Consider the following 72,089-nt stretch of genomic DNA (forward strand, 5'->3'; position numbering starts at 1 on the left):
TTTTAGTCAGGGAGAAGGTGTCTATCTCGTATCAAAATTGGAAGGATGTCCCAGAAGACCTCAAGGAACATGTTTGGAAAGAGATGTCGAGGTGGTTCACGTATCCAGAGGGCTATGATAAAGAGAAGTGAATGGCGCATGTCATGGTCCTAGCAGAAAAAGTGATTTGAAACTTTAGGTACACGCTCAACAAGGAGTATGTGCAGACAGGGGAGACACCCTTCACCCATTACAATTATGTCTTGCCTAAAGTTTGGGAAGAGTTCGTCAGACAAAAACAAACTCCAGAAGCAAAAGCCAAGAGCGAGCAGTTCTCCGAGCTTGCTAAGAGGAACCAGCACCACCACCACCTAGGCATGACAAGGTATGCTGCTAAGAAGCCATAGTGGCAGGCAGAAGAAAGGGCTTTAGCTAAGACCAGGTTGTCGGTTCCATACGCAGACTATGATGATAGGTCACTAGACTTCCTCAAAGGCCACGTCCTAAAAAAGCTAAAGGAGGGCAGACCAAGTTCAATGAGCTGTAGACCGAGGAGGTGGGATTATGGCGGTTGCTACGGCCGAGAAGAGTAGGTCATTCAAACCTCATAGAGAGAGGGACATATTAATGAAGGTGCTAGGAAACCCCGAGCACCACGGCCGCATCCATGGCGTATCCTCAAGGAAGAGCTAGAAGACCATAGATTCCTAGCAATCCGACATGAGCACGCACCACATGAGGCAGGCTTACAAGGAAGGGCTCATCCAGAAAGGCAAAATGAGGCAATGAAGGACATGATCATGGGGTCGATACAAGATGCTTTCTCGAGCACTGACCCCAAGATGGTGGAGCTAAGGTCACAGATGTTACGTCAAGCTAGCGTGCTACCACCACAGGGTCAATCCGTTGTACATGGGCAGATGGTGCTGTCGACTAGAGGACTCCCAAGGTACCCGATCAATGACATCGTGCTACGAATGCCATGCACGCTCTTGGTGCCCTTTGATAGGGCACAGAGGAAGAAGGAAGTGGCAATCCCGCCCGAAAGCGGCGCCATGTACGACTATGCTAGGGTGGACATGACATGGATGAACCAAGAGTTTGATGAGGATGAAATTGACATTCCCTGTCCAAATGGGAATAGGTACATGAGAAGTCTAACCAGCGAAAAGGTGCTCTGGAATAAGAGCAACATTATGTTGGACGAGGTGACGCCGGCGTCAATGTGCTCAAAGCCCTCACCATCTCCCTCGAGTGACCCGAGTGATGACAATGACGACAACAGCGACGATGATTACAATGATAATGCTGGCCCAGGCAGTAGTCCTCGAGCCAGTCTGCCTCCTGGCAACAGTAGTCCACAGGGAGCTATAGGGGCAGCACCGAGCGATGTGACACCTCCTACAAGTGGTTCGAAGGAGGGAATAAGCCAATGTCCTCCCCCACCGAGGAAGCCTATAGATGAAGAGGAGGTCATACCCTAGAACCACACCAAGTCGAGTTGGGTGGCCTATCAAATAGCCAACAAGCACCCATACTTAGCTACATTTGAAAGGTATGCTACTATCAAGCATAGTCAATCTATAATTCATTTGGAGATGCTAGCTGTTTTTTTCACTCCCTAACATCTTAAGCCCTGGTGTTGCATGCCAAAAACACCGCCGTCGGTTTAGGGCCTCTTGGATGATTACCCCGACCACTATGAGCATGGGAAGTTCATGTTGACCTTGGGTGACCTCCTTGAAGAGCGGTGGGAGGTAAGGAGGTTCCATCTCTGGTACATAAAAGTGATGAAAGTGGGCCTTCACACATTCGTCATCAAAATTCCAGCGAAGTACTTCCACATGCCCATAGATGGTGAAGTCATCGTAGATTTCCACAACATGTATAGACTACTGCAGTGAAAGGACCTCAACGTCGCCCAAGTCACCTTATTTGCCCTATACGTTAATTACGACTTTGAAACCACTGCATCGCAGTAGGTACTTTAGGAACAAACTAATAATGCCATGATGACTATTCCTTGCAGGATGCAGTCCTATGTAAGTAAGGAATTGGGCAAGGATATTGTCTCTCTCTCTCTGATGCTTATTACAGAGAGAACCATCATGGGTTACGATATACTAGACACTCATCAAGACCTAGTGAACTTGAACCCAGAGGAGAGAAAGAAATTCTAGGAAGATCTAGAAATCAAATATAAGTATCGAGTGGGATTGTACATCTATGGAGCCATGAACAAGGTCTAGGAAAATGGGTGTGTCATGGCCGCCCACTAGTTCGGGTAAGTCGATAAGATACTTGGAACATATATATAGCTACTAGGATCATGACTTCTCATATTTGAACATTTCAAATCTGTATTGTGTGAATGGTGTAGCCAAGGCATCATGGGCCACTAGATTGCATTTATGATCTATCCTCGGGACGGAAAGGCCGTTGTATTCGACTCTTTGCGAGAATCAAACAAAGTAGGGTACAAGCACTTTGAAAGCGTATTGAGATAGTAAGTGACAGAACTTATTCATTATAGTTAACATATGTGTTGAAATTGTCATTGACACTAGTGGTTTTTCATACAGCGCTTATAAGAAGTACATGCAAGATCCCGAGTGCTATGATCGAAGATCTGAGAATAAAAAAAATCAAGAATGGCACGAAACTGAAAATAAGGCGCGAGTTCCCAGTAAGTATACTCTTTGTTACTATTCCTAATACTCTACTCTACTCTACTCTACTCCTATACCAATACTACTACTACTACTCCTACTCTACTCCACTCTATTGTACTCTACTCTACTCCTATACCAATACTATTATTACTCCTAACTACTACTACTACTACTATTCTACTCTACTCTACTCCTATACCAATACTACTACTACTCCTACTACTACTACTACTACTACTACTACTACTACTACTACTACTACTACTACTACTACTACTGCTGCTGCTGCTGCTGCTACTACTGCTGCTGCTGCTGCTACTGCTGCTGCTGCTGCTCCTACTGCTGCTACTGCTGCTGCTCCTACTGCTCCTGCTGCTGTTGCTGCTGCTGCTCCTACTACTGCTGCTGTTGCTGCTGCTCCTCCTACTACTACTGCTGCTGCTCCTGCTCCTACTACTACTACTGCTGCTCCTACTACTACTACTACTACTACTGCTGCTGCTGCTACTACTACTACTACTACTACTACTGCTGCTGCTGCTACTACTACTACTACTGCTGCTGCTGCTGCTACTGCTGCTACTACTACTACTACTACTGCTGCTACTACTACTACTACTGCTGCTGCTGCTGCTGCTGCTACTGCTACTACTACTACTGCTCCTGCTACTGCTGCTGCTGCTGCTACTGCTGCTGCTGCTGCTACTACTCTACTCTACTCTACTCCTATACCAATTCTACTACTACTCCTACTACGCCTACTACTCTACTCTATTCCTATACCAATACTACTACTACTACTACTACTATACTATACTGTCCTCCTACTACCGCTCTCTATATATGCTCTAATGATTTATATCGTGAAGTGCGCCAAAGCAACCATATGGCTCAGTTCTATGTGGATTCTATGTTTGCGAGTACCTAAGGACATGCAACAGATTAAACCACAGCTGGCGGCAGCTCAAGAAAGCACAAGGATGGTGGCGAAAGGAGAAGGTCGACCAAAACTTTAGACAAATAGTAGCGGACATATGTAAGTTTGTCACAAAGAGCGCGCATGAAGGGCGAACGTTCTTCAACAACGAAAGCGAGTTAGCGCATGATCCGAAGTTCGAAAGGATCAGAAACTAGAGCACCAAGTTACAAATCAAGGATTACATCTTGCCATACCTCTTTTTCAGGAAAAGTTGATAGCGGGGTGATCTTAGTTTCACATGTAAACATATTACATCATGTATGTGTAATAACTTTGAATGAGATGTTGGTTGATGATGGACGACACCAATGAATGTGTTATATATTTGTGCTCGATATGCGTAATGTGTTTATATATGTCTTGATTATGCTTTTATATGTGTTTGATTTGTGAAAATAGAATTCAAATCAAATTGCCAGGGCTATTTTTTAAATGGGAAAATATTAACAGAGGCGGGCATGTAACAAAAAGCCGTCTCCATTAATCCTGTATCTGCGGCGGGCGTATTACAGCGACCGTCTTGGTTAAAAAGTTAACAGAGGCGAGCTTATTAGGACAACCACCTCCGTTAATCAAGATGAACCGAGACGGTTGCCTTAATGCGCCTGCCTCCGTTAAAGGATTAACCGAAGTGGGCAGGACAACTGCCTCTGTAAAGTTATGATTAGTCGTGACCTTTGATTGGATGCGGTTGCAATGCCCGCCTCCATTCACCATTTTCGCCCGCCTCCATGAAGATTTCTGTAGCAGTGAGGTGCTTATAATTACATAAAATTAAAAATATATTATTTTTGAACATGAGATAGTACATAATATGAAGTTGAACATAAGCCAAAGTTGTATTCATTTCATCATCGTACTGTACATATCAGAGGGGGTATTTATAGAGGTCCTAGCCTTCGTAATTTGTATACAAATGACCATTATACCTCTCTCTTAAATCAATACAACCCTCTAAACTACAGGGGCGAAGTTGTCTTTTTACTCTTCGCAGCCTCCATTCCTCAAGATCATGTCGACTTGTTCCATCTTCTCTTCTAAGTCTTGAGAACTCTTGTATTGGATTCTTTTGACTTCGCGTGTTGGCGAAGTCAGAAGGTGTCTTCGTCCTTGAATCTTGTCAATCATCTTTCTTGTCTCGAGCAAAGTCGATTCATTCTGAGCGAAGTTGAAATTTCCTCTTCGCTTCCGTTTTCTGCAGACAAACTTTGTCCCAACAATTAATGGTATGACTCCAAAGTTCTGGGGCTGCATTTTATGGCGAAGTCAAACCCCCAACAATCATACACAAATACATTACAATAAAATTAGCTTATCAAATGCCTTTGCATTGGTGCGGGTACTTTAATCTTTTTTCACCAAGGGTAAAATGGTCATTTTTACCACTCACTTAATATCGTTAAGTGGGTGAAATAGTCGGAAGGCCATACAGGTAAGTCAAAATTATTTTCGAGCCTTATAAGTAACTTCAGAAGAAAAGAAAAGGGCCACGCAAGGAACCCATAATTTTTTAGGCCAAGCAGGTAATTCTCTCATACTAAAATAAGTGGAAATAGAAATTTACATTGTTGCTAGCTTACATCAAGCGCCAATAAAAATAGTAGAATTTTTGTTACTCTCGATTGGGTTATGTTGTTATGCCAACCTCAACTCTAAATTGATTTTCGATGACAGATTTTTGTCTTCCTTTACAGCCCAAACATCCGAAATTAGCGGCCCAATTGGCGGCATACTACGACGGTGAAAGAGATAGATGGCAACAGTAAAAAAATGCTATTTTTTTACCCGTGAGTGGGCCTATGAGAAGAGAACCTGATAACCTAATGCAAACCGCAGCAACTCAAATATACTCACTCTATCTTATAAAGAAGGCGCTATGGGATACGTGTAGGTCAAACTTTCTTAAATTTAACTAGATGTATAAAATACGAGCAACAATTATATCTCCAAATAAGTATAAAAAATGTGTGCAACAATTATATCTCTAAATAAGTTTATTCAACGATCTAAATATATAACTAGTCAAAATATGTATTATAAATATTAATATTCTTTTATATATAACTAGTCAAAATTTAAAAAGAATTATTTTTCGGGAAGCGAGAACTACTTACAGTAATAGCCCAGGTTCGTACACGAGGTGTCACCGGCTTTGTGGTGCTCGGCTACTAGGAACAGCACGTTGCCACTTCGGCACTAATCCAATCCGCTGCAACTCAAATGGCCGTTTTTCGTACACGAGGAATCACCGGCGGATTTGTGGTGCTCGGCTGCTGGCAACAACAACACTTCGATCGCCACTTCGGCACTTTACAATCCATATACAGTCCCTACAGATCTGGTAGCATCGACCATGGATAGAGCTGCATGCCTTCACAATCCATATAAGGACACTTCCACGAATGCTGTAGACCTGAGAAAAGCGTGGCAGGTCCCGGGCTCCTGGCGGCCGGAGCGAGCGATGAAACGAGTGGAATGGCTGGCGTTCAACAAGGTTTATTTCACGATGTGATGATGCGGCTAGGGGACCATGGCGGCCGCCTACAATTGCGCATCCTAATCGAGCACACGAGACCCTTTTGCCGCTGGTGGACACCATCATTCTGTGCGTCAGCGATCGACGCGCGCGTGCCGCTGCTGACTCATTTATCCATCGAGTTCGTCGGCGATCGATCGGCGCCTTTGAATTATGCACCGCATTCGAGGCGTGCGAGAGTAACCTCTTCAGTGATCGCGAGAGAAATCCGATCCGACTAAGATACATTCCTCAGAATCAGGAAAAAAGGCTCTCATGATCCGTGAGATACATCTATGGTCGCCGTCGCGCCAGCAGGCCGGCACGTCGGAGAATGTACCATGCTACGAGTAGTAGTAGTCTAGTAGACCGTCGTATCTTGTTAGCATCTGAGCATCACGATTGCATGTAGACGATGGGCCATGTCATGTCGATGTGGACGCCGATAAATCGGCCAGATTCTGTTCGCCCCAACGTCTGGGATTCTGCTTTTGCAGCAGCTGGACCTCGAGCTAGCTAGCCTACGGAAAACGATGCCTGCAGAGTGGAAGGTTCAGCGCTTAGGGCGCGTTTAGTTGGTCGGAATTTGTATGTGCAAAGTTTGTATAGTGTCAGATTCTCTACTGTAGCATTTTGTTTGTATTTGGTAATAATTGTTCAACCATTGACTAATTAGGCTCAAAATGTTCGTCTCGCAAAGTATAACCAAACTGTGCAATTAGTTTTTAATTTCGTCTACTTTTAGTATTCCATGCATGTATCGTAAGTTTGATGTGACGGAGAATCTTCTTTTTGCATAGTGCCAAAGTTGGAAACTAAACAAGGGCTTACTCTGCTCTGCATTGGTAGATACGTTCACGGAAGCTGAAGCCGAAGCTGAAGCCGAACATTCAGAGCAAAAAGTTGTTGCGATGGCGAGATGAAACCGTCGCGCAAATTTGTTCTGATCACGACCGTAACCGAATAGCATGAACGGGAATCTAAATCTATACAAGGATAGGGGATGCTGCGTTGTGTTGGCACCAAAAAAAAAAGGTGATCGAGCAAGAGCACTTTACGAGCCGACGAGGTAGGGAAAAGCTGTGGCGGGGAGACGGCCACGCCGCGGAGCCCAACGAAAAGCCGAAACCGAAAAGTAATCTGTTTCCAAGTTCCTATATATCCATGTCACGCCCTAGCAGCCGAGCTTCCTTCCAATTCATTTGTTATGTCGAATGATTTCTCTTGATCGAGCTTTTGGCTCACACAAGTTTTTTTGTTAAAAAAAAGCACCTCCGAGATATTGAGTTGGATCGGCAAATCTCAAGATTTATGAAGCATCATAAGCACCTTGTTGTTAATGGGCACGTTGCTTACCACTAAAAGAATATTGCTCAGTGACGGATTTATGATAAAAAATCTACCTATGATAAACTTTCTCCTAATAATTTGAGCAACGGAGCAATCATTTAGAAAACAAGAGATAATAATGCAATCATACAGAAAAGATATCATAAACTCATAAAAGATGTTCGAAATGCACAAAAAGTCGATTTCTCACTCATCGTGAGGATCATAAGCTCTCTTTGCTCTAAGAATAACTTGAGCAAAGTCTATCTTGAAATGCCTTTCGCCAAGTTGGATGGAAGGTTGGACTTGCCGGAACATTGCATCATTTAGTACTGACCAAATATCCCAACAAATAGATATAATCACTTCCATAAAGAAAGGCAAGCGAAGTTGATTCCTGAAAGAAACAATGGCTTCAAAAGGATCAAATAAATAACGGATGAAATTAAACATCGGATAACACTTGTGATTAGTAAATGAACATACCTTTGTGGCTTCACCTCCTTGTGATTGTCCCTAAGCAGCTGCTTCTGTTTTGCATTTGGAGTTGCGTCATATTCCTCTCGTGCAGGTGCAGTAGTAGATGTAACATCAATTGTTTCTTCAAGCCCGGAGCTACCAATCATCGAATATTTGCAATCAAAGTACGTTTCAAACAACAACTGATTGTTGGATCAGTGATTTGTAACGCAAATTCACAATTAGATGGACTGATTTCACTCACTGTTTCCCTTTTTTCCCCACTTCTATATTTCAGTAGAATCACGGTCTCTATCGGAATGTTGCAGCGCCCACCGGCGTGGACCATCCTCTCTAGCGTCCACTGGTCCGTAGCCTGCCGGCTGCCGCAACGACGCAAAGGATCCTCGATCGTTGCCTCGCCCTCGGACCACGGTGAGTGCGGGCTGAATCCGCTTGCTCGGAGCTTGCCTACTCGTCTTCTCTGCCGGGCCTGGGACTCGTTAGTCATAATACAGCCCATTAGGCCCAGCGGCGTGTCTCCAACTCCAATCGTTATCTGCTCACGCACACGCAGCGATGCAGCGTCGTCTTCCTATGAAAACAGCAATCGACAGAGGCGCAGACTCGGTCACAGAACACAGAAAGACCGGCCATGAGAGAAGAGGGGAGGGATCTCACCAGCGGGGAGGTCTGGCAGTCGTGATAGCTCGCCATATTGATAGAGATCCACACTTATTAACGTCATTCAATGATTTTATTTTAAATAAATTTAGAAAAATACGACCACTCACGTTAAACGAAGGACTTAGAACCTAGATGAGCATCAGGTCTCATTATAAGAAACCTATGCTCAATTTGTTTTCGCCCACACAAGTTAACCACCCTGTTGGGAACGACTAATCATTCTCTCTGATTGTTTCACTAAAATTTGACTTATGCTTATGCTTATACTTATGATGATTTGTTGGGAGAGAAAAATATTGTTCGTTCGCTGAAAAGTACTGCTGAAGTAGTGCTGCAAATACTTCCCTATCGTGAAAAAACTACATTAGAAGGGGCACTTGTAGATTTTGCAGTAAGTTTCTTTGCACTTTCGGACTTTAGGATTGCTTGCTCATTTGTTCCACTTCAAAGATACACCAAAGTTTTTCTTCTCTGTAAAAATCCTAGTGTTGTTATCTTGAATAGCATTTGGCTTGATTGTAAATTGGACTCTGCAAATGCTATGATTGAGAGAATGCTTGGCACTATATCACTATTAATTTCTTGTGGCTAATTACTTTGTCAACTCCAACGACCCAAGGAAGTGAAGTTGTTCAGCTGACAGGAAAAACCATGACCACATAGAGAAACATGGATTCAGGTTGTTTAACAGTTGACTATCACTCTAGCACTTGACCCGGCCAGACCACTTGTCGCCCTTCGCGTCTCGCTCTACTAGAGTTGTTCTTCGCGGCTCCCGCGGGGCGAGCACAATGCCCCTCACAAAGCTCTTCTCCGGAGCACCACACAAGCTTTTTGCGGGCTTCGACAGAGACCACCACCAAGCCATCTAGGAGGTGACAACCTCCAAGAGTAACAAGCACCACCGGCTTGCAAGACGACCACCTAATACCAATCGATGCAACCTCACGATGCAATCACACTAGAATCGCTCACTCACTCGATCGGATGAACACTATCAAGCATATGTGAGTTAGAGGACTCACAAGCACACCTACACAAGCCACCAAGGCTCAAGGGTGCTTTGCTCTCGGCCAAAGGCCGACCAACACTTCTATTTATAGCCCCAAGGGCTAAAATAAACATTACCCCTTCACTGGGCAGATTTCAGGATGGCTGGACGCGCAGGTCGTGTGCACCGGACGCGTCCGGTCGCTGCATCCGGTCACTGCTTGACCGCCACGTGTTCCATTCAAACGATGTAGCCGTTGCCGCCCAACGGCCCTCTCTGACACGCTCTGACGCGACGCACCAGATGCACTGTAGCGAAGTGATCGGACGCGGGAGGGGCAGCGTCTGGTCGAGTCTAGAGTGCTCCTAGAGCCACTCAACTATGACCGGACGCGTCCGGTGTGGCCGACCGGACTCAAGAGGGGCAGTGTCCGGTCGAGTATAGAGAGCTCCCCATGACCAGCGCATTCAACTCCTTTTCTTCACCAACTTCTTTTCCTTTGCAAATGTGCCAACACCACCAAGTGTACAACACCTTGTGCACGTGTGTTAGCTTTTCACAAACATTTTCAAGGAGTTAACCACTCAACTTGCCGCGCCACTCAATCCTAACAACGATGCAAAGTTAGATCACTCGAGTGGCACTAGATGACCGATATGCAAACAAGTTTGCCCCTCTTGATAGTACAACCATCTATCCTAAACCCGGTCAAGCACTTCTCTACACAACCTATGACCGGTGAAATGAAATGCCCTAGGTTATACCTTTGCCTTGTGCATTCCTTTCCAACTCCTCCATTGTTGATGCAACACATGCACCAACCAATCACCAAATGATATGATCCATTTCATATCATCACGTGACCGTATTAGTTCATCAATCTTGACCTCACTTTCTTTTCACCGTTTCCTTCATCCATCGGTGCCAAGTCTTGCTCGAGCTTTGCCGCTAAACGGTCCATCGCTCCAAAGTTTCCAACTTGCCCTTCGCGCTTGCAACCGGTCCATCAAGCCAAGTCTTGTCTTGATCTTCTCCACCTTAGTCACATGACTCAATGTCATGTCTCATATGCAATGAGCTCCTTCATCACATGTGTGAGCCTTGCAACATATCCAAGCCATCTTCACCGTCATGGCATATGTTACTCACACACATGTACTTGTGGACTAATCACCTATGTATCTCACATAAACACATATTAATCCACCTAGGTTGTCACTCAATTACCAAAACCAAACAAGGACATTTCAATCTCTCCCTTTTTGGTAATTGATGACAACTCTACAAATATATGGAAATTAAGCTCTTTTGGATTCATGTTGCTTGCCCAAGCAATTTTACCATGTGAAAATTGTTTTTGGACAAGTACCACAAACCTGAAATGGTAGTATTAGCTCCCCCTACATATGTGCTAGAGTGTTTAGTTTGAAGCTCGCACATATGCATAGATTGGAATTGTGGGAGAGTAATTACTACCAAATGATGCTAAGGTGTATAGAGTAAACCTTTGAAGTGTGATACCAATCGGAGTTGCACATTTAAGTTCATCCTTAGCACCATGGTTAGCTAGATATCACTTGGAAATCAAAGCACTAGATACCTCATGAGATCAACATTAAAAGCAAGGTACTAGCATTACTTGAAAAGCATACCAAGTATCTAGCTATCATCCTATGCATGCTTGTTTTTATTTTATCCATCAAATTCTACAACTAGCATACACCACACAAGCATGCATATTTAATTTAAAAACTTATGCAATGCAAGCAAGCACATGAATATGCACATATCAAATGCAACCAATCAAAGTTCATGAGCTTGCTCCCCCTACTTGTGTGCTTCTCTTATCCAAAAATTTTGATCCTTCTTAATTTCTCAATGTTGCTCCCTCTTTGTCCATATCCATGTCCAATCTCTACTTCTTTTCTTCAATGTCTCCCAAAGCTTTCATATCTTATCTTTGTACAATCTCTCCCCCTTTGTCATCAATTTTCATAAAAGGTGTGCTTCTCATTGATGCAAAGGTTTGTATTTGGGGTAGATGGTTGAGGCTTGAATCTTGCATTTTTTATGGACATCACTTGATTGTTGGAATAACACCACTTGTAGCTCTTGAGATACCACACATAGGATCTTTGACCTTGATACCAATTTGTGGGAAACCTCCTCCTATGTCATAGCATGGGTCATCCATTTTATAAACTTGAGCTCTTGTAGGTGAGGGATGCATTCTTCATTTGATGATCACTTAAAGTTGAGGATCACTTGTGGAACCATCGTCTTGCATGATTGATACCACGTGTAGATGTGATACCACTTAAAAGAATTTTCTAGTATGGAACCAATTATTGGATTTATCAATAAAAACTATTTTTTGAACATTTGCTATCTTCATGAGTACCACTTATAGGATATCACTTGTGAGTTGATCTAGACATCACTTGTGAATTCTTGATGAAATACTTGAGTCTAGATACCACTTGAAACAAACTAGATATCCGTTTGCATTGTTGTCTTATGCTTGTACTCTTGTTATTTATCATGAGCTTCTAAGTTGACTTGAACTAAATTGATTTGCCTAAGCTTCCAAGTCCAGTTTGAACCCTCTCTAAGCTTCTTCACACTCATTTGGAGGTTATCTTATCGAGGTTCTACTTGTCACTTGTTGGCAATCCAAATTAAATCAAGTATTTGGGTTCACTAGCTCATGAACAAATTCATATACTAACCACTAGATCAACTAATCATTCAAGCAATAGTGGTAGGCTATGAATTTAAACATTTCATTTGTTATGCATGATCCTATGAAGTATGAACTATATGCACTAACCGCATACTAGTAAGGGATAAAATGATCATGCACATTACAATGATACCTTTACTATCTTGGAGTAGAGGATAGTCACATAGATTCCAATTCATTACTCCAATAGCAATGTGAAGTCCAATTTATAGCTTGGTGAAGACCAATCATCATAGATAGAGTCCATTCTTCACCCATATGAGATAAGAACCACTAATGATCAAGTGCACTATCTTGTTGTGGTTAGCTTGCTTCATCTTTTGATCAATGCTTGCATGAGAGAACTATTTGGAATGCCACTTGAATTGCCACAACTAGCTCTTTTTTGGGTGTTACTTGCTTTTCTTGATCAACCCTTTTGATTGCTTCAACTAAGCATCTCAAATGTCTCTCGGATCACCACTTCCATGTTAGCCTTCCAAGTACCACACTTGGTTTATCTACACATAGGCGGCAAGCCCCTACACTAGGGAGAAGTGACATCTCTCCAAGAACCATTCTTGACACTCACTTGAAATAGCTTGATTGATTGATCCAAATGATGTACTTAACTTGATGAGTAACCTTGATTTCTTCTTTAAGTCATTTTCTTTCTACCAAATGATTTTCAATAGTCACTATAACTTAAACTTAATCTTCATCTTAAGTTTGATCTTGATCTTCCAATTTGAGTACCGAATGTATGCAAAGTACAATCCACAATAAAATGCTTGTACTCTTTGCTTATCATGCTTCTAGATCATCTCAAAACCAAACTTAGGTGCCTCAATTACTTATAAATATATTTCCAACTTGAGGACCTTTCAATCAAAGTGACTCAAAATAAATCCAATAATTGTCACTTTTTTGATAGATTTTGTACTCTTCAAAGAAAAATGCATATCCCCCAAGGTACAAATCCAAAATACTACAAAATTTGGTAGAGATGTGTTTCACTAAGTTATCTAGCAGATGTAAAAATTTAAGCATCATTTGACATCTAGATTGCTACCAGATTTCAATTCTTCCACCACTGTTACATGCTGAAAACTACTGCACTATAGCTAAAAAGATCCACTTCAAAACCAAAACATCTCTTATCAAATTCTCATGAAATTTCTATAGAATCTCATACCATAAGTCAAGAGAATGCATACCAAATTTCAAGTCAATTCAAATAGATTTGATCACTTAAACTCAGACTTGATCACAGCTCACTCAGATTTTCAATAATAGGACAGATTTCAATCACTTGAGCTATACTTTATCAAATGTGAATCAAACTTGAAATCAACTTGTTGAATACTTTCACAAGACATAAATCCATTCAATATACTCACTAAAAGTCATCTCATGAATTTATCCAACACAAATCAATCCAAACTTGATTACTGAGCAATTATCCATTCAATCATCTTATAGCAAGCAACATTGTATATTTATCTAATTCAATCAACTCATATGCACCCAAATGAAATGATCAACAAGAAATATACCTTGGTTAGCTCATGATCATCCAACTAGCAAGCCTCAACTTAAATATTTTTGCAAGCCATCAAATAATCCAATAAATCACCACAACTTGAATATGACACTTGTATGTTGTAGCACATTTGAACTTCACTAATTCTTGGCTTGGCATTGGGATAGAATTGCATTAAGCTTCAATACTTGACTCAACATATGATGATCAACATGAAATCAATTGAATCAAGTCTCCAATGCCATGGTACCTACAATTAATCATCCACTTTTTGATGGTACCCAAACAAGTTTGGGTCCTCTCAAGTTAGGAGCAACATACTTAGGCAAAGCCTTAGTATGAGTAGCGGGATATTTTGCAATAGTAACCATAGAGGTACCATTACCATCCTTTCTAAGCACATTATTATCAACAATTGAAATAGGCTTAGAATTATTACTTAGGGGACATGAATGTGCCATGTGTCCCCTTTCCCGGCATGAGTAGCAAACTCTCTTTGATTGAGCTTTCTCTTCTTTGCTCATGTATTGATTTTCATTGCCTTGCCTCTTCTCTTTTGCTTGAATCTTCTTCTCAAGCTTGGTAGAACACTTCGAGGCAAAGTGTCCCATATCTTTGCACTTGAAGAACTTGATGTGAGCATAATCTTTCTTTTTATCTTAATTCTTGCTCATCATCTTGGCATCTTAATTAGGAGTTTGATGCCTTGCTCTTGCTTTACCACCTCTTCTTGTCTTCTTCTTCATCCCAAATCACCATCTTGATGGTTGATCTTGACTTGAACTTAGGGTTTTGCTTTTAGCTTAACTTGAGGCTTCTTGGTTGGGCAATACTTGGCAAGATGTCCCATATCATGGCACCGGTAGCATATGAAATGAGATATCTTTTCTTCTTGCATCTTCATGTTCTTACCCTTGCTCTTTTTGAAGCCAATGCCACTCTTGTCACCATAGCTTCTTTTGTTGTTAAACATATGCTCGAAGGAGACTTGAGAGTTGTAGCACCTCTCTAACTTGTTGTTAAAATTCTTCACTTCACTTTTGAGCTCAATGTTCTCCTTCAAAATATTAGTCTCACAAGACATAGAAGTAGAACAAGCATCTATATGTGAAGAGCATGGCATATCTAATAAATCATCACAAGTGGTGGATACATGCTTTTTCCCTACATCACAAGAGTTAGTTACATGTTGCAATTGATCACTTGACTCATGTGATGAGCTCTCATTATTTTTAAGTTTCTTTGAAAACACTTTAATGAGAGAAGCATGTTGTTCTAATAATTCTTCATGAGATGCAAGTAGTGTCTCATGAGTCAATTTTAGCTCACCATGTGAAGATTTAAGAACATCAAGTAATTTCTTATGTTCTTCACAGAGTTCTTTAGAAATGAGTTTTTATTTTCCAATTTCAATGTTTTAGCTTTCTCATTTTCTAAAGACATGGTCATGCTAGCAAGTCTACTAATAAGATCATCATATGAATCAACATGATCAACCACATTAGCATTTGATACCTTGGTGTCACCTTGTGACATGAAGCAATGTGGTGATGTAGGAGAGCTTATAGTAGCAATGTCATCCGGGCATGATCCATCATCATAACCATCAAGTGTGAATGGGATAGCATCATCATTTGTAACACTTGTGGCATCATCAATCTTGTCAAGTGAACTTGTAGTGGATCGATCATCATCATCATCACTTGACCGTGAGGTGGAGCAATCTTCCACAATCACCAAGTTGTGGTCATGCTCAACATCCTAATGCGCCACTTTCTTGGGCTCATCCTCCTTGAACTTGCCATCATCCCATGTGGAGGAATCATCGAAGGTGCGCTTGATGGACTTCCATATCTCATGAGCGGTTCCCATGTAGTTTACTTGTTTCATCAAACTAAAACTCAATGTACCCATTAGAAAACAACAAGCATGTGCATCAAGTTCATAGAGAACTCTTTGAGCTTTGGTGAGATTTCTATGGTCCAAGACATGAGTGAGACCACTAGTGATAATCCACCAAAACTTAGGTCCTTTTGCACGAAAATGATCAAGCATGTGATTTTTCCAATGTGCAAAGTTTGTGCCATAAAAAATGTGTCTCACAAACATCTAGCCCACTAGACGCCATCCTCTCGGGTTGGTGAAGACCACAAATGAGAGACCTGGCTCTGATACCACTTGAAAGGGTCAAGATGAAGGACTAGGGGGGTGAATAGTCCTTTCTAAATTTAATCACGCCAGCTAACCAAATCAAATATAGAATTAAAACAATCGGTCTAGCCAAGACTACACCCCTCTATCTATGTTCACAAGCACCTTATAAAGATCCTAATTAGGCAACAAAGGTGCTGGGCTAGCTAGAACTCACCTATCCAATTCTAGGAGTAAGGTCACACAAGCCTATGCCACTAGTATTTTGCACACCAGGGAGCTCCGCAAAAGCACAAAGCTCCTAAACTCACTAGCAATGCTCAATAACAAGGCAACCAATACCAAATTAGAGAGCGCAAATACTTAGCTACACAAACTAAGCAATGTGACTAACAAGGTTACGCAAACCAAATTAGTGACGCAAGGGAGCTACTTCTATGCTACACAAGCAAGAAGGTAACTAGTGAGCTATACAAGCTAACTAATTACAAGAGCAATTACACAAGCACAATGTATATGAAAGTAATTATAAGCTTGTGTAAGGGGATTGCAAACCAATAGGAAGAATAATATTGACACGGTGATTTTTCTCCTGAGGTTCACATGCTTGCCAACACACTACGTCCTTGTTGAGACAAGCTCCAAGGTTGTTGCGCGGTCCTCTTGCTAGTGGTGACCCGCAAGTCACACTCTCCCACGTGGACTGCTTACCACAAGCTCTAGCACTTGACCCGGCCCAACCACTTATCGCCCTTCGCGTCTTGCTCTACTAGAGTTGCTCTTTGCGGCTCCTGTAGGGCGAGCACAATGCCCCTCACAAAAGCTCTTCCCCGGAGCACCGCACAAGCTTCTTGCAAGTTTCGACGGAGACCACCACCAAGCCGTCTAGGAGGTGGCAACCTCTAAGAGTAACAAGCACCACTGGCTTGCAAGACGACCACCTAGTGCTACTCGATGCAACCTCATGATGCAATCGCACTAGAATCGCTCACTCACTCGATCGGATGAACACTATCAAGCATATGTGAGTTAAAGGGCTCCCAAGCACACCTACACAAGCCACCAAGTCTCAATGGTGCTCTACTCTCGGCCAAAGGCCGACCAACACTTCTATTTATAGTCCCACATGATAAAATAGTCGTTACCCCTTCACTGGGTAGATTTCAGGACGACCGGGCGCGCAGGTCGTGTGCACCGGACGCGTCCGGTGTGGCGATCGGACGCGTCCGGTCACTGCTTGACCGCCACATGCCCCATTCAAACGAAGTAGTCGTTGTCGCCCAACAGCCCTCTCTAACACGCTCTGACGCGACGCATCGGACGCACTACAACGAAGTGATCGGACGTAGGAGGGGCAACGTCCGGTCGAGTCTAGAGTGCTCCTAGACCCACTCAACTACGGCCAGACGTGTCCGGTGTGACCGGCCAGATGCAGGAGGGGCAACGTTCGGTCGAGTCTAGAGAGCTCCCAAAGCCGCTCAACTGTGACCGGACGCATCCGGTGTGGCCGACTTGACGTGCCCCTGCGTCCGGTCCTCTCTAGACCAACACCCGCGCCCCATGTCACCATGACGTGATGTTAAACAGTGATTGCTCAGCGTGCGGTCACTGCTAGGAGCCAGAGTCCGATCACCTCAGCAACTCTGCCCACGCCTGGACAGAATACCGGACGTGTTCGGTCACGTCAGGAATACTGCCGCCTGGGTCAGATACCGGACGCGTCCGGTCACCCAGTGACCAGTGCATTCAACTCCTTTTCTTCACCAACTTCTTCTCCTTTACAAATGTGCCAACACCACCAAGTGTACAACACCTTGTGCACGTGTGTTAGCTTTTCACAAATATTTTTAAGGAGTTAACCACTCAACTTGCCGCATCACTCGATCCTAACAACGATGCAAAGTTAGATCACTCAAGTGGCACTAGATGACCAATATGCAAACAAGTTTGCCCTCTTGATAGTACGACCATCTATTCTAAACCCAGTCAAGCACTTCTCTACACAACCTATGACCGGTGAAATAAAATACCCTAGGTTATACCTTTGCCTTGCGCATTCCTTTCCAACTCCTCCATTGTTGATGCAACACATGCACCAACCAATCACCAAATGATATGATCCATTTTATATCATCACGTGACCGTATTGGTCATCGATCTTGACCTCACTTGCTTTTCACCGTTGCCTTCGTTCATCGGCGCCAAGTCTTACTCAAGCTTCACCGCTAAACGGTCCATCGCTCCAAAGCCTTCAACTTGCCCTTCACGCTTGCAACCGGTCCATCAAGCCAAGTCTTGTCTTGATCTTCTCCACCTTAGTCATATGACTCAATGTCATGTCTCATATGCAATGAGCTCCTTCATCACATGTGTGAGCCTTGCAACATATCCCAGCCATCTTCACCGTCATGGCATATGTTGCTCACACACATGTACTTGTGGACTAATCACCTGTGTATCTCACATAAACACATATTTGTACACCTAGGTTGTCACTCAATTACCAAAATCAAACAAGGACATTTCAGCGTTGCGTCATCCCATCCCTGCTACTCTTGTGTCCGTGGCCTCTATCTTCGCCACACCAGGGAGCCACAGTAGCTGGACCACCGAGGGCTTAGGCTTCCTCTCCGCACCTACATACAGATCTACTTTTGCAACACGCAATGAAATAATTGCATCATATGTCTGAAACAGATAAAATATTCAGAACATATAGTTGCAACATAGCCATTTGCAACATATACAACATCCAAATAAAATATTTGCAACATACGTCTGGAAACAAATGAAACACTTAAAACATGCTCTTGAACACATGCGTATATAGCCATAGCAATATATGCAACATCCAGATCTAGATGAAACACTTGCAACATAAGTCTCAAAACATCTAAAACGTTTGAAACATACGTTTGAAGCATGCATGTATAGACATAGCAACATATGCAACATCCAAATAAAGCACTTGAAATATACGTCTGAAACAACTGATACACAGGCTTGCAACATGTCTGAAAATGCCTGAAACATAGCATCGTCGTCGGTCACGCCTTACCTGATGGGGAACTGCGGTAGCACAGGCCTACCCTACCTGCCAACGGCGCGAGGTGGATGGATGCACAAGCGTAAGCCTCCCCAAGTGCAGGCACATGCCTCCCATTCAACGACGGGCGAGGTGGATAAGGGCGTGGGCGGGAGCGAGCAAGGGCGTACGAGTGAGCGAGGCGCAGGGCACGCGGATCAGCTGGCGCAGGGGACGCGGGCGAGGACGGACACCGATGACGTATCATTTCCGTTCCTTGATATTCTTCTGTAGCACAAAATGCCAAGTAAATTACTGGATAAGGATCATGATACCAGTGTCTGTTTCGGAGTTCGGACAGTAAGAGGTAACTGGGTTAGCTTAGCGTGATATTCTTTTCAGACTGTGCTCAAATAATACACTCGCCTGAAATTCTGGTTTCAGTCTCTTGCTCTTCTAGTCTAGCAACACTAGTTCTGGATACGGTTGACAACCTCCCTATCCATTCCGACGGCCGCGCCAATCACCCGGTGAGCTTGAGCCACATCCATGCCATGGCATGCATGCGGATGCGGGATCAGTTCGCTGCGTGCACGGTCGTCGTTCTCGCACGCGACCGGCGAGTCGGCGACCCAGAGCGATATGCTCCCGGTTGCTCGACGTGCGTGCCAGGGCCGAGACACGTGCCGGCTAACGTTCATCTCCGTCTTAAATGTACGTCGATCGGTAGTAGATCATCCCAGACAAATACGTACAAAGCTTCTTCCGTCGTTATCACGATCGACGACTTATCCAAACATTTGGATTTTGGACCACTGATCTGAAGTATATCCACATTTTATGACCCCTATAAATACAACATGGCCACGGGCTTGGCAGCTCACTTCACCTCCAACTTCCATCTCGTACACGTCCAGAACCAGAAGAGCACGCACAGGCACAGCTGCTGACTCGAAAGACACGAGTCCCGCCCGCCGGCATGGCGAAGCACCTGGCCGGCCTGTTCGGGCTCCTAGCTGTCGCGGCGCTGTGCTTGCTTGGCTCCAACACAACGGCACGAGCCCAGGTCCTGTTCCAGGTACGTGCGTGATCTATCGCGAGAACGTCTTTTTCCATGCATGCACATGCATTCTTGCTGACCGACGACGCGTGCGCGCTGCGCCGCAGGGGTTCAACTGGGAATCCAGCAAGAAGCAAGGCGGCTGGTACAAGTTTGAGAAAATTTTGTATTTAGCCCAAAAAATAATGCTTCTTTCTTATTTGACACCGAAACTAAAAATCTTTCTTATATGTCCCTGACTTGAGTTTTTGTTAGCTACTTGACACTTCCGTCGGATCCGTAACGAAACATCGTCAGTTGTCCAACTGAGGCAACGCAAAAAGACCATAATGCCCTCACTGAAGAAAAGAAAATGAAGTCCACCGCGGCTCTCCAGTTCGTAACCTGGACTCGTCTCGAGTCGCGGTCGCCGTTTCCAAAATTTTCTCTAAATAAATAAAGGATCAAACATCATCTTATATAATTACGTATATTCAGTTTGAAATTAATTATTTAGATACATGAATAACAACAATAAAATAGGTCTCCAACTACATCCAATTTGAAAATGACATGCAGCAGAACAATAGCAAATTTATTTTAGAAAACTCACATGTTCAAGATAAATGCAATATTTAGCATCCATGATCACAATAATAGTCGAGATACATTCAGGTTCACAGAAACATTTTTACAGGATTGCATCCATTACAAACATCTAACACAATACACATTTAGGAAATTTTCTCATACAAGAATCACAAACTCAGCCTTCTTTTGCTTCTTGTGCTCAGTGCCGGACTACTAGGCTGAAGTCTTTTGCTCCTCGTGCCCATTGCAGGGATATCAAGCTGCGACAAAAGATTCTTTGCAGCATTTTTATCTACTTCTTTCTTCCTCCTTTTGCCTTTTAACTTGACAACAACAGCTTGTGGTTTATCTTTGGATGAGGGAAGCTCAATTGAAAGTGGTTCAGGTTGATTTGAACCACTTCTGGACCTATACAACAAAAGGCATGAGAACAGAAAACAACTGTTAGCAGCCTGGTTTCATTATATAAGTATACATTGTTTCAAAACTGTGTGAAATGTTGGGTGGAAAAGTAGGAGGTTATGAAGAGGGGACCATCCATTGTTAACTACAGATCATGTTTGGGCCTAATAAAAAGATTTGACAAAATGCAGGTATGACCCTAGTAATTCAGAAATCAACAGTCCAATACTCCAATCTGAAATCATATGTCAGTTTTGAGACCAACAAGATGGCCAGCATTCCTTTTTATCAGCAGTACTTTAGGAAAGTTTACTTTGTCCTTGCAGCCATTTACTACCTAGCTTGTCCTTCCACTTTTCTTCACACTTCGGATTAGTCAATTTTTCCATCACAGCTCAAATGCTACTCTATTATTCTACTACATAAAGTTACCTCCACTTAGGCAATTTTATAGACAATTTTTTCATGCATATATAGACAATTTTATCTGGTTCATGCATCATATGAAACAGTTTGCAATGTGAAAATAGTATAAATCAAACATGTGAGAACTGAGAGAGCCATGATCCCTTTTTTTTTTAACAGTGTTTTCCCCACACTAGAAAACAGTTCACTTGATTATCTCAACATTTGACTGATGCACAGCTACTCTGAGAACATCACATTTGTGGAAAAAAATTCTTTCCAAATAGACAACTAAATAAGACCGTGCATAAATTTGCTGGTTATAAAACAAAAAAATATTGATAAAACAATCTCATATGCATTCCAACATGTAATGCAAGGAAGAAAAAGAAGAAGAGTTAAAGTATAGGCCACCTTTTTGATAGAACTGCTTGCAAAATCAACAAACTAACCATGCAAAATAAATTCAGATTTAGTATAGGCTACCTTTTTGATGCTCCAGAGTTAGAGGAACCATGCTTTCCCTTTTTCCTACTTGTAATCTCCGAGCTTATACTACAAAAAAGAAGAGAGTTTGGTACTTAGAAGTCACCATTAGCTTTGTATTAATAGAATATTTATTCAAGTTTTTATTAATTACCTTCCTGTTGGTCTAGAATTAGAGGCAGCACCCTTTCTCTTCTTACTAGCTGTGGGTTCAGGTTCCAAGTTTTGACTACAGTAATATTGAAAGTACTAGGATGAGACACCATGAATTGGAATCTAAATACAGAAAGTGGAAATTGAGCTAACCTTGGTGGAAAAGTCATAGAACGTGTTGGTGCTGCATCCTCCATTGGCACAATGGAACTCTCTGTTGATTTGGTAACCTTCTTCCTCTTTTTCGGTGTTCCTCTACATAAGCAAATAGATAGTAAAGAATATGATCTAATTATAAAATATGCATAGAAGATGAAATGTACCTAAGAGTTTTCATTGCTTCAATATCTTCTTTGCTGCCCTTCCTGCAGTTGTGCCAGTGATGCCCATATTCCTTACAGATAGGACATTGGTGCTGCCCTTTTTTACCGTTCTTGTCACTACAGCCTTTGTGTCTCTCGGTTTTATGCCTACCAGCTACAGACATTAGTAGTGGTCCATACATGAAGAAGCCATGGGTAGATTTAGGCCACTGTGTCTTGTCAGGAATAGCAGGGATTAATGCACTATAGGCTCCTCTAAATTTCTCAATGGAGTAGTAGAAGTCAACATATTTGTCAATAGGTGCATTAGGTAGTGCTGTAATGAATGCAAGGGCATGTTTGCAAGGAATGCCAGAGACTTGCCATTGTCTGCAAGAACATGTTCGATCAACCAAGTTCACCACAAACCTAAAGCCGCTGCCACCAAATAAGGTAATTTCAGCCACCTCTTCTGAGCATTCTGATACATCCAAGTTCAATTCTCTACTCTGTTCATTTAGCTTCTTAATTATGTGGGGAAGAATGAAGCCATCTAATTTCTTTCCAATTTTTCTCCTTTGGTTCCACTTGATCATAATTAATTGTCTGATCTTATCCATCAAATCATCCAAATTCATGGACTTGTACTGCTTAATCCAATTGTTGAAGCACTCCGCCAAGTTGTTGGTCACATAGTCCACTTTGCAAATTGTTTTGAATTGACTTCTAGTCCACAACTTCTTGTGACGTCTTAGGTAATCAGTTGCAGCAGGCTTTGCTTTCTCCATCTCAGCCCAATGCTTCTTAAACAAGTATGGGTTCCATGAGTAAGCTGCTGCCCAGAGGTGATCATCAAACACCTTCCCACGGTACCTCTTTTTGAAATTAGTCACCAAGTGAAACATGCACTCTCTATGCTCTACCTGTGGAAATACTTCAGCAACAGCTCCCATGATTGCCTGGCCTGCATCAGTGCTTATTGCCAAACCCGGAGGTGACCCAATAGCCTCTCTAAGCCTACTCATGAACCAGATCCAATTGTCATTAGTTTCGGAATCAAAAACTCCAACACAAACAGGATACAACCAACTATGTCCATCAACTGCACAAGCACTAGCCAATTGCCCCTTGAACTTGCCTGTCAAGAAGGTGCTATCTATTGCCAAGTAAGGTCTACAACCATTAAGGAACCCATCTATGCAAGGTTTCATGGCAAAAAAGAATCTCCTAAATCTGAATTCCCCATTTACTATGTAATGGTCAATAATTACTTTGCTACCAGGACAAGAGCTCTCAACTTGTGCTTTGAAACTAAACAAATTATTAAAACTGCTATCCCAATCACCATAAAGTTGTTTCATTGCTAGTTGTTGACCCTGATATACCCTCTGGTAGTTGATGCTCACCTTGTGGTGTTCTTTAATTTTCTTTTGCAATGCTGTTGCTCCCAAAGTAGCATCTTCTATCAGAAAGTCCTTCACCTTCCAACATATCCAATGTTTGGTAGCATTCTTTATTCTCTTCTTCCTTCTAGTGCTAGAACAATCATGAGCAAAGTTATTCTTCTTCACCTACAAACGCATTCAAGATAGCTAGTTAGTAAAACATAACATTGTCATACTACATGTAGTAGCAACTAAAAAATTATTCTTACCATAACAGTGCATTTGTCCGCCGTGGTAGATGCATGTAGCCTCCATGGACAATTATCCTCCACTTTCCTTGAACAATAGGCTCTGAACCTACTTTTTGAGCTTTTCTCTGTGTTGAATTCAAACTCATGTTTGATTGCATGTTGACAAAGAGCCAACTTGAACATGTACATGTTATGATAAGTAGTGCCTACTTCCATAGGAGGATCTTCTTCATCGAAATCAGCAATTGGGTGATGATTTACTTCTTCATATGGCTCATCCTCATCAGCCTCTAATTCATCCTCATCCTCAAACTCCTCCTCTGAGCCATCCTCAGACTCATCCTCTGAGCCATCCTCAGCCACTGCTTTTTCCTTCCCTTTTTCAGAACATCCAAGCACATCTACAGCATTCACAGGTACAATGTCCAAGTACATGATCTCCTCATCAACACCAACATGTTCATTCTCAGGTAAAGGATTTCTAAGGTAATCATCGTCATCCTCCTCTATATTGTTTGCAGGCTGCCCTTCAACATCAAACTCCCACTTAGTGATAGGCTCAAATTTTTCTGAGGGATCACAATAAGCGACAAACATCTCTACAACTTTCTCCTTACTGTGTACATCAAACATAGACATCAAATCCTGATCTGATTTTACTACTGGAAAATTCTTAAGAACATTATCATAGTACTGAACATGTGGAATTTCTAAGTAGCCTGGAGGGTACTTCTCTGTAACTGAGTCAATGAAATCCTTATAATTCAACAGATCTGAGTCAACAACCATCTCAAAACTAAAACATTTGACATCCTTTCTAGCCTTTTTGCGATTGCCAAGCAAATGAATTTTCAATAGAAAATTAGTAGCTACATCCATCCTGTGAAAGCACAATAACGTCATGCATGAGAACTTCTTCAACCTATGGCGAACTTTGTACTACTAGAGTTTGTTCTTAGAAATGAAATTCGACAATTTTGACTCACCACTAGAGTTTTGTTTCAGTCATTATTTCACACTTCTGTTCTGTAATTTCCTTCACAAAGTTGCTAGCACTCAGCCACAAAAGGCTGCTTGTTTACAAACTACCGAAAGGAAAATTAGCATATTGGAGAAGGTTGTGGAGCTTAATCCAGATAGTGAGGAATTATTGCTTTGCCTTCTGAAGTCATATGGCAAGAGGGACAGCACTGAGACTCTATTGGCATGGATTCTAAATCTTCTTCCTTAGTTCAACTAGAAGTGGGGTTATTGGATATATTTTTTAATCTGTGCCGATTTGAGTGGCAGACAGGACATCGGGAATTAGCAACTGGGCTATTTCAGGCGCAAATGGAGTTTAACTTATTCGCCCCTCCTCTGTATCTGACGACAAGCAGTAAGCAAAGGCTCTTTGAACACTTCTGGAACAGTGGCGGTGCCAGAATAGGGGAAGATGGTGCTCTTGGATGGTCTGAATGGTTAGCAAAAGATGAGGAGAGTAGACAAAATCTCAAGATGGTATTCTTCTTACTTTCTTGCTTATATAAGCTATGATAATCCTCTTCACACAACAGAAAATTGAGATAGTCAAGACATTCTTTCACTGGAGATGTGTTCAAACACAAAGTTAATATATTGTATCAATGACTCTTTTTTCCCCATAACATAGTGCATATGTCATGCCTGTAGTTCAGTTTTTGTTGTCAAAACCCATTCCTTATAAGCCATGGTGATATGCTTTCAGCCATTTTTTATGGTCAGCCGATATGTGCAAAAGGAATTGAACTTGCCATTTGCCAATTTGGTGGGAGGCGCCCCTACCACCCTGGTACGGCTCCCACTCATGCTTACGATATGACAATATATTATCTAATATCAGGAGCTATTTATTGGTCCCTACTAATTATTTTGTTCATGTCATGTGCTGGAGCATTGGTTGTATAGTGTTACTTCTGTTTGTTTTAACTCTTTGCAAACATATGTCAATCTAAAGTAGTGACATACAGAGCCAAGCCAACAACTGTCTATGTAATTTTTCCTCAGTTATGAACTTTGATATTATTATTGGTCAGTGAATTCACCACTAATTCTTAAATTCCAGGACATCCACAAACAGTCCGAGTTGGCTTGATAGAATTTTGAGCTTAGAGATAATAAACTCACCCTGCAAGGAGTTGGTGCTGTGTCCTCGATGTGCCGCCTTCCACTGTGGCCGCGACGCCCATCTCCATGGCCGCGAGTGGTGCTTCCATGGCCGCGTTGTCCTCCTCCGAGGCCGCGCCGCTCGGCAACAAGATCGCGCCGCCCGCCACCAACGCCGCACGGGGTGCTTGCTTGGCCGCGCGAGGCGCGTGCTTGGCCGCGTCGCCCGCCCCTGTGCCCGCGTCGCCCGCCTCCGAGCCCGCGCCGCACGCCTGCTTGGCCGCTCTGCCCCCCGCCGTGGCCGCTCCGTCCTCCACCTCCATGGCCGCGCGGGAAGGTTGCTTGGCCGCGCGGACATCCGTCGTGGTCGCGCCGACCTCCGCCATCGCCGCGCGGGCCGCCTGCTTGGCCGCGCGGACCTCCGTCGTGGCCGCGCCGATCTCCGCCGTGGCCGCGACGCCATCAGCCGAAGCCGCGCCACCCTCCCCAGAAGCCGCGCTGCCCTCCCCAGAAGCCGCGCCGCCCTCCGCCTCCATGGCTGCGCCGCTTTCGATCTAGGGTTAGGGGAGGGAAACGGCGACCGCGACTCGAGACGAGTCCAGGTTACGAACTGGAGAGCCGCGGCGGACTTCATTTCCTTTTCTTCAGTGAGAGGGCATTATGGTCTTTTTGCGTTGCCTCAGTTGGACAACTGACGATGTTTCCTTACTGATCCGACGGAAGTGTCAAGTAGCTAACAAAAACTCAAGTCAGGGACATATAAGAAAGATTTTTAGTTTTGGTGTCAAATAAGAAAGAAGCATTATTTTTTGGGCTAAATACAAAATTTTCTCTACAAGTTTCTCCAGGCACGGGTGGACGACATCGCCAATGCCGGCGCCACGCACGTCTGGCTGCCGCCGCCATCGCACTCCGTCGCGCCGCAAGGTGCGCCGCTACCTGCTGCTACCCTCTCGGACGAACCTGCTGCACGAACGAACGAATTCAGCAACTGAAACTACAGTATCTACCATTGACTGCTCAGTGCTCACCATGCGATCTGTTCTGGCAAACTGCATGCAGGCTACATGCCGGGGCGGCTCTACGACCTGAACGCGTCGAGGTACGGCACTGAGGCGGAGCTGCGGTCGCTGATCGCCGCGTTCCGGGGCAAGGGCGTCGAGGCCGTCGCGGATATCGTCATCAACCACCGGTGCGCCGACAAGAAAGACAGCCGCGGCGTGTACTGCATCTTCGAGGGCGGCGCCGGCCCCGACGGCGGGGGTCGGCTCAACTGGGACGCCGACATGATCTGCAGCGACGACACGCAGTTCTCGAACGGGCGGGGTAACCGCGACACGGGCAAGGACTTCGGCCCGGCGCCGGACATCGACCACCTCAACCCGCGCGTGCAGCGGGAGCTCTCGGACTGGCTCGACTGGCTCATCGCCGACGTCGGCTTCACCGGCTGGCGGCTCGACTTCGCCAAGGGCTACTCCGCGGCCGTCGCCAAGGCGTACGTGGACAGGACCCGGCCGAGCTTCGTGGTCGCGGAGATATGGAGCTCCCTCAGCTACGACGGCGACGGCAAGCCCAAGCACAACCAGGACGGGGACCGGCAGGAACTGGTGGACTGGGCGAACGCCGTGGGTGGCCCCGCCGCCGCGTTCGACTTCACCACCAAGGGCGTGCTGCAGGCGGCCGTGCAGGGGGAGCTGTGGCGGATGCGCGACGGCAACGGCAAGGCGCCCGGCATGATCGGCTGGCTGCCCGAGAAGGCCGTCACGTTCATCGACAACCACGACACGGGATCCACACAGAACTCGTGGCCGTTCCCGCGTGACAGGGTCATGCAGGGCTACGCCTACATCCTCACCCACCCAGGGATCCCTTCCATCGTGAGCAATACAACCGCCATTAGCATTTCATCGACCTTTTTGACGCTACCAAGGTGGCTAGATAGCTAACCGTATGTGCTTGCTCGATCGATGCAGTTTTACGACCACGTGTTCGACTGGAACCTAAAGCAGGAGATCAGCACGCTGGCAGCGATCAGGAAGAGAAACGGGATCCATCCGGGGAGCAAGCTAAGCATCGTAAAAGCAGAAGGCGATGTCTACATCGCCACCATCGACGACAAAGTTATCACCAAGATCGGGCCGAGGTACGACGTCGGCAGCCTGATCCCGTCGGGTTTCAGTGTCGCTGCGCACGGCGACGGCTACTGCGTTTGGGAGAAGAGCGGCCCCCGAGTCCCGGCCGGACGCTACCGCTAGAGACGAGTGTGGGTTTGGCAAGCTACAGTAGGCCTGTTAGTTTGAGGCCGTCCCACGAGTCTTGTTAACGCCGAATGTGGCAGTTTACTGTGCTGCATGTAACAACACGCTATTATGTGCTTAAGGGCAAAGCCCTGATCCAGCCATTGTGCGTGCACAGTTGTTTGTCAAAATTTAGCCTTTTAAAAAGGTGGAAATGGTCGAATAAATAAAATTTAGTACGTGTTGAGTTCCCATGAGAAAAATGTCCTATTTACCTTCTTGGATTATCTTTGGAGTCTGAATTTTCTATCGAAACTGTAAAACTAGATTTAGTTTCTTTATTTTTGCTTATTATTCCTTCTGTCCTAATAAAATATAAGGAATTGAAATTTTCATATAGAATAAGGAACATGGCAGAATACTACATTAACCCTCACTAATTAGGAGGGAGTAAGTAGTTCGGTTATTGTTTTTCAAGTTTAAAATGGAACTAGTCCCAAAAAAGGGTTAAAAGGGATCTTTACATGTTATTATTTCCTTCCACGAATTAGAGAGAAAATATATGGTATATGTAGAAAGAAAGAGGTGTTCGATTAATAAAGCAGAGGAGAAAGGGGAGCTGAGGACCTAGAATACCTTACAATTTTTGTACAAATTTTGAACCGTTGATTTCTCATATTTTAGGGCAGAGGGGGTAGTTATTTTTCCTGACTACCTGATTTCACCCTCGATCCATTTGACGTTGGATTGATGTGGCAGTGGTTAATCTATGAGCTAGATTATAAGTCGTTCTAGTTTTTCTAGGTACATGACTTCATCTATGAACCTTGATATATGGTGACATCCAGAATAAATATATAGTATAGAAACTATACATATCTTGAAAAGCTAAAGTTCCAAAAGATGACATGTACTAATTTATAATGCATGGAGCAGTTGAACTGGGCCAAGCGTAAGCTTGCAGTCTTCCAGGCCGTCGCACCCGGACCCGAGCATAGCCCATACGTGCTAGGCCCACTGATACAAACCTGACTCGTAGACACCTTGTGTTAGTTGGGCATAAATAAATGAATAGAAAAGGTCTAATAATAGTATTGGGCCAACTTCAGTTATGCTTTCCATTAGATTCATAGCCCAATAGTATTTGGGTTGGGCATAAATAAATGGAAAAGGTTTTGCTCAAAAATAAATAAATGGAAAAAGGTTTATTTTGCCTTTCCTGAACTACCGCAGCAGCCGGTTTCCTTCTCGCACTCCAATTCTCCAAAGCTAGACAAATCGTCCGTCCTCCTTCTAACTCTCAAAACCAATTTTCCTTGCCCGGTTAAAAGTGATCTTCGAGATAGTTTCAATGTTTTTCAATTAAAAAACAATTGGTAAACACTTCATCAGGTTTCTAAACAGCGAAAAATATCTCTAAGCTTCTAAAAATGCTTTAAAATTATTGAGCTCATTAAAATATATCTATAAGCTTTCAAAAATTGAATTTAGCTCTAAGAAAATGGAAAATATCCAAAAAAAATCTGGAATTCCCATCACATTCTAATCAATGTCTAAACACATTTTAAAAACTTTCCATAACATAAATATGAGATTCGACTAGTATGAGTAAATTTTGGTTCTAGAAAGTCTTAAAATGCGTTTAGACAATTATTATAATGTTTTGAAAATTTTCAAGGATTTTTGGATATTTCCAATTTCCTAGAGGAAAATCTAATTTCTGGAAGCTTGCAAATGTATTTTCACAACCTATTAATATATTGTCTGGGATTCTCATGCCCTAATCTATTTCTAGAATTTTTCTCAAAATTTTTAGAACCTTGCATATGCTTTCTATGGTATAAAATTCTTATAAGGTGCTAGCAGAATTTTTATTTTTAAAAGTACGAAACATTTGGATGTTGTTTCATTCATCATCTCAAAGCATTTTTTATGATGTGGTGCTTTTAAAACAATAACATAAAATTATCCATCGGCTAGATGACTAAGGCACTGTTTGACCCATACAACTAAAGTTTAGCAAGCTAAAATTTTTGTCACACCCGATTTTAATGATAAAATGGAATGCATAATCTTATGTGCGCCCAGAGATCAGTCACACACATAAGCCGGTAAATTATAAATAGTATCATCACAAGTGTTTATTACATCACGAATAATAAGACATAGTCTTCATATAAATGTAGCGGAAGTATAAAGAAAAATCTCTCGCGGAAGCTCCATATCACAGGGACGTCAACTGGTTGACCACAAGTCTAGTATTCCTTAGGAAAATGGTCATTACCATAGCCATCTGCTACACATCCAGGATTTTTTATCCAAATAATGAAAATAAACAAGTGTAAGTACGTGTCGTACTCAACAAGTGTAACATGGGGTTCATAAGGCTCAAAAGGATTGACACTGGTTTAACATCATTCAACTTTTAGTTGTCACAATTTTAACATAAAAGTAGCAAAAAGTTGTTTCAATTCCAAAGTAAAACACATGATCAATGTAAACAAGAATAATGAATAGCACAAACAGATAATTCTTAGTGATCATCTATTCCTTAAGGGTCCAAGGCCGCTCGTGACCGTGAGCACGGCTGAAATACAAATTTTACACTCTGCAGAGGTTGTACACTTTCACTGTGAGTTGTGATACCCATATGCCTGGATTAATTGCTCTCAAAACACTTCCAAGGTGAGCAGGCAAGATTTACTATGAAGCCTTTCAAAGGTTCGTCTAACAAGTTAGGGCCATTAGTTTCACTCAGCAAACAGATATAGAAACCCCCTATCAAATGGCATAATTCCATCACGACTATACACATAAGAGTAGAGGTTGTCCTATACCTGATTCATCAAGCCATTCTTACGCCATAAAGTTAACCTCTAACAAGCTAGAAAAGATCCTTATACTGAGCTAAAGTCAGAGCCATGTAGCCCTCATAGTTGTACTGTAAGTCCCGGATATTCGCTTACAGATAAGTCCTTAGGGAGAGGAATCTGTAGCATTTAGAAAGTAGCTAAACACTCTAGCCCCCTGTTTCTAAGTTGCTAAAAGTCATGTTATAATGTTTATTGCATATACCATTAGTCATGTTACAAGATCATGGTTTAGTTGAGCACTAGCAAAGCTACCTAATGCATATCCTATAGGAGACAAGGTATAAGTTTAATTCTAGTGAATCCCTATCAAGGTGACACATGCAATATGAGTTAAATGTATTAAATTTGATAGAAAATATGGATGATCCCATGCTATACTTGCCTTGAACAAAGTGCTCCTGCTGATCCTACTCATCAAAGTAGTACTCTTGATCACCCACAAATTGCTCACTGTCTATACTTGATAATCACAGCACCATACAAGCATCCAGAAGCAATCATGCATAGCAAACAAAAGCTATAGATTAGAATAGTACACCAATAATATAAAATCAATATGAAAAGTTTGTAAAATGAATCTACGTCTCGCTATGAACACACAGACGCAAAGATCATAAAAATCGGAGCTAAAACGAAGAGGTTATGTATTAAACAAGATTTCCTTTAGTAAAATAATAGATTAAATCTAACCTTAAATTTTAAAAGTTGAAAATATACTTAACAGTAATGTGAATATGTAGATTGCTCAATTATGAACCTAACGCAACTTGAACGGATCAAATTGGAGTTAAAACAAAGATTTTATGGCTAAAACAAGATTAGTGGCAAAACTATAAATAGATGAAAACGTATTTTGAATCTAAACTGAAAGATACACTTTTAAAAGAAGAAGGCGTATTCTGGATTTGCACATTGGAGTGTGGGTTATGATATAGAAAAGTGCAGGGATTCATTAGCATAAATGCAGGGACGGCGGGTTAGAACTTAAAATCTTGCGGGGGCTCTTTTGCAAATTTCGCTGCGAAGGCGTGTCAGGCTCTGTCAGCCGTTCGATCTAACTTGGATGGGTTGGATTAGATAGACAAGGGGAAAAGGGAAAATGTTGGCTGGAACAGTAGGACGCGACGGAATTCTTCGTCGGCGATGGGGATTTCTTGTTGGAGAAATTAGGGGAAATAGCTACGGAGCTTAATCTGGCTCGGGATTGGCAATGGGAGATAGATAGGGAAACAGAGAACTCGTCTCTGCAATCTACGATGGCTAAGATTGAGCAGAGGTGGCTAGCGTCGAGCAATGGTGGCGGCACGGGGTAAGCCCAAAACAGAGCGAGATAGAGAGAGTTAAGGACTTGACGTGCTCGCAAACTCAACGCGAAGCTCAGGGATGTGCTCACCGTGACGGAGGAGCAGCTAATCGACACAACGGCGTTGAACTTTTTCTCAGCATAATCTTGATGGTGGCACTAGGACATAGGCAGCGTGGCGGCTTGCTCTAGAGCTCGGTGGGGGCGAAACCGGCGCAAGGGTTGGTATTTAAGAGGCACGTAGCGTGGGGCCAACGCTACCGAGAGGGGGCATAGATGGGGCGGACACGATCATGGTAGAGTCCACATCGAACACGAGCTAGGGGTCGAGGATGGAGCTAACAGGATGGTCCCACCTATCGGCGTCAGCGAGTGAGGGGTCGGGCGGTCAGTCACCGTGAGAGAGGATGTGGCACGCTGCCTGCCGAACGACTGTGGCCTAAAGTTGGGTTGCGCCTGCACTGTGCTTTCGGGCGTGAGAAAAGGCCAAGAGAGAGGAGAAAGGAGGGGACTGGGCTGGCGCCAGAGAAGGGAAGGCCGAGCGACCTTTGGGCTGCGGAGGGAAAAAATAGCTGGCCCGCGCGGCTTGTCGGGCCGGCTGGGTTAGAAGAGAGGGAGGGAGAAAAATCCTCTCTTTTTCTTTTCTAATTTTCCAAACCAATTTTGAAATACAAATTCAAATCAATTTGAAGTTTGATTTCAAACCACACAATTCAAAAAATAATATGCAGCAGCATGAATGCATAGACATGTATGTAGACCTATATTTGATTTTGATTTTAACAAAGTTATTATTTTTCTAAATTTCAATGCTCACAAAATGCATAATTAAATCATTTTCTCCTATTTTAAAATCATGCAAATTTTAGTTACAATTCTACCCCCCTTAAAATGAATCTCATCTTCGAGATTCGGACGATGCTTAGTCAAAAAGTTGTGGGTATGTTTTCCTTAGATTCTCTTCTCTTTCCCAAGTAGACTCATCTTCTGTATACCGATTCCACTGAACCTTACACATCTTTATAACTCGGCTCCTCGTAACTCTTTCTGTCTCTCCAAAATCTTTACCGAAAATTCCTCATTAAGCTCTTCTAACGGTATCTGTTCCTCTGGTACACGCAAACACTTCTTTAATTGAGACACATGGAACACATCATGTACACCAGATAAACCCTCAGGCAATTCCAACTGATAAGCTACTTCTCCATGTCTCTCCAAAATCTTGAAAGGTCCAATATATCTTGGTGCTAATTTTCCTTTCATGTTAAACCTTCTCACACTTCTCATTGGTGACACCTTCAGGTAAACATAATCTTCGACTTCGAAAACCAATTCTCTTCCCCGAGTGTCAGCATAACTCTTCTGTTGAGATTGAGCCACTCTCAAGTTATCTCTAATCATCCTTACTTGCTCTTCCGCGTCTCTTAAAACATCATGTCCGAACACTTGAGTTTGTCCCATTTGATTCCAAAACAACAGGGTTCTACACTTTCGTCCATACAAAGCTTCAAAAGGTGTCATATTGAGACTCTTCTGATAATTGTTGTTGTACAAGAACTCTGCATAAGGCAAACTCTTGTCCCAACTTGTACCGTACTACAACGCACAAGCTCTCAACATGTTCTCTAATATCTGATTAATCCTCTTAGTTTATCCATCTGTTTGAGGATGATATGTTGTACTAAAATTCAACTTTGTTCCCAATGAACTATGTACTTGTTGTAAAAAATGAGATGTAAATTGAGTACCTCGATCAGACATAATTTTCTTAGGAACTCCATGTAGACACACTATCTTTTTCATATATAACTGGGCCAACTTTGGTCCTTTATAATGAGTCTTGACCGGTATAAAGTGAGCAACTTTAGTTAACCGATCCACTATCACCCATATTGAATCATAACCTCTCTATGTGCGTGGTAACCCAACAATAAAATCCATTTCAATTTCTTCCCACTTCCACTCAGGTATCTTCATTGGTTGTAATAATCCTGCAGGTCTTTGATGTTCAGCTTTGACTCTTTGACATGTATCACATAAAGCAACATATTCAGCCACATCTCTCTTAAGTCCATACCACCAATACTTCTCTTTTAGATCCAAATACATCTTGGTACTCCCAGGGTGAATAGAGTAAGCGGACTCATGTGCCTCACGTATAATTGCATCTCATATAGCCTTAACCTCTAGTACACATAGTCTTTTTCCAAACCACAGAGTTCCATTATCATCCATACGGAAACCTGGTGCCTTGTCAATCAATATGTTCTCCGTTATCTCTTTTAACTTCGCATCCAGTAATTGGCCCTTACGTATTTCTTGCTCCAGTGTGGGTTCTATCGCCAACTCCACTACATTAGTGACAAAGCCCAAGTTCAGTTGCTCCAATTCTTCACATAACTCACTTGACATAGCTGCCACGGGCACCTCCTTGGCGTAACTCTTCCTGCTAAGAGCATCAACAACAACATTCGCCTTTCTAGGATGATAGTGTACCTCCAGATCATAATCTTTAATCAACTCTAACCATCAATGTTGTCTCACATTCAGATCTCTCTGAGTGAAAATGTACTTTAGACTCTTGTGATCAGTGTAGATATCACTCTTATGCCCAATAAGATAATGCCTCCATATTTTCAAAGCATGAACCACTGCTGCTAACTCCAAACCATGAGTAGGATAGTTTAGCTCATGCTTTCTCAGCTATCGGGATACATAGGCCACTACTCTTCCTTCTTGCATAAGAACATATCCGAGACCTTGACGAGATGCATCATAATAGATAGAGAAGTTCTTGCTCAAATCTGGCAAAACCAACACTGGGGTGGTAGTCAACCTCTTCTTCAATTCTTCAAAGTTATCCTGGCACTTTTTAGACCACACAAACTTAGCATTCTTCTCCAACATAGTTGTCATAGGCTTGGCAAGTTTAGAAAACCTTTCTATGAACCTTCTGTAGTATCCAGCCAATCCCAAGAAACTATGAATCTCTCCCACATCAGTTGGTGGTTTCCAATTCAACACATCTCTCACCTTGCTTGGATCTACTGCTATTCCCCCATTAGAGACAACATGGCCTAGGAAAGAAACTTCCTTCAACCAAAACTCACACTTGCTTTGCTTAGAATACAACTTGTGTTCCCTGAGCTTTCACAAGACCAACCATAGATGCTCAGCATGCTCTTCTTCCATTTTGGAGAATACCAATATATCATCGATAAATATCACCATAAACTTATCCAAAAACTCCATGAACACCTTATTCATCAAGTGCATAAAGTATGTAGGTGCATTGGTCAAACCAAAGGACATAACGGTGTACTCATTCAAACCATACCTCATAGTAAAAGCTATCTTGGGTATGTTAGTTGCACGAATCTTCAACTGATGATAACCAGAACGAAGATCAATCTTAGAGAAAACACAAGCACCTCTCAACTAATCAAACAAGTCATCAATTCTAGGCAACGGATACTTGTTCTTGATAGTAACCTCATTGAGTGACTGATAATCAATACACATCCTCTGGGTACCATCCTTCTTATCAACAAATATAACCAGTGCTGCCCAAGGTGACGAACTAGGACGAATGAAACCTTTCTCCTATAACTTCTTTATTTATTTCTTAAGTTCCTTTAATTCATTAACCCCCATTCTATATGGACGCTTAGCTATAGGTGCAGTTCTAGGTAATAATTTAATAATAAACTCAATGTCATGGTCAGGTGGCATATCTGGCAAGTCATCAGGGAACACATCTGGAAACTCATCCACTACTAGGTCTTCCTTTTTGATGCAATCATCAAGCTGATTCACTGTGGCTGTCGGTTGCTTTTGCAGTACAACATCGACACTGATCCTATCCCCATTCGGTGTGGTTAGAACAACTACCTTCTCCTTATACTAAATCACTACTTATTGTTGTATCATCCAATCCATACCCAGAATCACGTCGATACCAGATGTTCTCAACACAATGGGGCTCACTTTAAACTATACCCCCCTTAAGGATAGACTAGTCGGAAGACAATGATAAGAAGCTTGCATACTACCTCCTAGTGAGTTTACTAATATAGGATTTTGCATGGCACATAAGGGTATGCTATGCGTTCTAACAAATGCTTATGATATGAAAGAATGCGAAGCTCTAGAATCAAAAAGAACAATGGCAGGAGTGGAATTAACATCGAACATACCAAGCATGACTTCTGGTTCCGCAAGCGCCGTCTCTGTAGACACATGATTCACCTTTTCTGTGTTAGGTGCTGGCTTCTGAGGCGTTCCCTTCTGGTTACTGTGCTAACCCTGGGGTGTTAGCTGATTCTGCTTCCTGGGGCAATGATTAGCATAATGCCCAACTTCTCCACAATGATAGCATACGTTGGGGGTGCTAGGCGCGCTGGTCTTCATGGGAGTGTTGTTAGGCATTCCCTAGCATGGTGCCTGTTGGCCACTCTGCTGCTAGGGATGTTAATAGCCATTCTGCTGCTGGTACGATGGATGCTGCTGGTTTGGGTTGCGACTCCACTGATTAGGTGGTCCCTGATACCTCTGCTGGAAGCCTTGCTGAGGGTTGGTGCATGGACGAGTATTACTCCCAGAGGCCTGTCCCTGAAGCCTCCTCTTCTTAGCTTCCATCTCTTTGCGCTTATTGTCAATAACAATAGCGCAGTTCACCAGCGTCTGGATATTGGGGTATGTATTGGACATAAGCTGGAGTTGCAGACCACCATACAGACCCTTGAGAAAATGGTGTTGCTTATCAGCATCATCAGCCACCTCATTCGGAGCGTAACATGATAATTGAGCAAATTTGTCATGATACTCAGCTACGGACATAGATCCCTGCTTCAAAGCTCTGAATTCCTTCTGCTTGAGCTCTATCAATCCATCAGGTATGTGGTAGGATCTGAAATTCTCTCTAAATTCTTGTCAGGTGACAGGAGGAGCATTAGTGGGACGTCCATACTCGAATGACTCCCACCAGTCTTGAGCTTCTCCCTGGAGTTGTCCTGACGCGTACAACACCTTCTGCTGGTCATCGCACTGCGCTATGTTGAGTTGCTTTTCCACTACACAAAGCCAATCATCTGCTTCCAGTGGATCAGTGGCATGTGAAAACACCGGGGGACGGCCCTTCAAGAATTCACCACGCTTGTCACGCGGTGCTCCACCAATTGGTTGATTCTGCTGATTCTGCACCAAAGCTTGCATAATATGTGTCTGCACTGCCAGAAGTTGCTCAATTGTCGATGGCGGCGGTGGTGGTGGATGTGGGGGAACACCTCCACGACCTCGGCCTCTTCCTCTTCCAGACATCTAACATCCAACACAAATATTCAAAATTTAGATATTTCCAAGTTATAGACACTTATATAGATATAGAATACATTCTGAAAATTTTCTGGACGAGTTCCAACATAAGCAGCTCTGTAAAACGGTCATATATAGAGTTCCAGATATCCAAAAGAGGCATGCTTTACATGGATGGAAATCTTAAGAAATTATCTACAACTTTGATTCAGACCACATGCCCAGATTCTGTAGTTAGGTTACTAAAAAATAGGACACAACTGAAACTATTCCAGATTCCAGACTGCGTAGAAACTTCAACTTAAAACAGCTATATCTCTCAAACCAGATCAGGTATAGGGGTGATTCTAGAGGCATTAGAAAGATACTTAAGTCTAGTGGCTCCCATAAAAATTTCATAATTTTTGGTCAAGTAGATTTAGATTGGCACTGTGATAAGGGCAGACTGCTTCAAAAAAATAGATCCAAGAGAACAAGATATACCGAACCCAACTATTTATTTATTGACTCAAACCTTAATATTCTTAACTATGGAACTTGCAGACATACCCACAAAGTTCCAGCACTCATTACAAAAATCCAACTCACACATAAACATAATAATAAATCAACTAGGCACACCAAAGTTCACACCGCACTACTAGACTCGACTTGACTCAACTTGACCCGTGCTACTAACGTCTTATTACATAGAAAGGAACTCCAACACCTATGGGCGAAATTCATGGGGAAGCTCCTCATAGATCCTTGGTAGGTTGAGGCACACCCTTTGTCCATCTATCACTTATTGGTATCTCTTAAGGGCCGCCTCCTGTGCCTTCAACTGATCTTCCAGCCGTCGATTCTTGTCTACTAATTCATAGGCATAGTGCACCATCACTTTAGTAGTGGAATCCGTGCCTTCTGGGTCCATTATTGCCCATCCCAAGTCAGGAAGCGATATTGATCTTCCTTCATATCATCAAAGCGACGACCACGGAGACCCATGCAGGCTACAGCGGCTACATCTTCTATGCTATCTTCCATGGTGACACAGTGAGTGTGATGCGCATAGTTCGAGTCTAGCTAGTATGCTTCCTTTTATTCATCCCTGATGGAGATGCACCCCCTGGTCTTCCAATAAGTGTCCTCCAGAGGATGCATATGCTCATTGTAGACGTACTCCACAGCTGCGTCCCAATCACCGTAGTAGGTCTGAAGAATCCCCATAAGTCGGTGGTGCGAGACGAAGGATTCACATGCTGGCTTGTACCAGATCTTTGTAGTCCATCCCATGGCAGGGATCAGCTCATCCTCTTGAACGGTGTCCTCCTCATCATCATCATCAGACAATACAATGACCTTCACTTCTTCGGGTTCTTCTTCTTCAGGCTCTTCATGGAATGGCTCTGGTGTAGGTGCAGGTGCTAGCGAATCAACTTCTTGCTCCTGGGGTTCCTCCTCCTCATGTGGCTCCATGAGCTCATACAAGCCACGAGACGGGTAGTAGCCTCCGATGCTGATGCGAGCGGTCTTATTGACACCAGGCATCTACAGAATTAGATCTAGTCAGGTTAGAAGCAAAAATTTTGTAATAGAGTGAGGCAAAAGAAGCATAAAACTTTAGTAAATATCAAGGGTAAGATGGGAAGCATGAAATGAGTGAAGCAAAAGAAGCTAAAACGACCATTGCTAACTAGGCTTGCGTCCTACAGTCAACACGGCTCTGATACCAATCTGTCACACCTGATTTTAAGGATAAAATGGAATGCCTAATCTTATGTGCGCCCAAAGATCAGTCACACACATAAGCCGACAAATTATAAATAGTATCATCACAAGTGTTTATTACATCACAAATAATAAGATATAGTCTTCACATAAATGTAGCGGAAGTATAAAGAAAAATCTCTCATGGATGCTCCATATCACAGGGACGTCAACTGGTTGACCACAAGTCTAGTATTCCTCAAGAAAGTCGTCATTACCATAGCCATATGTTACCCATCCAGGATTTTTATCCAAATAATGAAAATAAACAAGCGTAAGTATGTGTCGTACTCAACAAGTATAACATAGGGTTTATAAGGCTCAAAAGGCTTGACACTGGTTTAATAGCATTTAGCTTTTAGTTGTCACAATTTTAGCATAAGAGTAGCAACAAGTTGTTTCAATTCCAAAGTAAAACACATGATCAATGTAATAAAGAATAATGAATAGCATAAACAGATAATTCTTAGTGATCATCTATTCCATAAGGGTCCAAGGCTGCTTATGACCATGAGCACGGCTGATATACTAGTTTTACACTCTGTAGAGGATGTACACTTTCACTGTGAGTTGTGATACCCATATGCCTGGGTTAATTGCTCCCAAAACACTTCCAAGGTGAGCAGACAAGGTTCACTATGAAGCCTTTTAAAGGTTCGTCTAACAAGTTATGGCCATTAGTTTCACTCGGCAAACAGATATAGAAACCCCCTGTCGAATGGCATAATTCCATCACGGCTATACACATAAGAGTAGAGATTGTCATATACCTGATTCGTCAAGTCATTCTTATGCCATAAAGGTAACCTCTAACAAGCTAGAAAAGATCCTCATGCTGAGCTAAAGTCAGAGCCATGTAGCCCACACAGTTGTACTGTAAGTCTCGGATGTTCGCTTACAGATAAGTCCTTAGGGAGAGAAATCTATAGCATTTAAAAAGTAGCTAAACACTCCAGCCCCCTGTTTCCAAGTTGCTAAAAAGTCATGTTATAATGTTTATTGCATATACCATTAGTCATGTTACAAGATCATGGTTTAGTTGAGCACTAGCAAAGCTACCTAATGCATATCCCATAGGAGACAAGGTATAAGTTCAATTCTAGGGAATCCCTATCAAGTTGACACATGCAATATGAGTTAAATGTATTAAATTTTATAGAAAATAAGGATGATCTCATGCTATACTTGCCTTGAACAAAGTGCTCCTGCTGATCCTACTCGTCAAAGTAGTACTCTTGATCACCCACGAATTGCTCACCGTCTGTACTTGATAATCACAGCAACATACAAGAATCCAGAAGCAATCATGCATAGCAAACAAAAGCTATAGATTAGAACAATACACCAATAACATAAAATCAATATGAACAGTTTGTAAAATGAATCTACGTCTCGCTATGAACACACAGACGCGGAGATCACAAAAAGCGAAGCTAAAACGAAGAGGTTATGTATTAAACAAGATTTTCTTTAGTAAAATAATAGATTAAATCTAACCTTAAATTTTAAAAGTTGAAAATATACTTAACAGTAATGTGAACATGTAGATTGCTCAATTACGAACCTAACGCAACTTGAATAGATCAAATTGGAGTTAAAACAAAGATTTTATGGCTAAAACAAGATTAGTGGCAAAACTATAAATAGATGAAAACGTATTTTGGATCTAAACCGAAAGAAACTACGCTTTTAAAAGAAGAAGGCGTATTCTAGATTTGCACATTGGAGTGCGGGTTATGATATAGAAAAGTGCAAGGACTCTTTAGCATAAATGCAGGGACGGCGGGTTAGAACTTAAAATCTTGCGGGGGGCTCTTTTGCAAATTTCGCAACGAAGGGGTATCAGGCTCTGTCAGCCGTTGGATCTAACTTGGATGGGTCAAATTAGACAGAGAAGGGGAAAAGGGAAAACGTCGGCCGGAACTGTAGGACGCGGTGGAATTCTTCGCCGGCGATGGGGATTTCTTGTCGGAGAAATTGGGGAAAACAACTACGGAGCTTAATCTGGCTCAGGATTGGCACTGGGAGATAGATAGGGAAACGGCGAACTCGTCTCTGCAATCTACGGCGGCTAAGATCGAGCAGAGGTGGCTGGCGTCTAGCAAAGGCGGCGGCGGAGTGACGGTGGCATGGGGTAAGCCCAAAACACAGCGAGATAGAGAGGGTTAAGGACTTGACGTGCTCACAAACTCAACGCGAAGCTCGGGGATGCGCTTACCGTGACGGAGGAGCAGCTAATCGGCACGACGGCGTTGAACTTCTTCTCGGTGGAATCTTGATGGCGACGCTAGGGCACAGGTGACGTGGTGGCTTGCTCTAGAGCTTGGTGGGGCGAAACCGGCGCAAGTGTCAGTATTTAAGAGGCTCGTAGCGTGGGGCCAACGCTACCGAGAGGGGGCGTAGACGGGGCGGACACGGTCGTGGCGGAGTCCGTGTCGAACACGAGCTAGAGGTCGAGGATGGAGCTGACAGGACGGTCCCACCTATCGGCGTCAGCGAGTGAGGGGTCGGGCGGTCAGTCACAGCAAGAGAGGACGTGGTGCGCTGCCTGCCGAGCGACTGCGGCCTAAAGCTGGGCTGCGGCTACGCTGGGCCTTTGGGCGCGAGAAAAGGCCGAGAGAGGAGAAAGGAGGGGACTTGGCTGGCGCCAGAGAAGGGAAGGTCGAGCGGCCTTCGGGCTGCGGAGGGAAGAAAATAGCTGGGCCGCACAGCTTGCCGGGCCGGCTGGGCCAGAAGAGAGGGAGGGAGAAAAATCCTTTCTCTTTTTCTTTTCTTATTTTTCAAACCAATTTTGAAATATAAATTCAAATCAATTTGAAGTTTGATTTCAAACCACATAGTTCAAAAATAATATGCAGCAGCATGAATGCATAGATATGTATGTAGACCTATATTTGATTTTGATTTTAACAAAGTTATTATTTTTCTAAATTTCAATGCTCACAAAATGCATAATTAAATCATTTTCTCATATTTTAAAACCATGCAAATTTTAGGGTGTTACAAATTCAAAAGCTAAATTTTAGCCAGCTAAAACTTGTCACAACTAAACTTTAACTGTGGTGTTTGATTCTCCAGCTAATTGACTCAGCTAAACTTTAGCTGAGCTTAGCTTGATTGAAGCAGCTAAACTCGGCTAAACTTTAGTTTGTCTTTTAGCTAGCTAAATTTAGCCGGCTAAAATATAGTTTGCGGATCCAAATAGTACATATAACCATGGAACTAACACTTTTAGGTGACCATGCGTCGCACTAAGGAATAACCCTTCGTTATTCCATAGGCCATCTCAATTCTCACCACAAAAGCAACATCAAAGGTATTGGACACCAATCGAATAAAACAACTTGTATTTCTTTTTATCAATTGGAGTCTGCTAGTCCTCGGTGCAGGTTATGAAAACAGGTTGCAGATGTAAATTAAAAGAGCAGGTGGGTTCCAAAATGACAAGATTTTTGCAATATGGTATTGCAATCACAATCTGGCAATTTGCAAGCTGAAAAAACACGCCCTAAAAACCTAGCACCTTTACTGTTTTAGCTCTTCTTCAATTCTATCACGAGTAATATACTTTTTTGTCTTTAATTTGCTAATACTTTTGGCCTTTGGGAGCCATAACTTCATATATTACATATAAAAAATAAAAATATGGGAAATGGGAATTTTCTAGCCTTCCTCAGACCTCAGTGCAGGTGTACGTTTCCTTCAGACATTTCAGAGACTTTTGTGGTCGGAGAAATGCTTTACACACTTTTACTCCCAATTTTCACAAACAATTGAACAAAGAAATGCCATCTAGAACGCTCTAGCCAGTACCAGGACGCAGAGAAGTAAATATACTAAGTCGGCAATTCAGCGAGTTTGAGTCCAATTTCGTCAGAGATGCTGACTGATATGATCTCGTTATGACTGTGGTCAAGCAGGCTACATCCAGATGCATGCATGCACCTGAATGCATATAGATTACGGTGGACCTCTTTCTGTTGGATTGCTTCGTTAGCCAAGGAAGCTCCATTGGCTCCATTGATTGGAGCATTATCCAGTTCTCCCCTTTCGAGGCTGGCATCAGGGGCTCGAATGCTCGATCGATCGATCACTTTTGCGTTTCAGGATGTGGATAGCATCGCCAGGTCAAGAAATTTAAGGAGGCGAAAGCCGACGGCAGCCTCCATACGTCCGTCCAGTCAGAGCTACCGCGGCGTAGCCGAGTGTCGTGGCGCCCCCGCGGCAAGTCAGGCCTCCAGTTGCGGCTGCCCGCAGCCCGCGAGCTCGATCGCCGAGCTCTTCCGTCTTGCCGGGAGTGGGACTGTGGGAGGATGGGAGCAACCGCCGCCGCAACGGGTTTTCGTCGTCAACAGCACCACGCCGCCGCATCTCGGCGCCTGTTGGGCTGCTGCCCCGGCCTCTTGTCTGCGCGGGACCTACGTGGCCCCTTTATCCACATCGCATTAATGTGGGGGCCTTCCTCAGCATTCCCTGCCTCAACCACCGTGCCGGCGCCGGCCTATATATAGGGCCCCGGCGAGCCCACTCGGCACAACCAAACACCACCCAACCTCAGATAAGTGAAGCACTCGCAGACAGATGAAGCAGTCGAGCAGATTGTGTTTGCTCTTCCTCGTGGCGCTCTGCACCACCCTGGCCTGCGACCTGGTCCAGGCACAGGTCCTCTTCCAGGTACGATTGCTGTGCACGTCAATGTCGTCGTACGTAGAACGACGATCTCGTCAACTTATCATGCCACAATCTGTGCACGTACGTGCAGGGGTTTAACTGGGAGTCGTGCAAGCAGCAGGGAGGCTGGTACAACAGGCTCAAGACCCAGGTCGACGACATCGCCAAGGCCGGCGTCACGCACGTCTGGCTGCCTCCACCCTCGCACTCCGTCTCGCCACAAGGTACTTTCCACTGCCCTACACCTCAGGGCTCAGGCTCAGCAGAGTACTGGAGTACATCCATGTTTGTTGACATATATAACTCTTAACAACACGACGACCATCTCGGCAGGCTACATGCCGGGGCGCCTATACGACCTAGACGCGTCCAAGTACGGCACGGCGGCGGAGCTCAAGTCCCTGATCGCGGCGTTCCACGGGAGGGGCGTGCAGTGCGTGGCGGACATCGTCATCAACCACCGATGCGCGGAGAAGAAGGACGCACGCGGCATCTACTGCATCTTCGAGGGCGGGACGCCCGACGACCGCCTGGACTGGGGCCCCGGCATGATCTGCAGCGACGACACGCAGTACTCGGACGGGACGGGCCACCGCGACACGGGCGAGGGCTTCGCGGCGGCGCCCGACATCGACCACCTCAACGAGCGCGTCCAGCGGGAGCTCTCCGCCTGGCTCAACTGGCTCAAGTCCGACGACGTCGGCTTCGACGGCTGGCGCCTCGACTTCGCCAAGGGCTACTCGCCGGCCATCGCCAAGATGTACGTGGAGAACACCCGGCCGAGCTTCGTCGTCGCTGAGATATGGAACTCCCTGAGCTACAGCGGTGACGGCAAGCCGTCGCCCAACCAGGACCAGTGCCGGCAGGAGCTGGTGAACTGGGTGCAGGCTGTCGGCGGGCCCGCGATGGCGTTCGACTTCACTACAAAGGGCCTGCTACAGGCGGGCGTGCAGGGGGAGCTGTGGCGGCTGCGCGACAGCTCCGGCAAGGCGGCTGGCATGATCGGGTGGATGCCGGAGAAAGCCGTCACCTTCGTCGATAACCATGACACCGGGTCCACGCAGAAGCTGTGGCCGTTCCCGTCCGACAAGGTCATGCAAGGCTACGCCTACATCCTCACCCATCCAGGAGTCCCCTGCATCGTAAGTGCTCGTTAATTACTCCAGAATCTCCAAGTTTCACTCCCAAATCAGACGTGCCTATAGCTAATCCGCGGGGTACGTGTGCATGCATATCCAGTTCTACGACCACGTGTTCGACTGGAATCTGAAGCAGGAGATATCCACGCTGTCTGCCATCAGGGCGCGGAACGGCATCCACGCCGGAAGCAAGCTGCGGATCCTCGTCGCGGACGCCGACGCGTACGTGGCCGTCGTCGACGAGATGGTCATGGTGAAGATCGGGACAAGGTACGATGTGAGCAACGTGATCCCGTCGGATTTCCACCCCGCGGCACACGGCAAGGACTACTGCGTCTGGGAGAAGGGGAGCCTCCGCGTCCCGGCTGGGCGGCACCTTTAGCAGCTCAGTCTTGTGCTGCAAACACAGCAGCACAACACTGAATAGTCCCCAACGTATTTTCCTATAACGAGGATTTCCTGAATTTTGATTACCTTTTTCTAGTTCAATTCCATATATATTAATTCCGCATGTACACACTGTCACAATCAGATAAATAAACAAGCTTGATCTCATCAACGTGTATGTTACCCTCAATAATTTAGATTAAAGACATTTGTTTGTGTATTAGGCCCTCGGTACTCTCGCTGCTGGGCGACTGAAACACAAGATATCGACTACTTTCTCCGTTCCAAACTATAAGTCGTTTTGACTTTTTTGATACATTTATTTTGCTATGCATCTAAATATAATAATGTTTAGATACCTAGCAAATGTATGAACCAAAAAAGTCAAAACGACTTATAATTTGAATTAGATGGAATAGATAGTATCGGGAGTCGAGTAAATCACGTTGATCCACTCCAATCCGATATGATTTCTCTATAACAAACTAGAAACCGTAGATTTAAATTATTTGGCATTCCCTCTATAACCCTACCCCGAACTATATAGGGGGGGGGGGTTTAGGAGAGACCCATTCGACGAATTAACACCACATAGATAGGAACCTAGGCAAACTCATCAGCACCCCTGTAAACCCGAGCATACATGGCAAAGAGAAGCATTCTCTACTGACATAGGGCACCTAGTACTTGAACCATTATAAATCTGTGTATCATGTGCGCTACTCCTATGATTCCCAGCACACAAAATGCTGATCTATTTATCGAATGATAAATCTTACGACAGTTAGCGCGCTAGGCAAGGAACTTTGTGCGCAGATTCCTTTCAAGTCCTTCAGATGAGAATCATCTTCTATAGAAGCGACTATGACACCTTCGCTTCGGGCACCATAATTTCCTTCGGCAGCCTAGACTATGTCACAGATCAACTTGGTGATCTGTATCTGCAAGATCCCGAGTCGATCATGCAGGAGGAGGAGCTACACTCGCTCTACATTTTCCTCGCCGGACTGGAGGACTCCATGGTCGATGGTGCACCTACACTCGCACGCCACATGGATCTTTACTGTCGACAGAATATCGTCGGCAGTCCTCCGAGGGGTATCCCACGAAGGTAGATTGATCGGCAGAGGTGTGCGTAATCAAGAACAAGAAGGCAACAGAGACACAAGAGTTAAACAGGTTCGGGTCGTCAGCGCGACATAATACCCTTCCTGTGGTCTGTTGGATTGTATTGGCTATCGTATGATATTGCGTGTGTTTAGAGGGGGGGTCCCTGCCCACCTTATATAGTCTGAGGGGCAAGGTTACAGGTCGGTTAGATCTAGGAGATAACCGGAAAGTAATAACAGATTACAGGAATCATGGGATCATACGTATCCTAACAGATCTCGTAGTATCTTCAGGATATCTTCTCGGTGTCTTGCGGGACGCGCCGAGCAGCGTCGTGCTCCGCAAGGCTTCGTCTTGTGGGTTGGGTAGGGGCGCAGCCCATGTGGTCTGCCGTGGGTATCCGGGGTCGTACCCCCCACAGCTAGTCCCCGAGCGCCTTGTATCCGTTGTGCAACGCCGTCTTGAGCTTGTCCGAGCAGGTACGAACAAAGCCGAGCAGTCAGACTCATGGTCTGACCACCGTAATGAGTTGCCGAGCAGTTGTGAACTATCGCCGATCAGTTGTGAACCGTCACCGAGCAGTGTATCCCAAGTAAGGCTCACCATAAGGATGTAAGGAGCTCAAGTTCAAATTCAAAAATTTCCTCGTAGTGGACCAAGTGTGCCCACTTAGAGTCCAACCATAAGAAAGAGAGATAGTCTTCTTCAACTTCATTAGGCGCGGAGTCTTCCAGATTAAAGCAAACACACTCACCGTAAGGTGAAGTGTGCCCACTTAGTCTCCGAGCCTGACAGTAGGTGACGCAGTCATGTGGTGCCAGGGTCCATAGTAGAAGAAAAGCAAAAGACCAGTCGAGCAGATAGCCAGTCCTCGGGCGAAACCCCGAAATGATGAAAGCACATTCACCGCAAGGTGAAGTGTGCCCACTTAGTCCCCGAGCCTGACAGTAGATGACGTGGTCTGTGGTGCCAGGGTCAGAAACAATAGTAAACAGAAAAAAGTCCCCAATGTAGTGAGGAACCAAGTCGTACAGTAGGAGTTACTGAGCCTTAAAGGATTACGGAGAAGTCGGTAAATATTCGGTGAGCAGTAACAAATTGCGGCGAAAAATGGGCGATATGGGCTGCAATTGTGCGGAAGCCCAGGTAACGGCCTGTAACACCTCTGGTGTTTTGACCTAGCACTAAAACTTAACATGTCATCATATGCATTGCAAAGCATTCATAAAGTAGAAAATTTTGAATGCATTCACTAAATAAGCTTTATTTCATAAGTTGTTATTTTATGTGATGTATGTGATCCAAAACTTTAAATAAAGATCATGACCACAAGGGTCAAATTTCATGTGATCATGTGAGACCATGTGTCATTTGACTCAAATAACCCTAATGGGCCATGTTACTGGTCAAAAATCAAAGTTAAGTAAAAAGGTAAACAAATCAAATTTGAATTCAAATTCAAACCATGAAAGTCCATTTTGCCCCTTCTGTCTATTTCAAAATCCATTTGGAATTTGGGGGTGTGACAAAAGTAAAGTTGAAGATTATTTTATAAGGATCAACTTTGGTATTCAAAGTTTTTAAAGTTTACATATAAAATTTGGAGTAATTTTGAAATGATTCAAATGCTCAAATGCACCCCAAATTCAAATTTCAAAATGGAGGCAGAATTTGAAAATGTTCATTTAAGCAAAGTTGTAGAACTTGAAATTTTGATCAACTTTTATTTTTGGAGATTTTCAACTTCTTTAGAAATTTTGGGAGTAATTTGAATTTTAAAATGGATGGCAATTCTATAATTTTTGGGTGAATAGTACACGACCACCGCCCCACCGCCGGCGTCCTTTATCCGGTCTTCCAGACGCGCCCGTGGCCGCCCTTGGCTTCGCGCTGGCATGGTCTGCTCACTGCGTGTCGTTCCCTCGCTTTCCTAGCCGCGCTATAAAGCTTCGACGACGTTATCAGCTTTTCTCTCTCCTCTGTTTCCCGACGCCGTCGCCTCAGCTCCGGCGAGCTCCCCTCGTCTCCTCAGCGCAAGCCAGTCTCGGTAGAGCAGTGTTCCAGCTCTGCCTCCTCCTTGTGAACCCATCCCACCAACTATGGTTGTCTGAGTCCACCGAGAACCGCCGCTAGCGACCCTTCTTCCTCGCGGCCGGTGACCTCACCCGAAGTCCCGTTTCACCACGGCCAGCATCATCCGGTGAGCCGTTGCCCTTGCTTGTTGTCTCTACAGCTTCGTCTCAATGCTATGGTGCTTAATCCATCCTCGCTTGGTTGTTTTGTCCACTGCAGTCACCAGAACTCCGTCGCCGATGAAGTCTGCTCCGCCATGATCACTCTCACCGTCGAACCGTGTCACCGTAGCTCCTCCGGTCTTGTTCTTTGCTTCAACACGTTCGGGGTATGCTACTGATGCTTCCTGAGCTATTTATTTGGTTGCTACCGTTCTCCTATCGCCGGCACAGTGCTGCCGTGCCACCACGTCCACCATGGCCGGTGTAGTGCTCGGTTCTAGCCGCGTAGGGTCTCGGTTGTGCCACCAATCATTGCGCCTTGTCGTAGTGATCACCGTAGTGCCTTTGCCTTCGCCGTTAGACTCACCGTCGGTGAGATTGCGTCGGTCAGCGCCATCATCGCCGCGGTCAAAGACGAAGGTTAGGGATGACAAGTGGGTCTCGTATGTCAGCGACTGTGTAGTTCAAATGGAATTTTTCTATTTTCAGAAATGGATGAATAGTGTCTATTTTTGTTATTTTTGTGTAGATTTATTTATAGCTCCAAAAATTATGAAAATTTTTGTGTGACCTCTCTGTGATGAATATGATTTAGGAAAAATATGAAATATTGGTTTACAGTACTTTTTGAATGTGATGAAAATTGCTCAATTAATTGATAAATGTAATTTCCATGATTTTTGTAGGCCACTGTATAACTCCAAAAATTATGAAATTTGTTTTGATACACTAATTCATCATGAGGAAGCTTACATAAAATTTTGAGGTCATTTGGTACAAGTTCATTTTTAGCTTAATTCCAAATTTAATTCAAAAATGAATAAAAGCAAACCCTAAGTGTTAGGTTAGTGTTTGATCTTGTTTTGGTCATGTTTTGTGACTAGTAGGGTTTCAAGATCAATTTGGTCAAGTCACTTGTGTGGTCCTTGATGGTAGAATTGCAAGTTGGTTTTGTTAGCTTGCAACTGTACCGTGAAGAAAAGTTGTACTCAAGGTGTTATTATATTTCATACACCATGAAAGCATCCTGTTTACATTAACATCATGTTGTAAGCATATGTTATTATTTCATGTAGAATCCGAGAGTGAACCAATCCTAGTTGAGCAAGTTGTGGAAGAATCCCCGGTTGTCTCGGGATTCAATAATTGTGGTATTGATCTGGAACCCGAGATCGTCAACGAAGGCAAGCCCCGGTTTATGCATTAAACCATTACCTTGTTTACTTTGAAAAGTTTATCACCTATGTTACCTATTGCATTAAGTTGATTTATTCAAATGTTACCTACTTGATACATTGCCTACCTTGTTAATTGTTTACCATCCTTGAAGATGATTTCATTTACAAAGGCGTAGAATGCTTAGTATGCTTTATGGTAGGCTTTCAAAGTAAAAGTTTTGATACAATCAAAGATGGCATACTGGCCAAAGAAAGAAAGAAGGTAGAATGAACTAAAGACTAGTCGGGTGACTTATCTTGAATGTTGGGTAATGTTGCCGACTATGTCGCTTAAAGGCCACTCATTGTGGATCTTCTGAACGAGACACTTTGTAGTACTGGTCACATACTTCGGTAAGCCTACTTCGGCTAATCCGATACTAAGACGAATGCCCACGCACTGGGAGTGGAGAGATGGCGGGAGTAGCGTGTACCCTCGTGGCTGGAATGTGGCTGGATTTGAGGTGTGCTGTGCTCTCGGGTGGCGTGGAGACGGCTTAGTATAGGAGGATCTGGTAGCGAGGTTGATATATGCAAGATTAAGTTCTACATATGTCATGTGATAAGGAATCCCCAGCTGGGACTTGAATCAATTCGAATTGCCAGTGCTCCACGGATATGGAGACTCGATTCGTTATAGAAGCAATGCAGGACTGGTGAATTAATAAAACTTGAGAAAAGGAATGGAAAGAGAAGGAATGAAACATGGGATATGAACACTTAGTTTGAGATAATGAACTAAGAATACTTAGGGGTAAAACTTGAAAATAGAATCAAGAATAGTAAGCTTTTGGCAAAGAACTTGTGAATCTTGCTACATCCTTACCTTGCCCCAACACCTGCATCTCTAAAGTCTTTCATCCCTTATACGTCGGGTCAGTCTTGTTGAGTACTTTTGTACTCAGGGTTTGTTAACCCTTGTTGCAGGTGAGTCGCATGCGCAGGCTTGTTTTGGTCCCTGCTGCATGTCAGTGTTTGAAGTCGATGACGATGAGGAATGATGAATGGCCTTTGGACAGGGCACTAGTTTGTATGATAAATAATGTTAATGTAATATTATCCCGCTACTATGGTTGTATGACACTTATGGTTATGTAAGTTTGAAACAACTAGTTTATAATATTAAAACTTAAATCTTTCGCTTTATAATCTCTGGTATGTATATTGAAAACTGTTGTAATCTGCAATGTCTATGATTGGGATCCTGTTTGGAAAAGATTCGTGGATGATTTGGGTTTCCCGAGGACACCCGACAGACCTATTAAGTTATTGGGAACTTGTGTTCGCTATCAAAGGTCTGTTGAGACAATGATATGTGTACATGGGCCTGATTTCTTAGGAGGTTCTACCACAGCTGGTATCAGAGCAGGTTCTATCTAAGATCATTGTAGGTTGCTTTGGAAAACCTTCAAATTGATTTAGATCAAAGAAAGTAAACTTGATATTTTAAAGTTCAAATTTCTTTCTTCTTACCTCTGATCTAGCCTCAATCCTATCTTATTTGAAAGTTAACAACATTCGCCTTTCTAGGATGATAGTGTACCTCCAGATCATAATCTTTAATCAACTCTAACCATCAATGTTGTCTCACATTCAGATCTCTCTGAGTGAAAATGTACTTTAGACTCTTGTGATCAGTGTAGATATCACTCTTATGCCCAATAAGATAATGCCTCCATATTTTCAAAGCATGAACCACTGCTGCTAACTCCAAACCATGAGTAGGATAGTTTAGCTCATGCTTTCTCAGCTATCGGGATACATAGGCCACTACTCTTCCTTCTTGCATAAGAACATATCCGAGACCTTGACGAGATGCATCATAATAGATAGAGAAGTTCTTGCTCAAATCTGGCAAAACCAACACTGGGGTGGTAGTCAACCTCTTCTTCAATTCTTCAAAGTTATCCTGGCACTTTTTAGACCACACAAACTTAGCATTCTTCTCCAACATAGTTGTCATAGGCTTGGCAAGTTTAGAAAACCTTTCTATGAACCTTCTGTAGTATCCAGCCAATCCCAAGAAACTATGAATCTCTCCCACATCAGTTGGTGGTTTCCAATTCAACACATCTCTCACCTTGCTTGGATCTACTGCTATTCCCCCATTAGAGACAACATGGCCTAGGAAAGAAACTTCCTTCAACCAAAACTCACACTTGCTTTGCTTAGAATACAACTTGTGTTCCCTGAGCTTTCACAAGACCAACCATAGATGCTCAGCATGCTCTTCTTCCATTTTGGAGAATACCAATATATCATCGATAAATATCACCATAAACTTATCCAAAAACTCCATGAACACCTTATTCATCAAGTGCATAAAGTATGTAGGTGCATTGGTCAAACCAAAGGACATAACGGTGTACTCATTCAAACCATACCTCATAGTAAAAGCTATCTTGGGTATGTTAGTTGCACGAATCTTCAACTGATGATAACCAGAACGAAGATCAATCTTAGAGAAAACACAAGCACCTCTCAACTAATCAAACAAGTCATCAATTCTAGGCAACGGATACTTGTTCTTGATAGTAACCTCATTGAGTGACTGATAATCAATACACATCCTCTGGGTACCATCCTTCTTATCAACAAATATAACCAGTGCTGCCCAAGGTGACGAACTAGGACGAATGAAACCTTTCTCCTATAACTTCTTTATTTATTTCTTAAGTTCCTTTAATTCATTAACCCCCATTCTATATGGACGCTTAGCTATAGGTGCAGTTCTAGGTAATAATTTAATAATAAACTCAATGTCATGGTCAGGTGGCATATCTGGCAAGTCATCAGGGAACACATCTGGAAACTCATCCACTACTAGGTCTTCCTTTTTGATGCAATCATCAAGCTGATTCACTGTGGCTGTCGGTTGCTTTTGCAGTACAACATCGACACTGATCCTATCCCCATTCGGTGTGGTTAGAACAACTACCTTCTCCTTATACTAAATCACTACTTATTGTTGTATCATCCAATCCATACCCAGAATCACGTCGATACCAGATGTTCTCAACACAATGGGGCTCACTTTAAACTATACCCCCCTTAAGGATAGACTAGTCGGAAGACAATGATAAGAAGCTTGCATACTACCTCCTAGTGAGTTTACTAATATAGGATTTTGCATGGCACATAAGGGTATGCTATGCGTTCTAACAAATGCTTATGATATGAAAGAATGCGAAGCTCTAGAATCAAAAAGAACAATGGCAGGAGTGGAATTAACATCGAACATACCAAGCATGACTTCTGGTTCCGCAAGCGCCGTCTCTGTAGACACATGATTCACCTTTTCTGTGTTAGGTGCTGGCTTCTGAGGCGTTCCCTTCTGGTTACTGTGCTAACCCTGGGGTGTTAGCTGATTCTGCTTCCTGGGGCAATGATTAGCATAATGCCCAACTTCTCCACAATGATAGCATACGTTGGGGGTGCTAGGCGCGCTGGTCTTCATGGGAGTGTTGTTAGGCATTCCCTAGCATGGTGCCTGTTGGCCACTCTGCTGCTAGGGATGTTAATAGCCATTCTGCTGCTGGTACGATGGATGCTGCTGGTTTGGGTTGCGACTCCACTGATTAGGTGGTCCCTGATACCTCTGCTGGAAGCCTTGCTGAGGGTTGGTGCATGGACGAGTATTACTCCCAGAGGCCTGTCCCTGAAGCCTCCTCTTCTTAGCTTCCATCTCTTTGCGCTTATTGTCAATAACAATAGCGCAGTTCACCAGCGTCTGGATATTGGGGTATGTATTGGACATAAGCTGGAGTTGCAGACCACCATACAGACCCTTGAGAAAATGGTGTTGCTTATCAGCATCATCAGCCACCTCATTCGGAGCGTAACATGATAATTGAGCAAATTTGTCATGATACTCAGCTACGGACATAGATCCCTGCTTCAAAGCTCTGAATTCCTTCTGCTTGAGCTCTATCAATCCATCAGGTATGTGGTAGGATCTGAAATTCTCTCTAAATTCTTGTCAGGTGACAGGAGGAGCATTAGTGGGACGTCCATACTCGAATGACTCCCACCAGTCTTGAGCTTCTCCCTGGAGTTGTCCTGACGCGTACAACACCTTCTGCTGGTCATCGCACTGCGCTATGTTGAGTTGCTTTTCCACTACACAAAGCCAATCATCTGCTTCCAGTGGATCAGTGGCATGTGAAAACACCGGGGGACGGCCCTTCAAGAATTCACCACGCTTGTCACGCGGTGCTCCACCAATTGGTTGATTCTGCTGATTCTGCACCAAAGCTTGCATAATATGTGTCTGCACTGCCAGAAGTTGCTCAATTGTCGATGGCGGCGGTGGTGGTGGATGTGGGGGAACACCTCCACGACCTCGGCCTCTTCCTCTTCCAGACATCTAACATCCAACACAAATATTCAAAATTTAGATATTTCCAAGTTATAGACACTTATATAGATATAGAATACATTCTGAAAATTTTCTGGACGAGTTCCAACATAAGCAGCTCTGTAAAACGGTCATATATAGAGTTCCAGATATCCAAAAGAGGCATGCTTTACATGGATGGAAATCTTAAGAAATTATCTACAACTTTGATTCAGACCACATGCCCAGATTCTGTAGTTAGGTTACTAAAAAATAGGACACAACTGAAACTATTCCAGATTCCAGACTGCGTAGAAACTTCAACTTAAAACAGCTATATCTCTCAAACCAGATCAGGTATAGGGGTGATTCTAGAGGCATTAGAAAGATACTTAAGTCTAGTGGCTCCCATAAAAATTTCATAATTTTTGGTCAAGTAGATTTAGATTGGCACTGTGATAAGGGCAGACTGCTTCAAAAAAATAGATCCAAGAGAACAAGATATACCGAACCCAACTATTTATTTATTGACTCAAACCTTAATATTCTTAACTATGGAACTTGCAGACATACCCACAAAGTTCCAGCACTCATTACAAAAATCCAACTCACACATAAACATAATAATAAATCAACTAGGCACACCAAAGTTCACACCGCACTACTAGACTCGACTTGACTCAACTTGACCCGTGCTACTAACGTCTTATTACATAGAAAGGAACTCCAACACCTATGGGCGAAATTCATGGGGAAGCTCCTCATAGATCCTTGGTAGGTTGAGGCACACCCTTTGTCCATCTATCACTTATTGGTATCTCTTAAGGGCCGCCTCCTGTGCCTTCAACTGATCTTCCAGCCGTCGATTCTTGTCTACTAATTCATAGGCATAGTGCACCATCACTTTAGTAGTGGAATCCGTGCCTTCTGGGTCCATTATTGCCCATCCCAAGTCAGGAAGCGATATTGATCTTCCTTCATATCATCAAAGCGACGACCACGGAGACCCATGCAGGCTACAGCGGCTACATCTTCTATGCTATCTTCCATGGTGACACAGTGAGTGTGATGCGCATAGTTCGAGTCTAGCTAGTATGCTTCCTTTTATTCATCCCTGATGGAGATGCACCCCCTGGTCTTCCAATAAGTGTCCTCCAGAGGATGCATATGCTCATTGTAGACGTACTCCACAGCTGCGTCCCAATCACCGTAGTAGGTCTGAAGAATCCCCATAAGTCGGTGGTGCGAGACGAAGGATTCACATGCTGGCTTGTACCAGATCTTTGTAGTCCATCCCATGGCAGGGATCAGCTCATCCTCTTGAACGGTGTCCTCCTCATCATCATCATCAGACAATACAATGACCTTCACTTCTTCGGGTTCTTCTTCTTCAGGCTCTTCATGGAATGGCTCTGGTGTAGGTGCAGGTGCTAGCGAATCAACTTCTTGCTCCTGGGGTTCCTCCTCCTCATGTGGCTCCATGAGCTCATACAAGCCACGAGACGGGTAGTAGCCTCCGATGCTGATGCGAGCGGTCTTATTGACACCAGGCATCTACAGAATTAGATCTAGTCAGGTTAGAAGCAAAAATTTTGTAATAGAGTGAGGCAAAAGAAGCATAAAACTTTAGTAAATATCAAGGGTAAGATGGGAAGCATGAAATGAGTGAAGCAAAAGAAGCTAAAACGACCATTGCTAACTAGGCTTGCGTCCTACAGTCAACACGGCTCTGATACCAATCTGTCACACCTGATTTTAAGGATAAAATGGAATGCCTAATCTTATGTGCGCCCAAAGATCAGTCACACACATAAGCCGACAAATTATAAATAGTATCATCACAAGTGTTTATTACATCACAAATAATAAGATATAGTCTTCACATAAATGTAGCGGAAGTATAAAGAAAAATCTCTCATGGATGCTCCATATCACAGGGACGTCAACTGGTTGACCACAAGTCTAGTATTCCTCAAGAAAGTCGTCATTACCATAGCCATATGTTACCCATCCAGGATTTTTATCCAAATAATGAAAATAAACAAGCGTAAGTATGTGTCGTACTCAACAAGTATAACATAGGGTTTATAAGGCTCAAAAGGCTTGACACTGGTTTAATAGCATTTAGCTTTTAGTTGTCACAATTTTAGCATAAGAGTAGCAACAAGTTGTTTCAATTCCAAAGTAAAACACATGATCAATGTAATAAAGAATAATGAATAGCATAAACAGATAATTCTTAGTGATCATCTATTCCATAAGGGTCCAAGGCTGCTTATGACCATGAGCACGGCTGATATACTAGTTTTACACTCTGTAGAGGATGTACACTTTCACTGTGAGTTGTGATACCCATATGCCTGGGTTAATTGCTCCCAAAACACTTCCAAGGTGAGCAGACAAGGTTCACTATGAAGCCTTTTAAAGGTTCGTCTAACAAGTTATGGCCATTAGTTTCACTCGGCAAACAGATATAGAAACCCCCTGTCGAATGGCATAATTCCATCACGGCTATACACATAAGAGTAGAGATTGTCATATACCTGATTCGTCAAGTCATTCTTATGCCATAAAGGTAACCTCTAACAAGCTAGAAAAGATCCTCATGCTGAGCTAAAGTCAGAGCCATGTAGCCCACACAGTTGTACTGTAAGTCTCGGATGTTCGCTTACAGATAAGTCCTTAGGGAGAGAAATCTATAGCATTTAAAAAGTAGCTAAACACTCCAGCCCCCTGTTTCCAAGTTGCTAAAAAGTCATGTTATAATGTTTATTGCATATACCATTAGTCATGTTACAAGATCATGGTTTAGTTGAGCACTAGCAAAGCTACCTAATGCATATCCCATAGGAGACAAGGTATAAGTTCAATTCTAGGGAATCCCTATCAAGTTGACACATGCAATATGAGTTAAATGTATTAAATTTTATAGAAAATAAGGATGATCTCATGCTATACTTGCCTTGAACAAAGTGCTCCTGCTGATCCTACTCGTCAAAGTAGTACTCTTGATCACCCACGAATTGCTCACCGTCTGTACTTGATAATCACAGCAACATACAAGAATCCAGAAGCAATCATGCATAGCAAACAAAAGCTATAGATTAGAACAATACACCAATAACATAAAATCAATATGAACAGTTTGTAAAATGAATCTACGTCTCGCTATGAACACACAGACGCGGAGATCACAAAAAGCGAAGCTAAAACGAAGAGGTTATGTATTAAACAAGATTTTCTTTAGTAAAATAATAGATTAAATCTAACCTTAAATTTTAAAAGTTGAAAATATACTTAACAGTAATGTGAACATGTAGATTGCTCAATTACGAACCTAACGCAACTTGAATAGATCAAATTGGAGTTAAAACAAAGATTTTATGGCTAAAACAAGATTAGTGGCAAAACTATAAATAGATGAAAACGTATTTTGGATCTAAACCGAAAGAAACTACGCTTTTAAAAGAAGAAGGCGTATTCTAGATTTGCACATTGGAGTGCGGGTTATGATATAGAAAAGTGCAAGGACTCTTTAGCATAAATGCAGGGACGGCGGGTTAGAACTTAAAATCTTGCGGGGGGCTCTTTTGCAAATTTCGCAACGAAGGGGTATCAGGCTCTGTCAGCCGTTGGATCTAACTTGGATGGGTCAAATTAGACAGAGAAGGGGAAAAGGGAAAACGTCGGCCGGAACTGTAGGACGCGGTGGAATTCTTCGCCGGCGATGGGGATTTCTTGTCGGAGAAATTGGGGAAAACAACTACGGAGCTTAATCTGGCTCAGGATTGGCACTGGGAGATAGATAGGGAAACGGCGAACTCGTCTCTGCAATCTACGGCGGCTAAGATCGAGCAGAGGTGGCTGGCGTCTAGCAAAGGCGGCGGCGGAGTGACGGTGGCATGGGGTAAGCCCAAAACACAGCGAGATAGAGAGGGTTAAGGACTTGACGTGCTCACAAACTCAACGCGAAGCTCGGGGATGCGCTTACCGTGACGGAGGAGCAGCTAATCGGCACGACGGCGTTGAACTTCTTCTCGGTGGAATCTTGATGGCGACGCTAGGGCACAGGTGACGTGGTGGCTTGCTCTAGAGCTTGGTGGGGCGAAACCGGCGCAAGTGTCAGTATTTAAGAGGCTCGTAGCGTGGGGCCAACGCTACCGAGAGGGGGCGTAGACGGGGCGGACACGGTCGTGGCGGAGTCCGTGTCGAACACGAGCTAGAGGTCGAGGATGGAGCTGACAGGACGGTCCCACCTATCGGCGTCAGCGAGTGAGGGGTCGGGCGGTCAGTCACAGCAAGAGAGGACGTGGTGCGCTGCCTGCCGAGCGACTGCGGCCTAAAGCTGGGCTGCGGCTACGCTGGGCCTTTGGGCGCGAGAAAAGGCCGAGAGAGGAGAAAGGAGGGGACTTGGCTGGCGCCAGAGAAGGGAAGGTCGAGCGGCCTTCGGGCTGCGGAGGGAAGAAAATAGCTGGGCCGCACAGCTTGCCGGGCCGGCTGGGCCAGAAGAGAGGGAGGGAGAAAAATCCTTTCTCTTTTTCTTTTCTTATTTTTCAAACCAATTTTGAAATATAAATTCAAATCAATTTGAAGTTTGATTTCAAACCACATAGTTCAAAAATAATATGCAGCAGCATGAATGCATAGATATGTATGTAGACCTATATTTGATTTTGATTTTAACAAAGTTATTATTTTTCTAAATTTCAATGCTCACAAAATGCATAATTAAATCATTTTCTCATATTTTAAAACCATGCAAATTTTAGGGTGTTACAAATTCAAAAGCTAAATTTTAGCCAGCTAAAACTTGTCACAACTAAACTTTAACTGTGGTGTTTGATTCTCCAGCTAATTGACTCAGCTAAACTTTAGCTGAGCTTAGCTTGATTGAAGCAGCTAAACTCGGCTAAACTTTAGTTTGTCTTTTAGCTAGCTAAATTTAGCCGGCTAAAATATAGTTTGCGGATCCAAATAGTACATATAACCATGGAACTAACACTTTTAGGTGACCATGCGTCGCACTAAGGAATAACCCTTCGTTATTCCATAGGCCATCTCAATTCTCACCACAAAAGCAACATCAAAGGTATTGGACACCAATCGAATAAAACAACTTGTATTTCTTTTTATCAATTGGAGTCTGCTAGTCCTCGGTGCAGGTTATGAAAACAGGTTGCAGATGTAAATTAAAAGAGCAGGTGGGTTCCAAAATGACAAGATTTTTGCAATATGGTATTGCAATCACAATCTGGCAATTTGCAAGCTGAAAAAACACGCCCTAAAAACCTAGCACCTTTACTGTTTTAGCTCTTCTTCAATTCTATCACGAGTAATATACTTTTTTGTCTTTAATTTGCTAATACTTTTGGCCTTTGGGAGCCATAACTTCATATATTACATATAAAAAATAAAAATATGGGAAATGGGAATTTTCTAGCCTTCCTCAGACCTCAGTGCAGGTGTACGTTTCCTTCAGACATTTCAGAGACTTTTGTGGTCGGAGAAATGCTTTACACACTTTTACTCCCAATTTTCACAAACAATTGAACAAAGAAATGCCATCTAGAACGCTCTAGCCAGTACCAGGACGCAGAGAAGTAAATATACTAAGTCGGCAATTCAGCGAGTTTGAGTCCAATTTCGTCAGAGATGCTGACTGATATGATCTCGTTATGACTGTGGTCAAGCAGGCTACATCCAGATGCATGCATGCACCTGAATGCATATAGATTACGGTGGACCTCTTTCTGTTGGATTGCTTCGTTAGCCAAGGAAGCTCCATTGGCTCCATTGATTGGAGCATTATCCAGTTCTCCCCTTTCGAGGCTGGCATCAGGGGCTCGAATGCTCGATCGATCGATCACTTTTGCGTTTCAGGATGTGGATAGCATCGCCAGGTCAAGAAATTTAAGGAGGCGAAAGCCGACGGCAGCCTCCATACGTCCGTCCAGTCAGAGCTACCGCGGCGTAGCCGAGTGTCGTGGCGCCCCCGCGGCAAGTCAGGCCTCCAGTTGCGGCTGCCCGCAGCCCGCGAGCTCGATCGCCGAGCTCTTCCGTCTTGCCGGGAGTGGGACTGTGGGAGGATGGGAGCAACCGCCGCCGCAACGGGTTTTCGTCGTCAACAGCACCACGCCGCCGCATCTCGGCGCCTGTTGGGCTGCTGCCCCGGCCTCTTGTCTGCGCGGGACCTACGTGGCCCCTTTATCCACATCGCATTAATGTGGGGGCCTTCCTCAGCATTCCCTGCCTCAACCACCGTGCCGGCGCCGGCCTATATATAGGGCCCCGGCGAGCCCACTCGGCACAACCAAACACCACCCAACCTCAGATAAGTGAAGCACTCGCAGACAGATGAAGCAGTCGAGCAGATTGTGTTTGCTCTTCCTCGTGGCGCTCTGCACCACCCTGGCCTGCGACCTGGTCCAGGCACAGGTCCTCTTCCAGGTACGATTGCTGTGCACGTCAATGTCGTCGTACGTAGAACGACGATCTCGTCAACTTATCATGCCACAATCTGTGCACGTACGTGCAGGGGTTTAACTGGGAGTCGTGCAAGCAGCAGGGAGGCTGGTACAACAGGCTCAAGACCCAGGTCGACGACATCGCCAAGGCCGGCGTCACGCACGTCTGGCTGCCTCCACCCTCGCACTCCGTCTCGCCACAAGGTACTTTCCACTGCCCTACACCTCAGGGCTCAGGCTCAGCAGAGTACTGGAGTACATCCATGTTTGTTGACATATATAACTCTTAACAACACGACGACCATCTCGGCAGGCTACATGCCGGGGCGCCTATACGACCTAGACGCGTCCAAGTACGGCACGGCGGCGGAGCTCAAGTCCCTGATCGCGGCGTTCCACGGGAGGGGCGTGCAGTGCGTGGCGGACATCGTCATCAACCACCGATGCGCGGAGAAGAAGGACGCACGCGGCATCTACTGCATCTTCGAGGGCGGGACGCCCGACGACCGCCTGGACTGGGGCCCCGGCATGATCTGCAGCGACGACACGCAGTACTCGGACGGGACGGGCCACCGCGACACGGGCGAGGGCTTCGCGGCGGCGCCCGACATCGACCACCTCAACGAGCGCGTCCAGCGGGAGCTCTCCGCCTGGCTCAACTGGCTCAAGTCCGACGACGTCGGCTTCGACGGCTGGCGCCTCGACTTCGCCAAGGGCTACTCGCCGGCCATCGCCAAGATGTACGTGGAGAACACCCGGCCGAGCTTCGTCGTCGCTGAGATATGGAACTCCCTGAGCTACAGCGGTGACGGCAAGCCGTCGCCCAACCAGGACCAGTGCCGGCAGGAGCTGGTGAACTGGGTGCAGGCTGTCGGCGGGCCCGCGATGGCGTTCGACTTCACTACAAAGGGCCTGCTACAGGCGGGCGTGCAGGGGGAGCTGTGGCGGCTGCGCGACAGCTCCGGCAAGGCGGCTGGCATGATCGGGTGGATGCCGGAGAAAGCCGTCACCTTCGTCGATAACCATGACACCGGGTCCACGCAGAAGCTGTGGCCGTTCCCGTCCGACAAGGTCATGCAAGGCTACGCCTACATCCTCACCCATCCAGGAGTCCCCTGCATCGTAAGTGCTCGTTAATTACTCCAGAATCTCCAAGTTTCACTCCCAAATCAGACGTGCCTATAGCTAATCCGCGGGGTACGTGTGCATGCATATCCAGTTCTACGACCACGTGTTCGACTGGAATCTGAAGCAGGAGATATCCACGCTGTCTGCCATCAGGGCGCGGAACGGCATCCACGCCGGAAGCAAGCTGCGGATCCTCGTCGCGGACGCCGACGCGTACGTGGCCGTCGTCGACGAGATGGTCATGGTGAAGATCGGGACAAGGTACGATGTGAGCAACGTGATCCCGTCGGATTTCCACCCCGCGGCACACGGCAAGGACTACTGCGTCTGGGAGAAGGGGAGCCTCCGCGTCCCGGCTGGGCGGCACCTTTAGCAGCTCAGTCTTGTGCTGCAAACACAGCAGCACAACACTGAATAGTCCCCAACGTATTTTCCTATAACGAGGATTTCCTGAATTTTGATTACCTTTTTCTAGTTCAATTCCATATATATTAATTCCGCATGTACACACTGTCACAATCAGATAAATAAACAAGCTTGATCTCATCAACGTGTATGTTACCCTCAATAATTTAGATTAAAGACATTTGTTTGTGTATTAGGCCCTCGGTACTCTCGCTGCTGGGCGACTGAAACACAAGATATCGACTACTTTCTCCGTTCCAAACTATAAGTCGTTTTGACTTTTTTGATACATTTATTTTGCTATGCATCTAAATATAATAATGTTTAGATACCTAGCAAATGTATGAACCAAAAAAGTCAAAACGACTTATAATTTGAATTAGATGGAATAGATAGTATCGGGAGTCGAGTAAATCACGTTGATCCACTCCAATCCGATATGATTTCTCTATAACAAACTAGAAACCGTAGATTTAAATTATTTGGCATTCCCTCTATAACCCTACCCCGAACTATATAGGGGGGGGGGGTTTAGGAGAGACCCATTCGACGAATTAACACCACATAGATAGGAACCTAGGCAAACTCATCAGCACCCCTGTAAACCCGAGCATACATGGCAAAGAGAAGCATTCTCTACTGACATAGGGCACCTAGTACTTGAACCATTATAAATCTGTGTATCATGTGCGCTACTCCTATGATTCCCAGCACACAAAATGCTGATCTATTTATCGAATGATAAATCTTACGACAGTTAGCGCGCTAGGCAAGGAACTTTGTGCGCAGATTCCTTTCAAGTCCTTCAGATGAGAATCATCTTCTATAGAAGCGACTATGACACCTTCGCTTCGGGCACCATAATTTCCTTCGGCAGCCTAGACTATGTCACAGATCAACTTGGTGATCTGTATCTGCAAGATCCCGAGTCGATCATGCAGGAGGAGGAGCTACACTCGCTCTACATTTTCCTCGCCGGACTGGAGGACTCCATGGTCGATGGTGCACCTACACTCGCACGCCACATGGATCTTTACTGTCGACAGAATATCGTCGGCAGTCCTCCGAGGGGTATCCCACGAAGGTAGATTGATCGGCAGAGGTGTGCGTAATCAAGAACAAGAAGGCAACAGAGACACAAGAGTTAAACAGGTTCGGGTCGTCAGCGCGACATAATACCCTTCCTGTGGTCTGTTGGATTGTATTGGCTATCGTATGATATTGCGTGTGTTTAGAGGGGGGGTCCCTGCCCACCTTATATAGTCTGAGGGGCAAGGTTACAGGTCGGTTAGATCTAGGAGATAACCGGAAAGTAATAACAGATTACAGGAATCATGGGATCATACGTATCCTAACAGATCTCGTAGTATCTTCAGGATATCTTCTCGGTGTCTTGCGGGACGCGCCGAGCAGCGTCGTGCTCCGCAAGGCTTCGTCTTGTGGGTTGGGTAGGGGCGCAGCCCATGTGGTCTGCCGTGGGTATCCGGGGTCGTACCCCCCACAGCTAGTCCCCGAGCGCCTTGTATCCGTTGTGCAACGCCGTCTTGAGCTTGTCCGAGCAGGTACGAACAAAGCCGAGCAGTCAGACTCATGGTCTGACCACCGTAATGAGTTGCCGAGCAGTTGTGAACTATCGCCGATCAGTTGTGAACCGTCACCGAGCAGTGTATCCCAAGTAAGGCTCACCATAAGGATGTAAGGAGCTCAAGTTCAAATTCAAAAATTTCCTCGTAGTGGACCAAGTGTGCCCACTTAGAGTCCAACCATAAGAAAGAGAGATAGTCTTCTTCAACTTCATTAGGCGCGGAGTCTTCCAGATTAAAGCAAACACACTCACCGTAAGGTGAAGTGTGCCCACTTAGTCTCCGAGCCTGACAGTAGGTGACGCAGTCATGTGGTGCCAGGGTCCATAGTAGAAGAAAAGCAAAAGACCAGTCGAGCAGATAGCCAGTCCTCGGGCGAAACCCCGAAATGATGAAAGCACATTCACCGCAAGGTGAAGTGTGCCCACTTAGTCCCCGAGCCTGACAGTAGATGACGTGGTCTGTGGTGCCAGGGTCAGAAACAATAGTAAACAGAAAAAAGTCCCCAATGTAGTGAGGAACCAAGTCGTACAGTAGGAGTTACTGAGCCTTAAAGGATTACGGAGAAGTCGGTAAATATTCGGTGAGCAGTAACAAATTGCGGCGAAAAATGGGCGATATGGGCTGCAATTGTGCGGAAGCCCAGGTAACGGCCTGTAACACCTCTGGTGTTTTGACCTAGCACTAAAACTTAACATGTCATCATATGCATTGCAAAGCATTCATAAAGTAGAAAATTTTGAATGCATTCACTAAATAAGCTTTATTTCATAAGTTGTTATTTTATGTGATGTATGTGATCCAAAACTTTAAATAAAGATCATGACCACAAGGGTCAAATTTCATGTGATCATGTGAGACCATGTGTCATTTGACTCAAATAACCCTAATGGGCCATGTTACTGGTCAAAAATCAAAGTTAAGTAAAAAGGTAAACAAATCAAATTTGAATTCAAATTCAAACCATGAAAGTCCATTTTGCCCCTTCTGTCTATTTCAAAATCCATTTGGAATTTGGGGGTGTGACAAAAGTAAAGTTGAAGATTATTTTATAAGGATCAACTTTGGTATTCAAAGTTTTTAAAGTTTACATATAAAATTTGGAGTAATTTTGAAATGATTCAAATGCTCAAATGCACCCCAAATTCAAATTTCAAAATGGAGGCAGAATTTGAAAATGTTCATTTAAGCAAAGTTGTAGAACTTGAAATTTTGATCAACTTTTATTTTTGGAGATTTTCAACTTCTTTAGAAATTTTGGGAGTAATTTGAATTTTAAAATGGATGGCAATTCTATAATTTTTGGGTGAATAGTACACGACCACCGCCCCACCGCCGGCGTCCTTTATCCGGTCTTCCAGACGCGCCCGTGGCCGCCCTTGGCTTCGCGCTGGCATGGTCTGCTCACTGCGTGTCGTTCCCTCGCTTTCCTAGCCGCGCTATAAAGCTTCGACGACGTTATCAGCTTTTCTCTCTCCTCTGTTTCCCGACGCCGTCGCCTCAGCTCCGGCGAGCTCCCCTCGTCTCCTCAGCGCAAGCCAGTCTCGGTAGAGCAGTGTTCCAGCTCTGCCTCCTCCTTGTGAACCCATCCCACCAACTATGGTTGTCTGAGTCCACCGAGAACCGCCGCTAGCGACCCTTCTTCCTCGCGGCCGGTGACCTCACCCGAAGTCCCGTTTCACCACGGCCAGCATCATCCGGTGAGCCGTTGCCCTTGCTTGTTGTCTCTACAGCTTCGTCTCAATGCTATGGTGCTTAATCCATCCTCGCTTGGTTGTTTTGTCCACTGCAGTCACCAGAACTCCGTCGCCGATGAAGTCTGCTCCGCCATGATCACTCTCACCGTCGAACCGTGTCACCGTAGCTCCTCCGGTCTTGTTCTTTGCTTCAACACGTTCGGGGTATGCTACTGATGCTTCCTGAGCTATTTATTTGGTTGCTACCGTTCTCCTATCGCCGGCACAGTGCTGCCGTGCCACCACGTCCACCATGGCCGGTGTAGTGCTCGGTTCTAGCCGCGTAGGGTCTCGGTTGTGCCACCAATCATTGCGCCTTGTCGTAGTGATCACCGTAGTGCCTTTGCCTTCGCCGTTAGACTCACCGTCGGTGAGATTGCGTCGGTCAGCGCCATCATCGCCGCGGTCAAAGACGAAGGTTAGGGATGACAAGTGGGTCTCGTATGTCAGCGACTGTGTAGTTCAAATGGAATTTTTCTATTTTCAGAAATGGATGAATAGTGTCTATTTTTGTTATTTTTGTGTAGATTTATTTATAGCTCCAAAAATTATGAAAATTTTTGTGTGACCTCTCTGTGATGAATATGATTTAGGAAAAATATGAAATATTGGTTTACAGTACTTTTTGAATGTGATGAAAATTGCTCAATTAATTGATAAATGTAATTTCCATGATTTTTGTAGGCCACTGTATAACTCCAAAAATTATGAAATTTGTTTTGATACACTAATTCATCATGAGGAAGCTTACATAAAATTTTGAGGTCATTTGGTACAAGTTCATTTTTAGCTTAATTCCAAATTTAATTCAAAAATGAATAAAAGCAAACCCTAAGTGTTAGGTTAGTGTTTGATCTTGTTTTGGTCATGTTTTGTGACTAGTAGGGTTTCAAGATCAATTTGGTCAAGTCACTTGTGTGGTCCTTGATGGTAGAATTGCAAGTTGGTTTTGTTAGCTTGCAACTGTACCGTGAAGAAAAGTTGTACTCAAGGTGTTATTATATTTCATACACCATGAAAGCATCCTGTTTACATTAACATCATGTTGTAAGCATATGTTATTATTTCATGTAGAATCCGAGAGTGAACCAATCCTAGTTGAGCAAGTTGTGGAAGAATCCCCGGTTGTCTCGGGATTCAATAATTGTGGTATTGATCTGGAACCCGAGATCGTCAACGAAGGCAAGCCCCGGTTTATGCATTAAACCATTACCTTGTTTACTTTGAAAAGTTTATCACCTATGTTACCTATTGCATTAAGTTGATTTATTCAAATGTTACCTACTTGATACATTGCCTACCTTGTTAATTGTTTACCATCCTTGAAGATGATTTCATTTACAAAGGCGTAGAATGCTTAGTATGCTTTATGGTAGGCTTTCAAAGTAAAAGTTTTGATACAATCAAAGATGGCATACTGGCCAAAGAAAGAAAGAAGGTAGAATGAACTAAAGACTAGTCGGGTGACTTATCTTGAATGTTGGGTAATGTTGCCGACTATGTCGCTTAAAGGCCACTCATTGTGGATCTTCTGAACGAGACACTTTGTAGTACTGGTCACATACTTCGGTAAGCCTACTTCGGCTAATCCGATACTAAGACGAATGCCCACGCACTGGGAGTGGAGAGATGGCGGGAGTAGCGTGTACCCTCGTGGCTGGAATGTGGCTGGATTTGAGGTGTGCTGTGCTCTCGGGTGGCGTGGAGACGGCTTAGTATAGGAGGATCTGGTAGCGAGGTTGATATATGCAAGATTAAGTTCTACATATGTCATGTGATAAGGAATCCCCAGCTGGGACTTGAATCAATTCGAATTGCCAGTGCTCCACGGATATGGAGACTCGATTCGTTATAGAAGCAATGCAGGACTGGTGAATTAATAAAACTTGAGAAAAGGAATGGAAAGAGAAGGAATGAAACATGGGATATGAACACTTAGTTTGAGATAATGAACTAAGAATACTTAGGGGTAAAACTTGAAAATAGAATCAAGAATAGTAAGCTTTTGGCAAAGAACTTGTGAATCTTGCTACATCCTTACCTTGCCCCAACACCTGCATCTCTAAAGTCTTTCATCCCTTATACGTCGGGTCAGTCTTGTTGAGTACTTTTGTACTCAGGGTTTGTTAACCCTTGTTGCAGGTGAGTCGCATGCGCAGGCTTGTTTTGGTCCCTGCTGCATGTCAGTGTTTGAAGTCGATGACGATGAGGAATGATGAATGGCCTTTGGACAGGGCACTAGTTTGTATGATAAATAATGTTAATGTAATATTATCCCGCTACTATGGTTGTATGACACTTATGGTTATGTAAGTTTGAAACAACTAGTTTATAATATTAAAACTTAAATCTTTCGCTTTATAATCTCTGGTATGTATATTGAAAACTGTTGTAATCTGCAATGTCTATGATTGGGATCCTGTTTGGAAAAGATTCGTGGATGATTTGGGTTTCCCGAGGACACCCGACAGACCTATTAAGTTATTGGGAACTTGTGTTCGCTATCAAAGGTCTGTTGAGACAATGATATGTGTACATGGGCCTGATTTCTTAGGAGGTTCTACCACAGCTGGTATCAGAGCAGGTTCTATCTAAGATCATTGTAGGTTGCTTTGGAAAACCTTCAAATTGATTTAGATCAAAGAAAGTAAACTTGATATTTTAAAGTTCAAATTTCTTTCTTCTTACCTCTGATCTAGCCTCAATCCTATCTTATTTGAAAGTTCATAGCGGATAATATGATTAGGTTTGTCCTATGTATTAAAAATCTAGTACTTTTGATTATATAAATCTTTTGTACCTAGATTCATAAGATCGATTCATGCATCATGCTTGAACACCTTGCATAATAATTCCCCTTAAAAGTGGTTGGGTAAGTAATGTCAATCCTATTCTTGCTAACCTCCATTATCCTCAAGCTATTCTTATAGTCCTACCCTAACTTCTACAGGCTATGGCAAAGACCAAGATAACCGCACGCAAGTCCACCAGACCTCATGGAGTCCCTCATCACCAGTTGGCACCGCGAAACCATGAGCTTGGTGAACGAAGTTCCAGGACCTTAGGAGAGGAAGGATCTTCGAGCAATCCCACCAACATCGAGAACCTTACCATGGAGCTCAACACTCTTCATCAAGCTCATGCCAAAGATCAAGAGAAGCTGGTGGAAATGCAAAGGGACATTACCAAGAATACCGAGTTGTGGAATGAAGCCTAGACACGAGAGGATGCGGCCAATGAACGCATCCATGAGTTGGAGTTCTACGTAGAAGACCTAGAGATGGACAATGCCATTCTTCATGAGAATGTTCACATGATGTACGCTCAACTTCATCCTCCTCATGGGGATGGTGAAGTTACAGATGAAGAAATGATTATAGATCTAGGAGAAATCCATGATGAAGAAGAGGAGGAGGATCCTAAGGAATTAGTGTACTTCTTAGATGAAGATGAGGTTTCATCTGGTATGGACACGGACGCCGATGACTGAGAGATTGGAGTAGTAATAGTTCCTTTACTACTTTTCTAGTAAACTAGGGTTGTCTTGTGGGATACAAGACATGTAATATAAATAAGTAACCCTTTGTAGCATGGAACCTTTTAACTGCTTTCAATAAATAATAATGTAAATAAATGTGTCTCTCTAACAGATGCCTCATCCTATCACCCGAGCTGGTGCAAGTACCTCGCATGACAATGATGATATCCCAAATCCTCCACCAATGCCTCCGACTATGGCAGATGCCATAGCCGCACTCGTCAACGCAATGGCAGAGAATGCTAGGTTGTTAAGGGAATTGGCTTAGAACCAACAGGCACCACACCCTAATCGTGGCCACCATAATAATGGAAATGATGAGTCAACCTATGTTGATTTTACTGACACACGTCCGCCTGTGTTCTCTAAGGCAGAAGAGCCTTTAGAAGCTGACGATTGGCTTAGGACAATAGAGCAAAAGTTTGAGCTAATTCACTATACCGAGATTCAGAAAACCAAGGTTTGCGGCACAACAACTCCGAGGAGCTGCTGGTGCCTGGTGGGCAAATTTGGTAGCTGTACAGCCCACTGGTCACCAAATCACCTGGATGGAGTTTAAGGATGCCTTCAGGGCACACTATATTCCAGATGGTGTGATGACCATGAAGTTAGAAGAGTTTTTGGCTCTTAAGCAAGGGGAGCACCCGGTGATGCACTATGTTGGGCGCTTCAATCACCTGTTACAGTATGCTATAGAATATGTGAATACTGATAGGAAGAAGAAGAATCATTTTCTTAGAGGCCTAAACACTAAACTTCAGACCATGATGGCAACTTGTGGCAACACAACTTATCATGAGACAGTCAACATTGCTATCGCTTTAGAGGAGAATTACTGCCGACACAAGGAGGTGAAGAAAAAGAGAGTATCTACTTCCGGATCATCAAGTGGAAAGTGTCAAAAGATAGTCTACCATCCTCAGAATCATGGCCGTACGCCATTCCGCCCCCAACAAAGCCAAAGCAGGCAGCAAATCTTTATTCGCCCTATAATTAAAATGCCTTATCCTCATCAAGCACCGTAGTAGCAAGATAATACAAATAATACAAACCGTACTGCTACTCCCCAGAATCACAATTATCCATGTTATAATTGTGGTAAACCCAGACACTTTTCCTGAGAATGTCCGTATCCTAGGAAGAATAATCCTGATGCACCTAAAACCCCTATTCCTCAAGCTCAGAATCAGTACAAGGGCAATGCTCAGAATAGTCAGAAGGGTCAGGCTGAGAAGAAAACTAGAAAGGTCTTCTATACTTAGGTTGAATCTATTCCAGAAGGAGAACCAGTAATGATGGGTATATTTCCCATTGCTAAGCATCCTGCAATTACCTTATTTGATTCTGGTGCATCTCATACATTCATCAATCGTAAATTTGTTGTGAAGCATGGGATAACTATTGGGGAAATAAAAGAACCATATCATATACAGTTGCCCGGGGGGACGAATCTGTACAAGGGAGGTAGTTCAGCATGTACCTATTGATTTGGGAGGTTATGAGTTCCCTACAAACATGCTGATATTAAAGGATCAAGATATTAATGTGACCCTTGGTATGAACTGGTTAACTCAACATGGGGCTGTCATAGATGTCATGCATAGAACCATAAGGATAAATGTACCTGACAGCAAAACCCAACTTCTCATCCAACTTCCCTTTCCTAAGAGTACGGTTGGAACAGTCGGTGCAACTACTGTTGAAGAAGCCGAGAAAATTCCAGTGGTATGTGAATTTACGGATGTCTTTCCCGATGATCTGCATGGTCTGCCACCAGACCGAGATATAGAGTTTAGAATTGATATGAAACCAGGAACGGCACCTGTGTCCAGAAGAGCATATAGAATGCCACCCAAAGAACTAGCAGAATTAAAAATTCAACTACAAGAGTTGTTAGACAAGGGTTTCATTCAACCCAGTTCATCACCTTGGGGATGCCCTGCTATCTTCATGAAGAAAAAGGACCAAACCTTAAGGTTATGTATTGACTATCGACCGTTAAATGAAGTCACCATAAAGAACAAATACCCCTTACCCCGAATTGATTTGCTTTTTGATCAACTTATGGGAGCTAAGGTGTTCTCGAAGATAGACTTAAGATCAGGCTATCACCAGATTAAGATCAGATGGGAAGATGTGCCGAAGACAGCGTTTACTACCCAACATGGTCTATATGAGTATCTAGTCATGTCTTTTGGGCTGACCAATGCCCTGGCTCATTTCATGTACCTGATGAACTCAGTTTTCATGCCTGAGTTGGATAGGTTTGTAGTGGTGTTCATTAATGACATTCTTATCTATTCTAAGAGCAAAGAGGAACATGCGGACCATCTCCGCATTATTCTACAATGATTAAGAGACCACCAATTATATGCCAAATTCAGTAAATGTGCATTTTGGTTAGAGGAAGTATAATTTCTGGGTCATGTGTTATCTGCTGAAGGTATAGCTGTTGATCCGAGCAAGGTAGAAGAAG

General features: G+C 43.9%; 3 protein-coding genes across 3 annotated transcripts; all 3 read left to right on the forward strand.

The window, feature by feature from the left end:
* The first annotated feature begins 26,850 nt into the window (after positions 1 to 26,850).
* Positions 26,851 to 28,445, forward strand: LOC136499983 (alpha-amylase isozyme 3B-like). The gene is made up of 4 exons (XM_066495449.1): positions 26,851 to 26,919; positions 27,039 to 27,117; positions 27,253 to 28,067; positions 28,164 to 28,445. The coding sequence occupies exons 1-4, from the start codon at positions 26,851 to 26,853 to the stop codon at positions 28,443 to 28,445; spliced, it is 1,245 nt and encodes a 414-aa protein (XP_066351546.1).
* A 15,768-nt stretch (positions 28,446 to 44,213) lies between these two features.
* Positions 44,214 to 45,919, forward strand: LOC136500363 (alpha-amylase isozyme 3D). Its single transcript, XM_066495701.1, has 4 exons — positions 44,214 to 44,339; positions 44,428 to 44,560; positions 44,670 to 45,478; positions 45,576 to 45,919. Exons 1-4 carry the CDS (start codon positions 44,247 to 44,249, stop codon positions 45,855 to 45,857), a joined length of 1,317 nt encoding a protein of 438 aa, XP_066351798.1. The 5' UTR covers positions 44,214 to 44,246; the 3' UTR covers positions 45,858 to 45,919.
* A 15,161-nt stretch (positions 45,920 to 61,080) lies between these two features.
* Positions 61,081 to 62,786, forward strand: LOC136500371 (alpha-amylase isozyme 3D). Its single transcript, XM_066495709.1, has 4 exons — positions 61,081 to 61,206; positions 61,295 to 61,427; positions 61,537 to 62,345; positions 62,443 to 62,786. The coding sequence occupies exons 1-4, from the start codon at positions 61,114 to 61,116 to the stop codon at positions 62,722 to 62,724; spliced, it is 1,317 nt and encodes a 438-aa protein (XP_066351806.1). The 5' UTR covers positions 61,081 to 61,113; the 3' UTR covers positions 62,725 to 62,786.
* The last annotated feature ends 9,303 nt before the right edge of the window (positions 62,787 to 72,089 follow it).

The sequence above is a fragment of the Miscanthus floridulus genome, chromosome 13 (genome assembly GCF_019320115.1).
Source record: "Miscanthus floridulus cultivar M001 chromosome 13, ASM1932011v1, whole genome shotgun sequence".
Taxonomy (NCBI): Eukaryota; Viridiplantae; Streptophyta; class Magnoliopsida; order Poales; family Poaceae; genus Miscanthus; species Miscanthus floridulus.

What these genes read in the sequence shown, in the direction of transcription:
- LOC136499983 (XM_066495449.1), top strand. Translation starts at nt 26,851, where the DNA reads ATGGTCTTTTTGCGTTGCCTCAGTTGGACAACTGACGATGTTTCCTTA. An exon ending in GCACTCCGTCGCGCCGCAAG is followed by an intron (nt 27,118 to 27,252) that starts GTGCGCCGCTAC and finishes AACTGCATGCAG; the next exon opens with GCTACATGCCGGGGCGGCTC. An exon ending in ACCCAGGGATCCCTTCCATC is followed by an intron (nt 28,068 to 28,163) that starts GTGAGCAATACA and finishes CGATCGATGCAG; the next exon opens with TTTTACGACCACGTGTTCGA.
- LOC136500363 (XM_066495701.1), top strand. Translation starts at nt 44,247, where the DNA reads ATGAAGCAGTCGAGCAGATTGTGTTTGCTCTTCCTCGTGGCGCTCTGC. An exon ending in GCACTCCGTCTCGCCACAAG is followed by an intron (nt 44,561 to 44,669) that starts GTACTTTCCACT and finishes CCATCTCGGCAG; the next exon opens with GCTACATGCCGGGGCGCCTA. An exon ending in ATCCAGGAGTCCCCTGCATC is followed by an intron (nt 45,479 to 45,575) that starts GTAAGTGCTCGT and finishes ATGCATATCCAG; the next exon opens with TTCTACGACCACGTGTTCGA.
- LOC136500371 (XM_066495709.1), top strand. Translation starts at nt 61,114, where the DNA reads ATGAAGCAGTCGAGCAGATTGTGTTTGCTCTTCCTCGTGGCGCTCTGC. An exon ending in AGGCACAGGTCCTCTTCCAG is followed by an intron (nt 61,207 to 61,294) that starts GTACGATTGCTG and finishes ACGTACGTGCAG; the next exon opens with GGGTTTAACTGGGAGTCGTG. An exon ending in ATCCAGGAGTCCCCTGCATC is followed by an intron (nt 62,346 to 62,442) that starts GTAAGTGCTCGT and finishes ATGCATATCCAG; the next exon opens with TTCTACGACCACGTGTTCGA.